Source organism: Ipomoea nil, unplaced genomic scaffold, assembly GCF_001879475.1.
Source record: "Ipomoea nil cultivar Tokyo-kokei standard unplaced genomic scaffold, Asagao_1.1 scaffold1562, whole genome shotgun sequence".
In the NCBI taxonomy this organism is placed as follows: domain Eukaryota; kingdom Viridiplantae; phylum Streptophyta; class Magnoliopsida; order Solanales; family Convolvulaceae; genus Ipomoea; species Ipomoea nil.
Window position 1 is genome coordinate 1,248,735 of NW_017617990.1, and position 72,089 is coordinate 1,320,823.

Below are 72,089 nucleotides of genomic sequence, written 5' to 3' on the forward strand. Positions count from 1 at the left end.
ACAAGCTAGGTCACGGTGCTCTTTCGTGTTGGCACGTTTCATGACTCCCCCGGCTCCTCAGGCGAATGTGGCCGTCTCTAGTGATAATGGTGATTCCAGTGGTCCTCATGAGTGATTTTCTGACACTGGTGCTACGAACCATGCTACGCCTGATTCATCCTTGATGACTTCTGCGAAAAATTATGATGGCCGGAGACTCTGCGAGTCGGCAGTGGTACAAGTTTGCCCATTGTTAATGTTAGTTCCACTTTGTTAGCCACTAATTCTAGGTCATTTAAATTACGTGATGTTTTACATGTCCCTGGTCTCTCTTCCTCTCTATTATCTGTTCAGCGTTTTGTGAAGGATAATAATGTTTTCTTTGAGTTTTACCTCCTTTGTTTCTATGTGAAGGACATTTTGACCAAGAAGGTTCTTTTAAGGGACATGCGTCTGGAGGTCTCTACACATGGCCTGCGTCTTCTTCAGCTCCTGCTGCGTTTGTTGCTGGGCGATCCTCTTACATTTGGCACATGCGGTTGGGGCATCCTCATTCTAAAGTCTTACGTAAAATTCTAGCGTCTTCGTCTGTTATCAAATTTAATTCTAGTGATCTTCCCAATGTATGTTCATCTTGTCAATTGGGAAAATCTTCTCTTTTTCCTTTGTCTCGTGTTGAGACTACTAGTACGCAACCTTTGGAATTAATATATTCAGATATTTGGGGCCCTGCACCATTACTTTCTGCAAATGGCTTTAAATATTTTGTGTTGTTTGTGGATGATTACACACGTTATATGTGGTATTATCCAATGCGTGCTAAGTCTGAATTATATGCCATATTTGATAAGTTCCGGTCACTTGTTGAACGTTCTTTTTCTCGCAAGATTATTTCTTTTCAGTCTGATATATGGGGAGAGTATAAAAAGCTTGGCGTCACTCTTGCTTCATTGGGTATTCGTCACAGGCAATCTTGTGCGTATACTCACGAGCAGAATGGTCGGGTAGAACGTAGGCATCCCCATGTTGTTGAGACCAAACTTTCTTTAATTGCTCAAGCGTCTGTCCCATCTCATTTTTGGGACTACGCGTTTGAAACCGCTGTCGATTTGATAAATAAGATGCCTACTCGTGTCTTGTCTGACGAGTCCCCTCATTTTCGTTTGCATCGGTCTCCCACATCCTATTCATACTTGCGAGTGTTTGGGTGCTTATGCTTTCCTGTCTTACGTCCATACAATCGTAATAAACTTCAGTTTCGTTCCTCTCCTTGTGTCTTTCTGGGTTACCCTCCGTCTTTTCGTGGCTATCGTTGTTTGGACACTAACACTAACAAGGTCTTTATCTGTCGCCACGTGCGGTTCAATGAGACTGTTTTTCCATTTGTTGCTCGTGTTGTGTCGCAGGTTGCTACATCTTCTCCGGAACCGTGGGCAGTTGCGCCCGTGGTGCCTGATCCAAGCTCGGTTGCTGCCATCCCGAACGCCGACCGCACTGCCGACGGTGATCCCGTTCCAGCTGCTTCGCCGGAACGGTCCGCGTCCACTGAGCGGACTATTTCGGACCAGGCAGTCCGGCAGTGGGGATGGCCCCGTGGTCGTAGTCGTCGGGCGGCTTCGCGACCCCGATCGCACGTCATGGCCACGCGAAGTATGGGGCCTTATGAGCACGTCGCACTGGTCACTACGGCTGCGGCTGAACCCACTTGTTACTCTCAAGCTGCCAAGTTCCCTGAGTGGCGTGATGCAATGGACTTGGAATTTAATGCCTTGCTACACAATAATACATGGCGGCTTGTTCCATTCCGTCCAGGTATGAATGTCGTTGGATGTAAGTGGATTTTCAGAACCAAGAGAAAGGTTGATGGTTCCATTGAGCGTTATAAAGCTCGACTGGTTGCAAAAGGTTTCAATCAAGTCGTTGGGGAAGACTTTTTTGAAACTTTCAGTCATGTGGTTAAACCGACTACGGTACGCATTCTTCTTTCCTTAGCGGTATCACGTGGGTGAACCATACGGCAGTTGGATATTCACAACGCATTTTTGAATGGTAAGCTAGCTGAGACTGTTTACATGCGTCAGCCACCTGGTTATGAGGACAAGTCATTGACTGATCATGTGTGTCAACACCAGAAATCTTTGTACGGTCTTAAACCGGCACCGCGTGCCTGGTTCACACGGTTGCATGATTTTCTTGTCTCTGTGGGCTTCTCGCCCTCAAAGACGGATGTGTCTCTTTTCATTTATTTGCGTGACATCATTCGTCTTTATTTCTTGGTATATGTGGATAACATTTTGGTTATGGGTTCTGATTCAGATCGTGTTACTGCTCTTATTGATAAATTAGCACTTGAGTTCAAGGTTCGTGATATGGGTGTGCCTTCTTTCTTTTTGTGTATTGAAACTGTTCCATTATCTGGCGGTATGCTCTTGTCACAACAGCGATATATGAAGGATATTCTCAAACGTGCTGGTATGGTGGATTGTAAGCCAGTAGCCCGCCGGTATCATCTGCAAAGGCTAGCGCCGATCCTGCAGTCCCCTATGCCGATCCCACACAATACAAAAGTATGGCAGGTGCTCTTCAATATCTTACGGTAACTCGACCTGATTTATCTTATACTGTTAACCTTCTGTGTCAGCACATGCATGCTTCCACCACTACGGACTGGGCTAATCATAAAAGAGTTCTACGGTATATCAAGGGCACTCTGAATCTCGGTATTGGGATTTCTCGGTCTGCCTCTGTTGATATCCATGCTTATTCTGATTCGGATTGGGCTGGTGATCCGGATGATCGCAAATCTACTAGTGGATTCGCTGTATTTTTGGGCAGCAATCTTATACCTTGGGTGTGTCGAAAGCAACGAACTGTGGCACGTTCTTCAACTGAGGCAGAATATAAGGGACTGGTTGATGTCTCTGCAGAAGTGACTTGGCTCGTTTCCCTGTTGAACGAGATTGGCATTCCTCCCACGTCTCCGCCTCGACTATGGTGTGATAATTTGGGAGCTACTTACTTATGTGTCAATCCAGTGTTTCATGCCCGCACGAAACACATTAAGATTAACTATCATTTTGTTCGCGATAAAGTAGCTAAAAAGGAGTTGCAGGCTCACTTTATCTCAACCAAGGATCAGCTAGCGAATATTTTTACTAAGTCTCTTTCATCTTTTTGTTTTAATTCTCTTCGTGACAAGCTCAATGTTGTGACTAGCCAACCTTGTGCTTGAGGGAGAGTATTAGAACTATATTATTAGTATTAGACTAGAACTCTACTTCGTATCTTTATATTGGTATTCTGTACTCCCAGAAATCATTATCGAATACAACACTTTTACATACATTCTCATCACTACTTTTAAAGTACTATACATGCATGAAAGCGTAACACCAAATCAAGTCTATTTTATACTAATAATTAGACCCAATTGCATTTTTTTCCGTGTTTAAAGAATTTTATTTAGTTTAATCAAAAAAAGAATTTTATTTAGGGTCCGTTTGGAAAGTATGAAAATGACTTCTGGAAAATATTTTCTGGAAAATGAGTCATTTTTCGGAAAACATTTTCCTTTCCCATGTTTGGTTGCATTCTGGAAAACTATTTTTGTGTGTTTGGTTCATTTTCTCGAAAATGAGTAGAATTGTATAATTAAACATTTTAATTATTTTATTTAGAATATTACAACATGTATAATAATATATAATAATATAATAATAGTTTTAAATATAAATAAAAAATAACCAATAATATATTAAAAATATTATGGTGGTGGTGGTGTTATTTGTTATATAATAATAATAATAATAATAATAATAATAATAATAATAATAATAATAATAATAATAATAATAATAATAATAATAATAACTGGTGGTGGTATGACGGTGGTGGCAGTGGTGGTGGTGTGGTGACGATGGTTGCGGTTGTACTATGGTGGTGGTGGTGGTGGTGGCGATGGTGGTTGCGGTGGTATGGTGGAAGTGGTGGCGGCGGTGGTTGCGGTGGTATGGTCGTGGTGGTGGCAGCAGCGGTGGTGTGATGGTGGTGGTGGTGGTGTGATGGTGGTGGTGTGGTGGTGGTGGTCTGGTGGTGGTGGCGGTGGTTGCGGTGGTATGGTGGTGGTGGCGGCGGTGGTATGGTGGTGGCGCGCGACGGTGGTATGGTGGTGGCGCGCGACGGTGGTTGCGGTGGTATGGTAGTGGTGGCGGTGGCGGCGACGGTGGTTGCGGTGGTGTGGTGGTGGTGGTGGTGGTGGTAGTGGTGGTGTGATGGTGGTGGTGTGGTGGCGGTGGTATGGTGGTGGTGGCGGCGACGACGATGGTTGCGGTGGTATGATGGTGGTGGTGGTAGTGGTATGGTGTTGATGGTGGTAGTGGTTGCGGTGTTATGGTGTTGGTGGTGGCAGTGGTATAGTGGTGGTGGCGGCGGCAATAGTGGTGGTGATGGTGGTAGTGAGGTGGTGGTGGTATGGTGTTGATGATGTTGGTGGTGGTGTGATGTTGGTGTAAAAGTTGGAAAATGACTTCCCCAAAAAAAGGGAAGTCATTTTCCTCCAAAACAAGCCTATTTTCCAAAGTCAACGGAAAATTATTTCCGTTGACTTGATTTTCCAGGCACATCCAAACAATGGAAACTTGGAAAATGATTTCCAGAACTCATTTTCCAGGTTTCTAAACACACCCTTAGGGTCCGTTTGGAAAGCAGGAAAATGACTTCTGGAAAATGTTTTCTGAAAAATGAGTCATTTTTCGGAAAACATTTTCCTTTCCAATGTTTGGTTGCATTCTGGAAAACTGTTTTTGTGTGTTGGTTCATTTTCTGGAAAATGAGTAGAATTGTATAATTAAACATTTTAATTATTTCATTTAGAATATTACAACATGTATAATAATATAAAATTAATTTTAAATATAATAAAAAATAGCTAAGTTTTTCAAAAAAAAAAAAAGTAATAATATATCAAAAATATTATGGTGGTGGTGGTGGTGTAGTGGTAATGGTGTTATTCGTTATATAATAATAATAAGAATAATAATAATAATAATAATAATAATAATAATAATAATAATAATAATAATAATAATAATAATAATAATAATAATAATAATAATTGGTGGTGGTATGATGGTGGTGGCAGTGGTGGTGGTGTGGTGGCAGTGGTATGGTGATGGTGGTGGTGGCGACGGCGGTAGTTGCGGTGGTATGGTCGTGGTCGTGGCTGCGACGGTGGTTGCGGTGGTATGGTGGTGGTGGCGGCGGCGGCGTTAGTGGTGTTGGTGTGATGGTGGTGGTGGTATGACGGTGGTGGCAGTGGTGGTGTGGTGGCTGTGGTTACGGCGGTATGGTGGTGGTGGTGGTGGTGGCGGCGACGGTGGTTGCGGTGGTATGGTGGTGGTGGTGGCGGCGGTGGTTGCGGTGGTATAGTGGTGGTGGTGGCGGCGGTGGTTGCGGTGGTGGTGGCGGCAGCGGCGGTGGCGGTGTGATGGCGGCGGCGGTGGTATGGTGGTAGTGGTGGCGGCGACGGTGGTTGCGGTGGTATGGTGGTGGTGGCGGCGGCGATGGTCTGATGGTGGTGGTGTGGTGACGATGGTATGGTGGTGGTGGTGGCGGTGGTTGCGGTGGTATGGTGGTGATGGCGGCGGCGGTGGTATGGTGGTAGTGGTGGCGGCGACGGTGGTTGCGGTGGTATGGGGTGGTGGCGGCGGCGGCGGAAGTGGTGTTGGTGTGATGGTGGTGGTGGTGGCGGCGACGATGGTTGCGGTGGTATGGTGGTGGTGGTGGCGGCGGTGGTGTGGTGGCGGTGGTATGGTGGTGGTTGCGGCGGCGACGATGGTTGCAGTGGTATGGTAGTGGTGGTGGTGGTGTTGGTGGTGGTAGTGGTTGCGGTGGTATGGTGCTAGTGGTGGTGGTGTGATGGTGGCAATGGTATAGTGGTGGTGGCGGCAGCAGTAGTGGTGGTGATGGTGGTAGTGAGGTGGTGGTGGTATGGTGTTGATGATGTTGGTGGTGGTGTGATGTTGGTATAAAAGTTGGAAAATGACTTCCCCCAAAAATAAGGGGAAGTCATTTTCCTCCAAAACAAGCCTATTTTCCAAAGTCACTGGAATATGATTTCCGTTGACTTGATTTTCCAGGCACATCCAAACAATGGAAACTTGGAAAATGATTTCCAGAACTCATTTTCCAGGTTTCCAAACACACCCTTAGGGGCCGTTTGGTTCACGGAATGTTAACTTACCTTAGGGAATGTTAGATTGCTGGGAATGTTAGATTACCGTAGGGAATGTTAGATTCCTGTGTTTGGTTAAAATTGAGGTATGTAATATAATCATGTTTGGTTTAAGGCCAGTTATCTTTTTTATATATATATATATATATATATATATATATATATATATATATATATATATATATATATATATATATATATATAAGCTAACATACAATATATATTTTAAAATAATTAAAATTAAAATAACAAAATTTATAAATATCCAAGGTTATCTTACATTACCTAAGAAAATGAAGGGAATCACATTCCCTTCAAAATTCAATGTGGAGGGAATGTTTCATTCCCTGGGAATGTTATATTCTCTCAGATAATATGAACCAAACATAGGAATGTAATCTTTGGAATGTTACATTCCCTTGGTTATGTAATATAACCTGAACCAAACACTCCCTTAGTGTTTTTTGTTTTGTTTTGTTTTTTTTTTTTTAAATTAAATGATCTAATTACTCACTTTCCTTGTTTCCTTAAGCAGTTGAGCATATTAATTAACTACAATAGTCATTACCCACGTGATAGCACGTGACCACTTTCACATTACACGTAACATTCGTTTTTTTTTTTTTTTTTTTTTTTTTTTTTTTTTTTTTTTTTTAAACTACACCGTAACATTCTTCAAACCTTATGTTCCCAGGAATCCCAGCCCATTTTGGTCATTTTACAAAATTTTACAAAAAAATAAATATTTATTTATCAAGTCCTTTAATGTTCCTCTAATTACATTTTTTACCTACAAAGTTTAAACTTTCGGTTCTGGATCAGTTTGATTTTATTAAGATATTATCTCATTGTAATCTATCCACCGACTGAAATATTTTCTATAATCTACATACTGGAAAACCAAAATAAATAAATAAACATTATATATATGTGTGTGTAGTGTAATGACTATTCTTATATTAGTAATAATCCACTTACTACAGTTTAAATTATATATCTACTGATAGTCTTTTACCGACTAAGATTACGAAATATACTTCATCTAAAATACATAGTGAGTTTTCTCGTAAAAGAAAAAACAAAAAAAAAAAAGAACAAAAAAAAGACTAAAAAAAAAAAAACTTAATTAGTTAAGTGTGAACCAGAAGAGTTTCTCAATGACATAAGTCGGATTAATAAATTTTTGAAGCCTTGTTCAGACATGGACAATCGTTATCTTATGGACCCGTGTCCAGCATGCATGCTGGACACGGGTAACAGTGCCGTTAGGCACTGTTATCTTTTTTTTTTTTTTTTTTTTTTTTTTTTTTTTTTTTTTTTTTTTTTTTTTAATTTCAGACCGCTTTGTTATAGAAGTTAAGTATATGTTCATAATTTTATTACTATAAGTTAATAACTGTACATTCATAACTCCATAACTGTACGTTCATAACTCTATAGCTGTACATTCATAACTCCATAACTGTACATTCATAACTCCATAATTGTACATTCATAGTTTTCGAAGCTCTATGTTCACAATTAGAGAGCTCTATGTTTATAATTTTATCACTATATGTTCATAATTGTAAGTTCATAATGTCAGAGCTCTTTGTTCATAATTCGATTAATAACTGTACATTCATAATTCCATAACTGTAGATTCATAATCTCATAACTGTAGATTCATAACTCCATAACTGTAGATTCATAACTCCATAACTGTACATTCATAATCTTCGAAGCTCTATATTCACAATTTTAAAGCTCCATGGTCATAATTTTATCACTATATGTTCATAATTGTAAGTTCATAATGTTAGAGCTCTATGTTCATAATTTCATAATTGCATAACTGTACATTCATAACGGCATAACTGTACATTCATAATCCAAAAAAAAAAAAATAACGCCGTTAACGGCAAAACACGCGCGATTTTTTTTTTTAATAACTAAATGACGCGTTTTTTTGAAAAACGACGTCGTTTTGGGCCCGTGTCTACAATTCATTGTGGACACGGGTCAATGGGCCTGTCACCTCTAACAAGACCAAAATAGTGTTAGTTAAGTTATTAATTATATTTAATCAAATAATTAATTAACTAATAAATTATAAAAAAAAATTATAATATAGATATCTTATTTTAACTTAACAATTTAGAATAGTCGATAAGTAAATTATACTGTTAATGCAAAACAATAAATTCTCATTCAACTCTTGTGAATGCTGTGTCATGTTAAAGTGTTGTAAGAAGTTAGGCTTTACAAGTAGCAGTGCACATATTTATAAAATGTTTGTTCCTTTTAAGTATATATCAGTAGATGCCGTGATTATTTGGTTTGTAAATTATTTTTAAAACATAAATTATTGAGGCAACAGTGTAGCAGGGTCATTTAGTAAAGTTTGGTTGGAAACACAACCTTAATGTTGACTTCAGTTAAGCATTAGAAAATTTTGAGAGTGGAAATGGCTTTTAATTTGAAATTAAAGTTCACACTTTCAAGTTCAAACGTCATTGAGTTTTAATTTTATGGTGTGATTAATTGTACTTCCCCCCCCCCCCCCCCCCCCCCCACACACACCAACTATTTTATTGTGTAAACTTGAGAATCTATGTACACCTTGATAGGATGTTGTATAAAGTAGAGAAAGTAACGTAATCAGTTGGAGTTATTCAAGCACAAAATCTAATCAAAATGCAAACAAATATACAATAATAATATAATGCAACCATTGTTTCGTAGTATGTAAACCCTGGTATTAGTTCTTTTTTTATAAATATTTTTTGGATTATTGTTTATACAATCTAGCCATATTAGGCGATTCGTGCATGTTTTAGCTAGAAACAAACTTTTGGTTTAATACTACTTTAATGTATCAATAAATGTATTGTGTACATGTGTTGTGTATCAAACTATTCATTATATATTTATACATCATTAATTTTTACATTAGTAACTGCATGCTTAATGCTTTAATCGCATGTCAATCGATGTTAACGTCAATGACTTTACAGTTGAGTTGTGTAAAATTGTGATTTTAAAATAAGAAGAGTAACACGACGTTTCAATCTCCGAATCAATTGTATCACATGGCCTACACGGCTCACCATATTCATGTTAACTTAAACTAGATAATAAATCCATTCTTTTTTTTTTTTTAATAAATGACGAGAAAAATCATAACCACTATCTGAAAGTATATACATTGAGTATGTAAATCTATTCATATATAATAAATCACAAACTACACACGATAAGTAAATATAATGAACCCATTCTGAAATTGTGCATCCTAGCTAGGTTGCAAACAATCTCAATCTTACATTTAATTTATAACAGTTTATTGGTAAAACAAGAGATGAGTATTATTACTATTATATTGATTTAAGCAATTAAGGTAAAGGTTTTCAAAAAAAAAAAAAAAAAATTAATTAAGGTAAATGACATTTGCATGCTCTTTGTGGTTCAAGATCTGCCCCCCACTTTATGTGGTCACCCCTTCTTCTTTGTGATTCACTCATTCTTCTTATGACTTTGGTTTTTGTTGTAATATAATTAATTATGTCTATGGTTGATATACTTATATTAATAGCAACATGGGATCCCGGGGGTCGGACATTTTTATTGTTAAGGGAGAAGGAAACCTGGAGCAAAATAAACAAGGAGATGCTATTAAGGGGTTTTGAACCTTTGACTTCCAACATAATGGCCTTGTTTGGTAAAATAGTTAACTTATAGGTCAATTTTGTCTTATTTGACCACTATTAGCTCTTTGAGTTTGTTAAAAAAATACTCGCACGGGCTTAGCTCAATGGTTCAGGCAGTATTTGGGAGAAGAGACTAAGGTTCGAACCATTGAGTCACCATGATTTACATCCTCTCAAATACTCTGTTGGGCCAGGTTGGGGATTCAACCTTTTGGGGGAAGTTTGTTAAAAAATCAATATAAGTGTTTGATTTTTTTTGAATGCTACTGAGTATTTGTTCAGGTCACTACATGCCATCTGAGCACAAGGTACTTGGCATATAAGTGTTTGATTAATTAGCTTTTTGTAACTCTAAAATGCTAAAATTCAAAAAGCTATTCAAAGAAACTTTTTCAATTATCTTTTTGATAAAAGAAATTATACCAAACAGCTATCAGCTAACAACTAATTTACCAAACACATTTCTACAATTAGCTAATGTTATCAACTAGTTATACCCTCTAATTAACTCAATCACCTAACAGCTATCAGCTAACAACCACTTACCAAAGAGGGCCAATAACAACACAAGCACCAACATAACCACCCAAGTCATTCAAAGATACCACATACAAGAAAGTAGGATGCTCTATTTACTATGTGAAGATTGAGTAGTGAGACACGTGTATGTCCAAGATTGAATAATAATAATAATAATAATAATAATAATAATAATAATATTATTATTATTATTATTATTAAAAGAAATAAAAAGAGAGCGAAATTAAAAATAAAAATGGAAGTAGAAAACGAAAAGCAAGCAACATGGGCGCACCTTGGTAACCGGTCGAGGTGGCAGCAGGCAATTCAACACGAAAGTAGCGCAGCTTGTTTCATCCTCAAACTTTGTCCCCATAAGCCCATAGAATATTCTTTTTTAAAATTTATTTTTAATTTCTTTATTTATTTTTCCCCTTTTAAATCTCCACCAACCTCACTCTCCCAAGTCCCATGCACTAGTATACACCTCTCCTTCATACATTCCTTTCACAACATTCATCCTCGCTGTATGGACGTGTACATTTCAGAAGAGTACGTTGCTCAGCGCCGGAAGGAGAAGATGGCGGCGAGAGCAGCGGCGCCAAATCCCAAGGAAAACGGGAGAAGGAGGAGGCCGGCGGCAGCGGCAGCGGTGGAGAATAAGTATCCGCCTGCGCCGGCTTCATCATCATCGCATTTATTAAGGATGGAGAACTGTGCTAATTGTGTTGGCGACAACGTTAACAATGTGGTTTATTACTGCTTTTCTGCTTAATTATTACTTCATTAACATATATAATCATATGTCTTATTCTTAAATATATACTAATTAATTAGCATTATGGTTGACTTTCTCGAAAGAGGTCATGAGTTTGAGTTTCAGTGACGACGGTATTGACTATTTGTGTTTGTGTAGATTGAGAAAATTATTATATTGTAATAGAGTTAGTAGTACTAAAAAAATTAGCATTATGATTTCGAGTACATAAATAGTTATCTTTTGGTGGATATTAACTAAAGGCAGCTAGGCCTAGGAATGATTGTATGTCAATGGCAGAATCAAAATTTGAGAATACTAAAAAGTGAGCTAACGTATGAGTTGTAATCATGTCTCATTATTACTCCCACCGTTTATTTTATGTATAAAATTCGATTAACAAATTTTGATTTAAAATATTTATATTTCAATTTTTGGGTAATATTTATGGTTTAAGGTTATAATTTTTTTAAAAAAAATTCCAATGGAGGGAAACCCCGGGGCTTTAAACTGGTATAGTATTCCCAGTGGTATCCCTTATATTTGGGATACCAAGCCACCCCTTTACAAGAAGCTCTATAATGAAGGGGGAGGAGTTTAACGTCTTAATTTGATTCAATTATTGTACTGTCCACATTAATCTCTACTAGTCAAGATTAAAGCCCAAATTAACCTATTAGTTTACTCTCCCCAAAACAAAGCCCAATAAACCCCAAGGGGGCAATTTATATCGAGATGTTATGCCATGGAACCGTGTTCACCATGGTTGGTGAACACGGTTCCATACGACACCGTTTAGAGTGAGTGGGACTAACGGTGCCCGTAAGTGGCACCGTTAACTCCCACCACTCACATTTTTTTTTTTTTTTTAAAAATTAAACGCACCATAGCATTTCCGCTTCTCCACTACGCCATTTCACTTCCTCTCCAAGCAACCTCCATCGCTCTGCTCTCTGGAACACCACTCTCGAGCTCTCTTCTATCGCTTCATCTTCCCCAGCCATTTCCTTCGATCACTCTCAAACACTCTGCTCCACAGCCATTCACCTCTGCTCTCGGATTCCTCGTTCTCGCATTTGTAAAACAAAATTTGACGTTCTCACGTAGCTATCAAAGGATACAGCCTCTCCATTGCTCATTCTCAACGTTCCTTCACTTGTATTACAGGTATTTTCGTGTTTATGATTTAGGGTATTTGTATTCTGTGTACATATTTCGAAATTTTGAAATGGGGTTTTGAATGTAATGTTATGAGCTTATGAATGTATATCTGTAGCATTATATACGTGTAGATTAACCATTATGAATTGATTCGTATATGGTTTTTACTGCTGTTTATTCACTTTCTATGCAAGCTTTGAATGTCCATAACGTCCATTCACTTATGTATTTTATGTCATGCAAATATGTATTTTATGTCATGCAAATATGTATTTTCTGTGTGAGATTATGAATTTTCTATTGTGCCTATGAAATTACATTTTTGCTGTTATGAACTTTCTTATATGTGGTTATGTATTTTCTGTTAGAGATTATGAATTTTCTCGTATGAGAGTATGAATTCTGTATTGTGAGTTGTCAATTTTATGTTCTGTAGTTATGAATTTTCTATGTTGCAGTTATGAACTTTCTGTTTTGGAGTTATGAATTTTCTGTCCTGAGGTTATGAATTTTCTTTGTGAGATATTATGAATTGTATGTTACTATACTATCAATTATATGTGACTGTTATTGATGGACAATATGGAATTATGGATTTTCTCATATGAGATTATGGATTCTGATCTATATTGCAGTTATGAACTTTCTGTTCTAAGGTTATGAATTTTCTGTTCTGGTATTATGAATTTTCTTTGTGAAATTATGAATTTTATGTTACTATATTACCAATTATGTGTAACTGTTATTGAAGGACATTATATTCTTTTCGGTAGAGCATGGCTGGATTTATTCGGCACTCCCCATCCCCCCTCTACTGAAATAAGGAATATATTTTCCTTCCATCAATCTATATTATATGTTGTATATGAGTTACTTGCTTTCTAACGTTTTTAATAAAAGCAATGGACACTGCTCAACGAAGGACAACACGCTCACAAACAAAGGCAGTCTTGAGCTCTCAAGCTGCAGAACCATCACAACCCTCACAGACGGCGGCTGAACACAACACTGCAGTCACCCCTACAACAAAAAGCAAGAGAAAACGAACAACACGGGCTGTACTTGACTCACAGGCTGCTCAACCATCCCAGCAGCACTCTGATGACCTGCTCGAGCAAGAAGTTATTAGAGAAAAGAGGTCAAAGCAAATAAATGACAGACATAGGGGCAACACAGACATTGGAGGTGATTGTGCAGAGGGGAGTTCTACTCCCTACTTCAGCACACGGATGGGACCAAAGACCATGTTTAGGCTTGTACAACAACTACTGCCAGAACAAAAACAAGCTGTCCGTGATATTGGATTTGGAGCCTTGTTGGACCTTCAATTGTGCGCAAATGAGTCACAATTAGTTCAGTATTTGATAGCCAACTTTGAGGTTTTCCAAACACATTTCAAGCTGGAGAACGACAAGCTCACAGTTGATGAAGAGGACGTTGAGTACACTCTTGGCATTCCAAGAGGAGAAAAGAAGGTTGTTGAGGCCCCAAAATATGATGAACAGGGGACACCAGAATACAGGGCTCTCTTGAAAAGCTGGAGGGAACGGTGGAATATTAAGCTTGGTTCCCCAGTCACTACCCAGATGGGAGATGTCATAGTTCAGAGGGGAGATTCTGGAGATGACTTTAAGAGAGACTTCATGGTCTTGACTGTTTCATGCATGATGAGGGGATTTCAGAACCGCTACTGCAACAACAGAATCCTCAACTCCTTGATTAATGTTGACGAGATAAAGGAGTACAACTGGTGTGGCTACACCTACAACTCTCTGATCAAGTCCATCGAGCAGTACAGGAAGAAAAGTAATAGCTTCTTTACTGGACCAATGACATTCATATTGGTAAGCTCTAGCTCCACTTATGAATCTTATGATATTCAGATTGTAGATTATATGTGTTAGATTATGAATTTTCCTCTATGTGATTATGAATTTTTCTCTATGTGATTATGAACTTTCCTCTATGTCTCAGATTATGAATCTTCCTTTATCTGATTATGAATTTTCCTTTATGTGATTATGAGTTTTCCTATATGTGATTATGAATTTAGAGTATGTGCTTATGTATTTTATGCTATTCAGATTTTATGAGAATTATGTGTCAGATTATGAATTTTCCTTTGCCAGATTATGAACTTTCATTTACCAGTTTATGAACTTTCCTCTATGTGATTATGAATTTTCCTCTATGTCTCAGATTATGAATCTTCCTTTATCTGATTATGAATCTTCCTTTATGTGATTATGAATTTTCCTATATGTGATTATGAATTTAGAGTATGTGCTTATGTATTTTATGCTATTCAGATTTTATGAGAATTATGTGTCAGATTATGAATTTTCCTTTGCCAGTTTATGAACTTTCATTTACCAGTTTATGAACTTTCCTTTACCAGTTTATGAATTTTCCTCTATGTGATTATGAATTTTCCTCTATGTCTCAGATTATGAATCTTCCTTTATCTGATTATGAATTTTCCTTTATGTGATTATGAATTTTCCTATATGTGATTATGAATTTAGAGTATGTACTTATGACTCTTATGCTGTTTAGATTTTATGAGAATTATATGTGTCATATTATGAATTTTCCTTTATGTGATTATGAATTTACAGTATGTACTTATGAATTTTATGCTATTTACATTTTGTGAGAATTGTATTTGTCAGGTTATGAATTTTCCTTTATTTGATTATGAATGTTCTTTATGTAATTATGAATTTTCCTTGTTATCATTATGAATGTTCTTATAGTATTATGCAATAATGAATCTCATAATAGAAAGTTCATAATTGCATAACATAAAATCCATAATATGATAGTTGAATATAATGTTCATATGGATTATGAATTTTCTATTATGATATTATGAATTTTCTGTAGTGTAATTATGAATTCTGTGATTATAACTTTTTTATTTTACCTTTTTGTTCAACATTGTAGCTATTCTACTTTGATCGGGTCCAATTCAAAGGAATGAGCATTCAAAGAACATGTCCAAGCATTACTGCATGGACAAGTAAACTTGCACGGCAAAGGGTTTCCGCTGAGAAAAGGTCGGGCGGATATGGTAAAGGGAAAGTTATCCCTCGTATTGCAAAGCCTACTGCTGATTGTATCGCTTCTACTTCCGCCCAACCAGTCCCAACCATCTCTGTGCCGCCGTCTAGTGTTGATAGGGTCACGCGGGTTCTACAACGCCTTGCTGCTGATGTCTTGGAATTCGGTGAGGCTATGGCTGAAGTTGGCAGACAAAACGCACCGGTGGATGTTATGAAGGCCGCATTTTCTGGAATTTCCACCATGATTGGCGTTGCAAGCACAATAGAAAGACCACCAACTCCAACCTCCTCTCAACTAGACGACATCTTCTTTGGCCAAGAGTCTTTCACAAAGGCTGTTGATGCCTTGGTTGAAGCCTTCCATAAGACCAATCGGCAAATGGAGATTGACCCTCCCTCATTTGATTTAGGGATCTCTTATACCCCGGCACCATTGGTTGATGAACCACGTGAGCAAAGTGCAATGGATGAAGATGAATTGGATGCCCTTGTTGAGAACATTGTGAAAGACACTCCCGGTGCTGCTGATGCTGCTACACTCTCTACTACTCCTACCGCTATCCCTGCTACAACCCCTACTGATACGCTTGGTGCTACGGCTGTTTCTTCCCCTGCTGCTTTCCCTGCTCCTATGCATGTTCCTACCACTGCTGCTACCCCTACTGCTTCATCTTCTGAAGCATATGCTGCTACCCCTGCTACATCAAGTTCTGAAAGACGAGAAATAACTCCATTGATCAAGGTTCCATTCGCCAGAGATGTCCCTGATGCTGCTAATACTTCTACGCCTGCTGCTACACTACCTGCTACCCTCGACGATATTGATAGGTAAACTAATTAGAATATGAAATTGTGTTATGAACTTTCTGATATTATATTATGACTTTTCTTCTGAAATATTATTAATTTTCACATATGAGATTATGAGTTTTCTATTATGAGTATTAAATTACATTTTTGATATTATTAACTTTCTGATATGCAGTTATGTATTTTCTGTTCTGTATTTATGAATTTTATGTACTGCAGTTATGAACTTTCTAACCTGAAATTGTGCAACTATGATGATATTAACTATCTTCGTGTGTTTACAGTGCATTTCTGGACAGTGAATCTGATGTCGAGGATGTCACCAGGCGAAAGAGACCAGTCCGGAAATACAAAAACATCCCGTTAAACTTGAGATCACCTTTTTGGACAAAGAATGTGCCATTTGTCCATAATGCCAGTGTGACCGAGAGGGCCGTATCAAACTACGCCTTCATGGATGTTTCTACAGATCATCTAGTGGAGTATGTTTGACTCTAACCATTTAGAAAACTTTTTATTTTCATTTATATTTCACATTTACAACCATATATTAATTTATTTACCTATTTATCAAAATTTTTTGTTCATGTAGTGAAACTCTGTTTATCTTTGATGATTTCTCAATGACAAGAGGAGATTTCCACACCCTCCGAAGCGGTGAAATTTTTAACACATTCATAGATGTATGGGCGTTGAGGCTTACACTCCTCAACACAAAACGGGCGTTGGGGAAGCCAAAGTGCATCTATTTTAGCACGTTGGTACATGTAAGTTAATAACAACAATTTTTACTCTGCTCACTTCTGAATCTCCTGTTAAACCATTCTGTATTTTATGTCATGTAAATATGTATTTTATATTTGTGATTATGAATTTTCTATTGTGAGTTTATAAAGATACATTTTTGATATTATGAACTTTCTGATGTGAGATTATGTATTTTCTGTGTGAAATTATGAATTTTCCCATATGGCATTATGAATTTTCTATTTGTGAGTTATGAAATTACAACTTTGATATTATGAATTTTCAGTTCTGTGGTTATGTATTTTCTTTGTAATATTATGGATTTTAAGTATTTTCTGTGTGTGATTATGAATTTTCTCATATCATATTATGAATTTTCTATTGTGAGTTTATGAAGTTACATTTTTGATATTATGAACTTTCTAATGTGAGATTATGAATTTTCCCATATGGCATTATGAATTTTCTATTGTGATTTATGAAATTACAACTTTGATATTATGAATTTTCTGTTTTGTTGTTATGTATTTTCTTTGTAATATTATGGATTTTATGTTATGATATCATGAATTACGTATGACTGCCATTACATATTGCACAACTTATCATTGATACGTATTTTTTTCCCCTTAGCTTCAACTCGACCCATCTGAACAGTGGATGAAGAATCTTCCGCTTCAAAAGCGGAAGGATAATTTCAATGAGCGATTACAGTATGAGATTTCAAAATTTGAAAATCTTGATGTCAATGATGCTGATTTGGTAATTTATAATTACCCACCTTCAACATTTATTCATTAATTACATATTTCTTCTCTATTCTAACTACTTCTTTTGATGTTAGCTATTTTTCCCCGTGCTTCGACACGAACACTACTTTGTTGTCTGCATCAACACCATCTCAAAAAGTGTTGAAATCATTGACAACAAGATGTTGCCGAAAGGTGTTACTGAAGCTGACAAGTATGAAGATTGCCCAAATCTACTGGTAACTTAACCTTAAACTTGACCTTTCAAACGTTTGTTATACATTTCATGTGAATCATAATCACACTAGTTTCATTTTTGTCCAGATGAATGCTTTGAAAGAGTACTTGACTGCAGAAAAATCCCCCCTACTCCGTAAGATACAAAACCTTCCTGTATCATACTTGGCCATTCCTTGGAAGGAGCTTGACAATGTCATTGATTGTGCCATATATGTCATGCGACACATGGAGTCCTACAACGGGAATGTTCAAGATTGGGACAGTGGATTCAAGATAGGCACCCATGTAAACGTAAGAGTATAAGATATATTAATTTCAACTTAGATTTGCTTTTTTTTTTTTTTTTTTTTTTGTTTTTTAACATCTTTTTTTTTTTTTTTTTTTTGAAGGCTGACTTCATTTGGGAGCTTAGAGCTAAATACGCATCAAACATTATCACATGGGGTAGGAACACTGAAAGATTGCGAGTTATGAAGGCAGCCAAGGATCTCTCAAAGAAGAAGTGAAACTATACCGCATTTTGGTGTTTGAATATGTTGTGAACATGAAGCAAATCTTGACTGTTGATATTTTGTAATGTGCACAGATATTTTGCACCTATGAATACACAATCTATTGCTGGTAAATGAAAGTTCATAAACTGGCAAAAGGAAAATTCATAACCTGACACATAATTCTCATAAAATCTGAATAGCATAAAATACATAAGCACATACTCTAAATTCATAATCACATATAGGAAAATTCATAATCACATAAAGGAAGATTCATAATCAGATAAAGGAAGATTCATAATCTGAGACATAGAGGAAAATTCATAATCACATAGAGGAAAATTCATAAACTGGTAAGGGAAAGTTCATAAACTGGTAAATGAAAGTTCATAAACTGGCAACGGAAAATTCATAATCTGGCACATAATTCTCATAAAATCTGAATAGCATAAAATACATAAGCACATACTCTAAATTCATAATCACATATAGGAAAATTCATAATCACATAAAGGAAAATTCATAATCAGATAAAGGAAGATTCATAATCTGAGACATAGAGGAAAATTTATAATCAGATAAAGGAAGATTCATAATCTGAGACATAGAGGAAAATTTATAATCACATAGAGGAAAATTCATAAACTGGTAAAGGAAAGTTCATAAACTGGTAAATGAAAGTTCATAAACTGGCAAAGGAAAATTCATAATCTGACACATAATTCTCAACCTATATCTAAAAATCATAAAATTCATAAGTACATACTGTTAACATGATCTCAGTCTATAGCTACATCGTGGTCTACATTCTTATTAAAATGAACAAATTGTGAACCCCCGGTGCTTGGATGTACAAGATATCCATCACGAGCAATCTCTGAAATATTTTCCAAGACCAATGATTGGACAGAGCCCTTTGTAATTGAAGCAAGCTTGTTTGCAGCGCTCTTTCTTCCCCTTGCTGCATTGTACTTCTTCTCAATAACACTACTACTCCTTTTATTTCTCACACCTTTACCCCTCCGGCTTGAGGGGTCTTGGACAATACCACTTGACGAAGACACAGCACCCTCCTCAGTGTTCACATCCCCAATCTCAGCTTCAATGTTTTTCCTTGCATTCTCAACGGCTTCATCACATAATTGTCTAGCAACACTGTTATCTTGGCTAGAAACAATAAGCCTTTGAAATTTCCTACTAATCTCAACAGCCCAAATTGAAGAAGGGACACCACCATTATAAAACACAGATGCAATGTCCACGTTTGTACGCTCAACAGCCTTTTTAGTCCATCTTTTTAGAATGTATTTATCGGGAATACTGGAAACACAGTGCACATGAAGTATACGTAAGCAGTGGCAGCAAAGTATTCCCAATTCTGAAAACAGCTTGCAACTACAACATATATCCAAATTGATTGCCTTAAAGGTTACTTCATGCCTTATGATATCTATGTCTGGTCGCCACACATGATACTTGCACATACAACCATCGTTCAACACCATTTCTTGATAACAAGAGCTACCTTTCATAAATTGTTCCTCGAACAAAAAATATATCTCAATTGTATAAACCTCTCTAGCATGTGAAAGGAGTTTCACATGATCCAACATCATGGTGGGTACTCCTTGAGAACACCGGAAATCCTCGCCATTTTCCTTACTTCTCCATTCAGATATAACACTCACAAATGATGAATAAAAATCACATAAACCAGCAGTCTTGGACAGCCTCCTAGAAATTGCATGATTTGTGCTTTCACTCCTTTGCGAAGATAAAATACCCCCGGAGAAATAATCCTTGTTGAACGCTGGACACCACTTCTCCCTACAGTCATAAAGCTTCTCTAGCCATGTATTCTTATGACAATTATATTTTGTAACCATCCTGAAAAGGTTAAAACACATGTTTATTACTCATATTCTGAAAATTCATAATCTCATATTACAAAGTTCATAATCATGTAACAGAAAATACATAATGACATAACAGAAAATACATAATTGAATACTGTGAATTCATAATCTCATATTACAAAGTTCATAAATCATATAACAGAAAATACATAATGACATAACAGAAAATACATAATGACATAACAGGAAATCCAGAATTGTATAACTGTGAATTCATAATCTCATATTAGAAAATTCATAAATCATATAACAGAAAATACATAATGACATAACAGAAAATCCATAATGACATGACAGAAAATTCAGAATTATATAATGTAAATTCATAATAACATACCTTGTCCAGTAAACCTCAAATTCAGCTTCAGTCTCGGTGTATTTCAACACACAATTAAACATATCCAGAAAATCCTTATGATTCCTCAATGCCTTAATATGCTTCTTCGAATTCTCACCAATATGCCATATGCAAAGACGGTGGCGTGATGTAGGAAACACCATGGAAATGCCAGCAGCCATAGCTGAACATTGATCCGTCATGATAGTCTGTGGACACTTGCCATCCATGGATCTTAAAAACGCTCTAAACAACCACGCAAATGACTCTATCCTCTCATTCATCAAAAAACCACAACCAAACATTACATTCATGCAATGATGGTTCATCCCTACAAAAGGACCACAAATCATATCATATTTGTTAGTGCGGTATGTTGTATCATGCACTAACAGATCACCAAACACCTCATAATCCCTTCTCATTTGACCATCCCTCCAAAAAAAACTACACAATCTTCCATCCAAATCAACTTCGAAATCAAAAAAGAAATCAGCCTCATTAGATTGCCTCCTCCTGAATATCTCAACCAAAGAATTTGAATCCGATCCATCCAAACACTTCAAACTCACAGAAGCCATCGAATTGTAAGCATCGCGGTTGGTAAAGCCAACCAATGGAGAGCCCCCTGACTGATGTTTCAAAAACCTCATACCATCCGCCAATGCAACACCACTACTCTTCATGTCTTTTAAATATTCAAGCTGATTGTTTCCCACTCTTCTATGCGACCGAAGCAGATGACTCTTGCCAAATGAACATAACTCGTGATTGTGCTCTTTCAAGTGTTTTGTAACTGTCCACATCCCATCACCCCCCACATCAAACTGAACAAATGCACCACATCCAGTCCTCATATCAATCTTTGAGTAAAGCTTAACACCACTGTTTGGTTTCTGCTTATACCCAGCCTTAGCACAGAAGAACCTCTTCATCTGAATTGACTTAGTAGATGCCTTATAACGTTGTTGGCCTTTCCTCACACTAAAACCAACTCTGTATGCATATCCATTATATAACTCAAAAGCTTCGTCAACATTTCTTACTACAACACCCACCAAGTCTTCATCAACTGCAATTGCAACAAAAATATAACCACACCTATACCAACTACTAAACTATGAATGTGGATTTCACCTATAATGAATGTAATATGCTACACTATAGAATTCATAATCTCATGTGAGAACATTCATAATCACAAAGAATAAAATTCATAACATCATATAAGAAAGTTCATAACAAAAACCGGATATCAATAACATTTGTGACATTATGAGCATTCAAAGTTGCATAGATACTCATGGCATTAAATGCATAACCTCATAACATAAAATTCATAACCTCATATGGAAAATTCATAATAACATAACGGAAAATTCATAACCTCAAACTGTAAATTCATAACGTGAACAGATTATTAATACCAATCACAACATTCAATTTGCATATAATCACCATGAATCAGTACCTACACCTACAAGAAACAACATTCATGATACACCAACTAATAAAAAGAACCTGGACTTGAAGATGAGCCATCAATGTCAATGTTTAACTCTGCTTGATCATTGCTTATTGAATCACCAACACAATCTTCATTCACTGAGTATATGCAAGCAGTGTAACACACCAGTTAATATGTTATGGACATATTACTATTACATTATGAATATTCATATCACATGCATGAACAGAGTATCAAAATTCATAACTCTGTAACAGAAAATACATAATTGCATTTTGTAAAATTCATAACAGAAACATGGAACTAATACACATTTACGGCCATTATGAACATTCAAACTGCATAGATACTGAACAAATATCAATAAAAATAACTAAATCTTCAACAATCCATGATCTCATAAATCAAACGAAATCAAACGCATAAAATCAAACGCAACCTGGAATCGCAGAAATCATATCGGTTGAATCTTCTCCTCGAACCATCGTCTCCTCCATCACGAATAGGAAAGAATCGCGAATGTCGGATCACAATTGCCTTCAGCGATTTGCGAATAGGAAATAATCAAACGCAAAGAGTTGTCTGATCATAACTGCCTTCCTAACGCCGTTAATAGAACAGTGTTTTTTTTTTTTTTTTTTTTTTTTTTTTAAACGACGCCAAAAACGACGTCGTTTGGAAGCGTGTTCACCAAGCATGGTGAGCACGTTTCCACGGCATAATTTGCGATTTATATCGCCCGGGCATCAAAAGTGTGCGTTTCAATTACTGGCGTCACTCTGTCCGTTCAAACCGTTCAAATCCTATTATGTGTATTCAGTTAAAAGTTTCTGTATTGTGTTATGAGTTTTTATGTATTCACTTAAGAGTTTTTGAGTATTCAGTTACGAGTTTCTGTGTATTATGTATCATGTTAGATTATGTGTATTCAATTATGAGTTTCTTTGTATTCTGTTATGAGTTTATGTGTATTCGAAACAGAGATTTTTTTTTTTTAACAATGCACCAAAGCGACATCGTTTCGGGTAGGACGGAGCGCACAATATATTGTGCGCACTGGTGCATGATATAACGACTGACCCCAAGGTATCTTGTACGTTCATTTTCCTCTTCTTCTTCTTTTTTTTTTTTTTTTCTTTTTTTTTTTTTTTGTTTTTTTTTTTTTTTGTCAAAAGCCCACTACGAAAATTGACTCTCTTTTTTTCCATTGACATCTAGTATCCTTAAGTGCAATCCTTATACCATGGATTAGGGTTCACAGTGTATTGTGGACTCTAGTGTATGTGTATGTTTTTTATGTTATGCGTTTTTGTATTTTGTGTTATAAAATCTGTGCCTTAAGAGTGTGAATTTTATACCTGAAACAAATTAGTAATTGTATCTTATGTTATAAATTTATGTGTTTTGTGTTATGAAATTATGTGTCTATGAACACAAATTATGTACCTAAATCATATTTGAAAAATAAATAAATATATAACATATGTATGTTTATTGTGTTGTGCGAGGTTTTTCTCTCTCGCTGGTTCGCGAGGTTTCTCTCTTGTTTTTTCGAGGATTCGTTCTTGCTTCTGCTAGTATGGACTCCGCGAATGTGGTTCAGTCTCTGGCAAATCTAACGTTTGCTGATCTCGAGGATGACTCTTCTCAACACCAAGTTCCAAACATTTCCTTGGATCCTGGAGATGATGAGGTGGTCTTCTACGTAGTTGGGCGACTGTTGACTGAAAAGCCGATCAAATTTCAATATCTCCGGGATACTATGGCGTCAATCTGGCGTCCAGCAATGGGTATGAATGTTCAAGAGTTGAGTGCCCGAAAATATCTGTTTAAGTTCTATCATGAGTCAGATCTCTCTCGTGTTATCGATGATGGCCCGTGGACGTTTGAACAGAGTCTCTTTGTTCTAAAGCATATCTCTGAGAGTGATGATCCAGAAATAGTGGTCTTGGACCAAGCCGAGTTCTGGATTCAGATCCATGGCTTGCCAAATGGGTATCGCTCTGAAGCTGTTCTCAATGCTGTTGGCAAATACATTGGTGTGGTGTGTAAAGTTGATGAACGCAACTTTGATGGTTCTATGCGTCAGTTCCATAGGATTCGAGTGGCTGTCAAGGTTAACGAAGCTTTGAAGAAAGGTTTGAGAATCAAGAAAGATAATGGTGAATGGATTCGATTAGAGTTCCGCTATGAAAGATTACCTACATTCTGTTTTATATGTGGCATGTTGGGTCATGGAGATAAGTACTGCCCGAGGCTAGTTCAAGGTTGGGATCGCAAAGCAGAGAAACCTTTCGGGCCAGAATTACGTGCTGGGAACAGACGAAACTCTCCGGTGACCGGAAATCGATGGCTGGCTCCGGAAACGGCGGCTGAGAGAAAGATATGGGCGGCGCCGGGAAGAGAGGGGATTTCGGACTGGAAAGGAAAGGCCCCGCAATCCATGCAAGAAGATAGTCTTACCACATATGACAAAAACAATGTAAGCAGTTCTGGTAAGGCCTTGGCTATTATGGAAGGAAATAGCGTGAATAATTCTTTCCATGCAAAAGATGACGCGGCAGACTTGGATGACAGTATTATTATTCTGGAGCAGAAGCGACGTCGTACAGAGACTCCAATTATCCAACTTACTCCTTTGGCTGATTCCATGGACGTCAAAAGCACTGTTTCAAAAAACGGGTTGATGGCGGGTTCTGGCACTTCCCAGTCCCGCCTATCTCAATGAGTACCTTATCTTGGAACTGTCGTGGTCTTGGCAACCCACGAACGGTTCATGAAATTTTGGCTTTTGAAGCCAAAAACAAGCCGACTTTTATTTTTTTGATGGAGACGAAAGTTCGACAAATTCATGCAGAGAGACTTAAGAACAAACTTAATTTTGATGGCCTATTTTATGTGGATGGTGGAGGCAGGGCTGGTGGTTTAGCACTATTGTGGAAGGATAGGGGTGCGGCTCAATTAATTAGTTTCTCTAAACATCATATTGACATACAAGTGAATTTACCGGGAAGTGAACCGTGGCGTTTAACAGGTTTCTATGGCCACCCGGAGAGACAAAACCGACAGCTTTCTTGGGATCTTTTACGGAACCTTTCTACTAAGTCCAATCTGCCTTGGCTAGTAGTTGGGGACTTCAACGACATTGCATCTCAATCGGAGAAAAGGGGAATCCATAATCATCCCAATAGTCTTATAGATGGTTTCAATAAAGCTCTGGATGACTGCCAATTGTTTGATCTTGGTATGAAAGGAAGGCGGTTTACATGGGAAAAAAGTCGTGGCACACCTAATTGGATTGAGGAACGCTTAGATCGAGCAGTGGCGGGTGCGGATTGGTGCCTACGCTTTAGTCATGCAACTGTCCTCAACATGGAGGTTCTAACCTCAGACCACACGGCCCTCTTTGTGGATATTGACAAGCCTAAGGTACGTGGCCAACGTAGGAAGTTCATGTTTGAAAACTCTTGGCTTCATGACTCAGGTTGTCGTGGCGTTGTTATTAGAGCCTGGGAACAGTCCATGGGAGAAATAATTCCAACACGTCTTGAGCATTGTGGTGGTCAGTTAAAATGTTGGGGTGGAGACCTTGCGAAAAGGCTTGCGAAAGAAGTAGAATCTTTGCAGAATAATCTCAATATGTTACGTGGCCGGCGTGACTCTACTTCGTTGGCTATGGTTCGAGATATTGATGAGCAGCTTCGTAAACTTTTGGACCAACAACACGTTTTTTGGCGTCAGCGGGCAAAACAACATTGGTTACTTCATGGGGATCGCAATACAAAATTTTTCCACAGTTATGCAACGATGAGGAAAAAGAAAAACACAATTATAAGGCTTCAAGATCCTACTGGTAATATTGTGGAAGGGGATAAGCTTGTTCATCTTGCGAAGGATTATTTTAGTACTATTTTTACTACAAATGGTACTGTAATTGGTCACTCTCTTGATAATTTTGAACCTTCAATTACTGCCACTGACAATGAAGGTTTATTATTGCCTTTCACGCATGAAGAAGTTAAGGAGGCGATTTTCTCTATGGCTCCTGATAAATCCCCAGGTCCAGATGGTTTTAACCCGGCCTTCTTCCAACATTTCTGGAATGATATTGGATACGATGTTTCTCATTTTATTCTTGGCTGCCTTAATTCGAAAACAATGCCAGTAGGAATGAATGATGCGTACATCACTTTAATTCCGAAGAAGGCAGTCCCGACCACTATGGGTGACTTACGACCCATAGCACTATGCAATGTCATATATAAGATCCTTGCCAAGATGGTTGCAAATCGTTTAAAGATTGTTCTGGAAAAGGTGATATCCAATGCCCAAAGTGCTTTCATCCCAGGACGACTTATAACTGATAACGTCCTTATAGCCTCAGAAGTAATCCACTACTTAAACCGCAAGAGAGACGGGAAGACCGGTTGGTGTGCTTTAAAGTTGGACATGGCCAAAGCTTACGATAAAATGGAATGGCGGTTTCTCGAGGCAATAATGGAACGGATGGGTTTTGATCGTGGTTGGATCGAGCTTATTATGTTATGTGTCACTACTGTGCGTTATAAGGTGGCAGTGAATGGTACTCTCACTGATTTTGTTATCCCGACGAGAGGCTTGAGACAAGGAGACCCACTCTCTCCTTATCTATTTATTCTATGTGCGGAAGGGCTATCACATTTATTAACAAAAGCGGTGCAAGACGGTCGAACATCCCCTTGTATTGTAGCACGAGGTGCCCCAGGTATTTCCCACCTATTCTTTGCAGATGACAGCCTCTTGTTTTTTAAATCAACTGTGCAAGAGGCGGAGGTGATTAAAAGTTATTTGCATGATTATGAACATATGTCAGGCCAGACTGTTAATTTTAACAAGTCATGCATAGTGTTTAGTCGAAATGTAGAGACGCCAATGCAACAAGCAGTAGCTGATGTTTTTGGTGTTACTTCGAATGAGACCATTGGGAAATATCTAGGTCTTCCACTTGGCATTGGAAGAAATCGTAAAGAGGTATTTTCGTTCATTGAGACGAAAATGAAACAACGGCTAGGTGGTTGGTGCAAAAAGATCCTATCCAGAGCTGGCAAAGAGGTATTACTCAAAAGTGTAGCTCAATCACTTCCCACGTACACTATGAGTCTATATTATCTTCCGGTCACTTTTTGCGAGCACATTGAGCGCATGATGAACAAGTACTGGTGGCTCTCTAAACAAAATGGAGGGGGTGGTATTCGTTGGTTATCGTGGAACAGAATGTCCATGGCAAAGTCAGAGGGTGGTCTTGGTTTTAAGAATCTGCATAAATTTAATGTGGCACTACTAGCAAAACAAGGATGGCGAATATTGAGTAATCCCACATCTATGGTTTCACGCATGTATCAAGCACGATACTTTGCTGGAAAATCATTCCTTGAGGCGGAAATTGGAGCAAATCCGAGTTATTGCTGGAGATCGTTGTTGGCAGGACAATCAGTTTTAAGGACTGGTTGCTATCTGAGGATAGGGGATGGTCGATCAACTAAAGTCTGGCATCAACCGTGGCTTCCCGATAAAGATGACCCCTATGTTCACACGGAGGTGGTAAGTGATGACATTGAGAAGAAAGTTGAAGCTTTGATTGACCCTATCACATCTGACTGGAATGTTGATATGATTAGAGCAATGTTTATTCAAAGAGATGCTGATTTAATCCTATCTATTCCAATTTCACCCGAGAGTCCTGATATGTGGTGTTGGCGCGATGATTTACGAGGTATTTATTCAGTCCGTAGTGGATATCGTTTGCTGAATGATAACAACCACCACCTTAATTCTTCTTTCTCAGCTTGGAAAGAATTGTGGCGTTTGAAGATTCCACCAAAATTCATTAATTTCATCTGGCGATGTGCTAGGAACATCCTTCCTACATTGGTTTCTTTGGCTAATAGAGGTATGAATGTTGATACTCTATGTCCTATCTGTCATGTTTGTCCAGAATCAATGAAGCATATTTTTTTAGAGTGTCATGAAGTAACTGGGGCTTGGGGAGGAATCTGCGATCTTACGGCATTGCATGCTGATCTTAACTTTGAACAATGGCTTTCAGATTTATTCAAGCAATATGACAATAGTAAGCTGCTGCGTTGTATTGCTATTTGCTGGAGTATTTGGAAAAGGAGGAATGAGTGGGTTTGGAATAGGAAGTTGTGGCATGTGGATGAGATTACCCGTATGGCTACAGGCTATTATAATGACTGGCAGAATCTTTCTTTGCATGGGGCAGACGTGGTGATGCATGGCTATGTTAATCAAGGTATTCCTAGCAATTCAAATATGTCTCTAAACATACCTTCTTTGGCAGTAATGGTGGAAGTTGATGCCTCTCTACCACCTGGTGGCACAGATGGTTTCTATGGCATAATAGTTCGAGATAGCAATGGTGGTTTCATTGCAGCGAGAAGTGGACCAATTCGTTGTCTTAAAGACCCTCATCTTGCAGAGACTTTGGCTGTTAAGGAAGCTCTTTCCTGGACTCTTGAACAAGGCTGGCATAACATTCTTCTAAAATCAGACTGTCAGTTGGTATGCAAGTTTCTGAATAATGACTTACCAGATCATTCTTATGCAGGTTGCGTTCTCAAGTATTGCCGATCTCTTAAACGACACTTTGAATCAGTGTCCATTCAATATATCAATCGATCAGTGAATAAGCTTGCTCACGTGTTGGCTAGAGCTGCTAGTTCTCATACTGGTCATCTTAATTGGTTTTCTAATATCCCTTCTTGTATTGAACATTTAATTGCTTGATTTTATTGAAATATTTTCCTTTCAAAAAAAAAAAAATGTTTATTGTGTTGTGTTTTTTGTGTCATATGTTATAAAATCCTATATCTTACTAGCATAAATTGTGTACCTCATTGTTTCGATTCAAGGATCATAAAACTATGTAGATCCTAGTCCATGATATAAATTGTCACCTTTTAATATTTGTTAAAAGCTCGATACAAAAGTAACATATTTTTGGATCAAAAGAAACTCAAATGTTAGTTTCAGACTTTCTCAGTGGTACTCATAGGAACTCTGATCTTCTTGATAATATGAACCATTCATTTTAAGAAACAATAGGACCGACATTTTTTTGTTCCAGTTAAGGGCCTAACATTATTGGCTCTTATTAGAATTGTAGATTTTAGTATTTTTTTTATAATGATTTTCCTTATTTACCCTCTATTATATTATTTACTTCCCTTAAATAACCTAAATTCCGTTAGTATAAACTTTAGTAACGGAATATTTCGTTAACTATTAACTTATTTTTAACTTATTAATTTATATAAGAAAGGTCTTAGGTTCAAACCTCATCCCAATTAGAGTTGGCATAATTGTTAAACATATACTACGAATATTTTAAAATGTATTAAAAATATATATATAATATAAAAATTAAATAAACTTTGGTCAAATAATCGGACTAAATACATAACATTCAAAGTTAAGCATCAAAGATTATAAATCAAGAACTTTAAAAATCATTTGATTTTTATGCATTTAAAAAAAAATTAGGTTAAGTTTTTTTTTTTCTTTTTTCGTTTAATTAATGTTCTTTTGATTATTTAGATCAGAACAAAACTTAATATTTCAATTATACTTTTGCATTATTGGTATGATTTATGTCGTTATGGTATTAATATTTTTTGTATGTATTTTTATAATAGTAGAATTGTACATTACTTTACACATGTTATACTATTATTTTTTTTATCGAACAAAATTGTTCTTACATCATTGTCAGACCTGCGCGACCTAACTACAAAGTTGTTGATTATAAATATAATTACACTTGGAATCTAAAACGGTAAGATCATTTTCCAAAGAATTGACAATGTTGACATCCCATTGGCTCTAATTGAACAAGTTTACACATCAGAATTTTATCAATGCATGAAAACTTCTAAAGAAATTTGTAAGTTAATTTTTACTATATCATTATAACAATATCTATTGTAACTATATATTTTGAATTATTTATTATCATCCTCTATTTACAGGAATTGTAACAATTGTCATTGACAAACTCTCAAAACAATTTGTCTCAACAACGAATGTAAATTTTAAAAAAAAAATCAATGATTTCATTATTGTTGATGAAAAGTATGTACGCTACTTTATTACTCTTATTAAATTAAATAAATTAGTAGCTACAACAAAAAAATAATACATATGCATTTATTTAATTTAGAACTAGATGTGTATATTGCCTTTATTTTAAAAAATTATTCATTATAAAAAAATAAAAAAGAGATATAATTTCATTAGTTATATTATCTTTATTTTCTACAATTCAAAGATTCATTATCTTCAAATTTATTAATTTATTATATTCACTACATTATCCATTGTCTTCTTTTTACATTATTATATATCTTGTAATTAAATATCAAAGTTATAATACAAAATATGTTATATATATTTATTTACCAAGTATTTTATACAAATATAATAAATATTAATATTTTGTTCAATACTTTCACATACATGATAATCTACGACACACATTTCATAATGCATGAAACATGTGGGGGGAAAACTACGTACCACTACCAAATATCATTAGGTGCTTGTAAGATAAAGAGTTAATAGCACAACTAAGATTCCATCATATACACAACAATGCAAATCTAAAGCTTCCTACACCATAATCTCATTGCACGATGAATCCATTTATGCTATCACCAGTAACTCAATTGCACATGACACACTACCAATATTAAAAGAAAAAAAAAAAAAAAAAAAAAAAAAAAAGACAACATGTACTGAAGATGAAGACAATAACAATGCTACCCAAAAGAGAATTGATAAGAATTAGAGAAATTTAAACCAAAAGTAGTATTTATTCAGACTATCGTTTTTAGACTAAGTATTTAGACAAACGTTATTACAAAGTTGCAAACATTTATTTTAGTGACAATATAATCAATCTCTCATATATTATATTGCATTTATATACTTTAAATTCACTACAAGAAAAATGCACATAGACAACGGTTAATAACCGTTGTCGTAGGGGTATAATTTCTGTTGTTGAAGCCGGTGTTGTTGTAAGTCTCGCGCATAGACAACGGTTTTTTAACCGTTGTCTTTTCTAGAAACAACAACGGTTTTTTAACTGTTGTCTATTAAGTGTTGTTGAAGCCGGTGTTGTTGTAAGTCACGCACATAGACAACGGTTAATAACCGTTGTCTTTTCTAGAAACAACAACGGTTTTTTAACCGTTGTCTATTAAGTGTTGTTGAAGCCGGTGTTGTTGTATGTCACGCACATAGACAACGGTTAATAACCGTTGTCTTTTCTAGAAACAACAACGGTTTTTCAACCGTTGTCTATTAAGTGTTGTTGAAACTGGTGTTGTTGTAAGTCACGCACATAGACAACGGTTAATAACTGTTGTCTTTTCTAGAAACAATAACGGTTTTTTAACCGTTGTCTATTAAGTGTTGTTGAAGCCGGTGTTGTTGTATGTCACGCACATAGACAACGGTTAATAACCGTTGTCTTTTCTAGAAACTACAACGGTTTTTAAACCGTTGTCTATTAAGTGTTGTTAAAACCGGTGTTGTTAAAAGTCACGAACATAGACAACGGTTTTAAACCGTTGTTGTTTCTTCCAAAGACAACGGATTTTGACCCGTTGTCAATTCAATGTTGTTGAAACCGATGTTGTTAAATGGGAAAATACAAAAACTATAATTAACCATTTCCAAAGTAGGGGGCGACGTGGAGAGCCTTAGTCCAAACAATAAAAAGTTAGGTAAAATAAAATACGGCAATGAAATATTAACAAGGCACTTCAAGAATAAAATTGGACAGTTTCATACTTTCATATTAAAGGGGAAAAAGCCACAGAATTAACATTTCGGAGTTTAGTGCAGCAGGCAGAAATGTAAAGGCAAAAATGAATTTGAGCACCAGTGGCACCCTATCATACCATTCTGATGTAGTCTAAAACCTTGAGCTTTTACACTATTAAAGCTATTGTATGCAGTCTTACAAATCACTCAAAACAGAGAAGAGCAGCACATGGCCTTGTATGCGTAGTTAGAAACCAAAACCCGGTTTGTTTGTGCTTACCAAAACAGTCATTGTTCATTTTGCTCTTACCTAATTTCAGAGTACTAAGGGAGGAAAGAATTGACGGCAGTAACCGACTACCTGTTGACTTCAGCTCCGGCAGCAAAAGTGAGCAGTGTTGTTCATAGTTGGAATAGGAGGTGAAGAATGATGGTAAGGTAACATTCCACTAGAGAAATGAGGTAGCCGAGGAGCAGCCGGGGAAGAAGTAAAGGTTGCGTTAGCGAATCCTAATGATGCTGCAGTAGAGAAGAGTGTTGCTGGAGGAGTCCCACCATAAGCTTGAGCCCAGTTTGGTGAGGAATTAATTTCCATGCCCTTCCCTATTGCTGTTCCCTGCATTAAGTGGCAAATTGACCAATGGTGACTAAAAGACCAAATTTTCTTTCAAGTGACTTAATATCCGTAAATCACAAGTAACAATAGCTGCCATAGATAAGATATTTGCCCATAAGAGAGAGTTCATTGGGACCAGTATGATTTTCGCACAGAGGTGAAAGGAAATAACTCACTAAACAATTGGTTCAATATGTATACATTCAAATGATTTTTGCACAGAGTTCAGGTGTTACTAACTCCTTTAAAGATTTCAAAGTAGTGTAGGCCTAGAACATTAGCAGGAGGAGCAAGAAAAGAATGAATTGTCTAGAGAGTAAAAAATAATGACAGACAAATGTATGGAAATCTTGTAGTATGCTTCAAACCATGCTAGACAAGAGGATAGTGGGATACCTTGTAAATGGGAAAGAATTGAGTATTTACTCCATTGCAGATAGGAGGATGCTCAGAAAGCAATTCAAAGCCACGTGGTAGTAGTTCAGATTCCACTGTATTTGAAGCAGAGGTCTGCATACGAAGGAGGACAATTTAAACCGGTTACAACACAGAGAAGAATTTAGTGTTTCAATGCACTATCTAATACAAACCAATTAAAAAATTAAGATGGAAAGGAAAAGAGCAGAAATATGAAAAGAGTTGCATAGAATGAGATAAAGTTTTAAATCAAAGCCCTTCAACTTACCCCCACTCCCCAATGCTTTGGACTGGCTAAACCACTTTGCAACTGGAGGGTTCCCATGCCATCTACAAAACTAGTAGGAGCAATGCCCAAATGCAAATCCAAATCTTGGCTGCCACCTGCATGAAATGCCAGGGTCCTATTAATGGACATGTTCAACAAGGATTACCAATGAGGGATGTTGTAAAGAACCTTTACCTCCAGTATCAACTTCAGAAGTCAACTCTTGTTCATATGCGCTTAGTTCAAAATTCGTCACAGCTTCCCTCCCACTTAATTTTATGGCGGCCTTATCCTATGCCCTGATCAAAATCAAAACCAAATTCCAAGTCAACTAAGTTTAAGAAATGTTATGTTGAGGCTGGATTATATTACATATAGGAGAAAACAGTGAACTTATGATAATAGGACCTTGCAGCTTCTATCTCACTGTCAAACAGTCCAAGGTAGATATACCTGCATCCAAATCTTATATGCTAACCAATATGAACATGTACTCCTCAGTTTATTAACAATGCTATATAATGTAAATGGATATCCATTTTAACCAACAATGAAGCTAATAGAATCTTACTTCTTGCCAAGAAATTGCCCCATTCGAGCTTCCCATCGTCCACATTTGTGTAGGGTAACTCCCCTATACTTTGAACTCCCTCTAGAAAACCCAGTGCTCTGACGACGGAGAATGTGCACAAACTCTTCCTTTGTTAAGTTCTTCATTTGCATAGTATTCACAAAATTTACAATGATAATGTGATGGGATATCAGAACCACCATGAATACTAATAATACTACCCAACCTGCTGGAGATCTTCTTCATAATCGGTGACATTAAAATTAATATTAGCATCTAGTCCACGAAACTTAATTGCAGCACGATCATATGCCCTGATATTAGTAGAGGTTCTTCAAGTTAATTCCATCCTTCCATTACTATAAACTCAGCAAATTTGAACCAGAAGACCAGTATAAAGCAGAACCCAGCTTAAGATATTCATTACCTAGCAGCAGCATGGGCAGTATCAAATCCTCCTATGAACAAATTTAGATTCCAAAGTAAGAATAGATCATCAAAAATATATCAGTAATGTTTCAATATATCAATATAACATGTACTAAAAACATTCGCTTACCCAAGTAAACTTGTTTCCCACAGTCCCTGTAAACAAAAACAAAGCCATCAGAATTGACATTAGTATCGAACAATTTGTGATGGGTAATGAGATAAATCATCTACTATGTTTCTTACTGCATATAGCTATGACCAAAATTACGCAGTGATATTACCTGATCATCAATACTTAAACAAATGTGTTATGGACATCGGTGATGAATTATGTTAATCAGAGATTGTTCAGTATTGCAAACAACTGTTTGAGATTCCTCTAAACTCTCAATACAGTATTATTCCCATTGAGGGATAAATATGAACCCAAGTATAGCAAGTATCGATTTCCAACAGCGATTAGTTGGTGTTAGCTAAGCATTCCCCATGCATTATCCACAGATTATGTCTAATTATATTGTGCAAATTTGACAAAAGCATCGAAGAACATATCCGAAACATAGATATCGTCTATCGTCTATCATATAATAGTGTGAACTTACCAAATGTGAGATTCCCATCTCCCCGTTCTTCGGTAGAATGTGACTCCACGGTACTGAGAGCTGCGGGACCTCGGTCCTCTTCTACTCTTCTTCACCTGCGGCCTCTGAGGCGGCAAAATCATAATCCTCGGATCCGCCACAATGCCATAATTGGCCAAGAGATCCAACCATTGTTGCTGCTGCTGGTTGAACAACGCCGCCTCTCCCCCGCTCAACGGAAACAGCTCCTTTGTCTCAAAGCCACCTCGATTCTCACTCTCCCCGTACTCCTTCTGTGTTGTCGACGGCGACTGCGGAGAGCTTCTGTGTTGTCGACGGCGACTGCGTAGAGCACTCTGACTGCGGTCGGCGGAACCTCTCACTGCCGAGAGTGGCGGTCGGCGGAGTAAGGGGTTCTCTGATCGAGTTGCGTTCTGGACGAGTTACGTTGTCTGATTTGATCGAGGGACAAAAATTTAATTCCCAATTTTGTTTTAGAGGGAAATTTTGTCTTAGAGGGAAATTTTATTTTCACTTAGAGGGAAATTTCATAATAAAATATTCCGTATTAGTTTAATTACCCTGGTCGTTATATCCGGTTAATTAAAATAATATTGGAAATATAGGTACAGAACACGAGATTCATAGATTTCTATAATGTAGATTCATAATTTCTATATAGTATATTTCTAATTTAAATACAGTTGTATAGATTAATAATTTCTATACAGTAAATTTATAATTTCTATACTGCAGATTCATAATTTCTGAATTGATTCATAGCTATAGAATCCAATACCATTCAGTTGTTTGTTATATTACCGAACCAATTGGTTCAGTACGGTTCGATTCGAGAAAACTAAACTGAATTGCCTTCCCCTAAAGTTAATTATTAAAATGGTCCCTTGACTATAGCAAAATTACTAATTTAGTCCCAAGTTAACGGTTGACTAACGGTCAAACAAATGGAAGACCAAATTGGTTAAAATTTTTAAAGTTGAGGGACTTAATTGGTTTTAAAAAATAGTCAAGGACCAAATTGGTTATTTCGCTATAGTCAAAGGACCATTTTGGTAATTAACTCAGTTTGGTAATTATGAACATAGAGCTAATTAAGATCGCGGCAAAAGAAATAGGATATAGCTAACTGTACGGCATCGATCAACTACTCTTTCATATCCATTCTCAACGTGTCCCAGGCATGCCGGAAGGGTCGATTACCAACATATAGCTAACTTTGTTAGTCATGCGCTAGCCGGAAGGGTCGATTACCAACATAGCTAACCATGTTAGTCATGCGCTAATCGGAAGGGTCGATTACCAACATATAGCTAACCTTGTCAGTCATGCTCTAGCCGAAAGGGTCGATTACCAACATATAGCTAACCTTGTCAGTCATTCTCTAGCCGGAAGGGTCGATTACCAACATATAACTAACCTTGTTAGTCATGCGCTAGCCGGAAGAGTCGATTACCAACCCCGGCCCCTATCCTACCACCCTTAACCCCTACACATCATACCGCACCATTATGAACACCACCCCATATTGTTTTTTTTTTTTTATACTTGATAATTATTATTATTTTTTTGAATTCATAGATTGGTCTTAATTGTAATATAATTGAAAATAAAACTTTAATGAATTTACTTTGAAATTTTGTTGAATAATTTTATATTTAAATATGAACGAAAATAGAACTATTAAATTATCTTTTAAATTGTATTCTTTCTTTGTTAAATTATAGGTAAAAGATAATGTGTAACACATTAATACATAAGAGTTGGTGTGGCTTGGTGGATTTAGCTTTATTTGTTATGTTAAAGATCTTGGGTTCTATCCTTCATGGTGGCATTCTTAACTTATTTTATACAATCATTGTCTTGGTTCTCAAAGACAACACATAAGCAAACTATTTTATACAATCATTGTCTTGGTTCTCAAAGACAACACATAAGCAAACTGGTAATATACTAGATGTTGAGTACACAAGTGTTGGTGTAGCTTTGTGGGGGGAATTCTTCAACTATTTTCTAAAATTGTTGTCTTGGTTTTCACAAACAACACAGAAACAACACAGTTATATACCAGATGTTGCACCTTTAAACATAAGAGTTTGTGTTGTTAAGTTGGTTAGATCACTTACTTGTTAAGTTTAAGGTCATAGGTTTGACTCTTATTGATAACATCTTTGATTTTATTTTATATACCTGTTAAATAATGATGCGCAAAGACAACGGTTTTTTAAAACCGTTGTCTTTGTAGTGTTGTGTATTCAAATACGCTTAAAGACAACATACCAAAGACAACGGTTAAATAAAACCGTTGTCTTAAACAAATAAAGAACGTGCAACGACAACGGTTATATAAAACCGTTGTCGTTTTAGTGTTGTGTATTCGAGTGCGCTTAACGACAACACACCAACGACAACGGTTAAATAAAACCGTTGTCTTTAAAATAATAATAAAAAAAAAGAGCGCACAAAGACAACGGTTTTAAACAACCGTTGTCTTTCTAGTGTTGTGTATTCTAGTGCGCTTAAAGACAACACACCAACGACAACAGTTAAAAAAACCGTTGTCTTATTTTTTAAAAAAATGCACATAGACAACGGTTTTAAAAAACCGTTGTCGTTGTGGTGTTGTCTTTCCACAAAATGCACAAAGACAACACACTTATAACAACGGTTAAGTAAAAACCGTTGTCTTTGACAAAAGTGTTGCATCAAAGACAACGGTTTTGGACCAAACTGTTGTCTTTTATATAAAAGACAACACTTTTCTTAAAAACTGTTGTCTTTCTAGTGTTGTCTATGTGCATTTTTCTTGTAGTGATTATCGATTTAAAAAAAACAAATTCAATGTTTATTTATCTATGTATGAAGATCTCCGATATAATATTGCATTGATATACTTTGAAATACTTGTTTAAAAATAATCATTGGGCATTATTCCTTCGCGCAAAGCCCGTAAAAGAACTAATGTACCTTACAAGTATGAATTGTGTACCACGTACATTGTTTCGATTCAAGGTCCATAAAACTATGTAGATCCTAGTACATGATATAAATTGTCACCTTTTAATATTTGTTAATAGCTCGATACAAAAGTAACGTATTTTTGGATCAAAAGAAACTCCGATGTTAGTTTCAGACTTTCTCAGTGGTACCTCATAGGAACTCTGATCTTCTTGACGTATTTTTGTACTTCTCGTTCCTCGAGTGAGTAACTTATAATCAAATTAATGGATACGCAAGCGAATGGGGAATAGTGGAGTGAACTCGAATTATAAGATAGATGGAGATCAGATAAACTCGAAACACATCGTGGTTTACACACACACAAAAAGAGGCGCCATAAATGCTCAAATGAAGTGGCTGAGTGAGAGGCCAGAGTAGGTCAAAGTATCTATGAGGTCCTTATACTATAGTGTTTTGTTCAATTTAGTCATTTTACCTTAATTTTATTAAATTTAGTCCCTATACTTTTAAAAGTGAAACAACTAAGGACAACAGCTTATATTTATGTACAAAATAAATACATAAATATAAGCTATTGTCCTTAGTTGTTTCACTTTTAAAAATATATGGACTAAATTGAATAAAATTAAGATAAAATGACTAAATTGAACAAAACACTATAATATATGGATTATGGACCTCATAGATACTTTGATCGCCAGAGTATGATTTTCGTACTTAAAATTCTGAGTTAAATTCTTGACAATGCTTTCTCAGTACAGCCCATCATAGAGGATATTGAGCAAACGGAAAAAATTAAAATTAGAGCGTAATAAAAAGTACATTACGGCTTAATTATGCCTAGTTAATTAATATGATACAAAGACTTATATAATAGTTACTGATTCAAGGTAAAATATAATTAAATTACTACATTGATTTTATCAAAACATTTTTAAAACATGTACCAACTTGCATTCATTCATTCATATTGAATGCCGGCCATTGGTTGATAATAACATCATACTATACGTATATACGGTACATAAATAATTGGAAGAGAAATTATACTTTGAAGGACCAAAACACCCTTTAATTATATCACATTATATCTACCATTGAAATACCAATGATAATTGGCCAAAAAATTGTTAGGTAAGACCAAATGTGAAACAAATTATATAGTTATATATCTAATTAAAAAATATTAATAATCAATGACCAAATGTGAGTTATGTACAATAATCACAGGATCAAAATTCAAATTTTATATTTTTTATATTTATAGGTGACATGTTAAAATGGTTACATTAAAAGTTTGAATAAAAAGTCGGTTTATTTGAATGGTTGGTTAAAGTTGGTAACTAATAATCAAATTAATCGAAATATTACCAAGGACCTTGTGGTCCACTGGTATCAAGTTGCTCTCCTATGTGAGAAATGGCGAGTTCGATATAGTGTATTCCTTCCCTTATAATAAAAAATTGATCGAAATATTGAAAACATAAGGATGAATTGACCAAAAATTAAGATATAACAAAATTAACTTTTCAATGATAAATTATATGAGCACAATAAATAATTATAAAAACAACCATATTTTTCTTTTTTAAACTAAAACTCTCCATCATTGATGAACCATGATAGACAATTATAATCAGTCTTCACATTTTACCGAAGGAGTTGTTATAATTTGAAATTAAAATTTTTATTTATTAATATTTTAATATTGAGTGTGAATTTTCACAATTTCATTCATCAAGTGTACAAAATGCTAGTAATGAAGGATAAAGGTCAAATAAGTTCTCAAATTTATTAGAAAAATACAAAAGTGTAGCATTTAATTTTCTTATGTATTTATTTACGTTTTTGTCACCCCACTATTTTTTCAACTTCACTAGAAAGTCACACTTATATTTTCATTTTTGTAATAGTGAAAGATGCAGAAGACAACTAACTCTAACTAGCTAGCTAGACCCGTGCATAGTATGTAGTAATTAAGAGTAAACATAATTCTTTTTTAGGTGACAAGAAAAATAGTAGCTAGCAATTATCTAAGAGAATATATTGGATAAATCTCATTTTATGACCATAACCTGTAAAGATAGGATCACAAAGAGGCCAGGCAAACCAGCATAGAAATCATATATATATATATATATATATATATATATATATATATATATATATATATATATGGAGTTTAACTAAGAATTATTGGGATAGTTAGGTGGTGCAGATTGATGATCGGAGACAAGATTGACCAAGAAATCAAAGACATCAGTGGCTATTACAGCAGAGGCCACATCCTCTTTGTGAAGGGTTCTTCTCTTCCCTTGCATGGCCACCATCCATGCCCTCTGCGTTACCTCTTCTATGAACAACTCGCACGCCTTGGAGAAAACTATGGGGGCTTCCCCGGAGATCATCTTCACCTCCGAGCTCGACTTCTTCATTATCTTCTTTATCCTCGCCAACGGCAAAGAGTGCGGCCCTGTCTTCCCTCCGGCAAGCATCCCGGAAAAAGCTCCGGCCTGCCTCATCTTCTTATTATTATTACTTTGTTTCTGTTTATATATTCTTCTCTTTGGTAGTATTTAGCTAGAAGCTTGAAAAGTTTCTGTGTATGAATGGGGAATAATATGTATGTGGTTGTATATATAGGTTAAAAGTGAGGTGGGTGGTGGCTGCCGGCCGGCCTTTGTTTTGGCCGGCCACGGCCACCAATTCATTATATTATACTTTTAATTTAATAATTTTCTTTAAGGTTCTCTCTCTTTTGTTTTAGTATCATTCATAATTCAAAAATGGTAATGATTTGTGTTATTAGGATCTATATAACAAAATAAAGTTGTGATTTTGTAATATTATGGATTATAATTTTTTGATGTAATGGTAAGGAATGATCCTACTAAATAGAGTTAATACCATTTAGGGTCCTCCGAATATAATGATTTTGCCACATTTAGTCCTAAATTTTCAAATTGACCACCTATGGTCCTTCGACTTTCAAATTGTTATCATCCGTGATCCAAGTTAACCACCTATGGTCCTTTAACTTTTAAAATTTAACCAGTCGCGGCCCTCTCGGAAAGACCATGTGTGGTTAAAATTTTATAGTTGAAGGACCATGAGTGGTTAAAATTTGATAGTTGAAGGACCATGTGTGGTTAACTTGGACCACAGATGGTACAATTTAAAAGTCGAAAGACCACGGATGGTGAATTTGAAAGTGTAGGACTAAACGTGACAAAATCACTATACTCAAAGGACTCTAAATGGTATTAACTACTAACAAATAATATATTATAGTCAGATTATGATTGAGTCTTGCATTTTTATACACAAAAATGTATAATTTAGTATTGAATGTCAAGTATAGATGACTTGAATTCTATCTCCTTGTGGACAGAGTTTAATACAAGGATGGTGACGTATGAAAGGATCAGTTAGATATAGGGAAGTGCACCTGAATTGTCGCTAAAAACAAATCACCACTTTTTAGTGATAATGACTTGTTAATTACCGTATTTCGTCAACTTTTTTGAATGGAAAATGACATTAACTTGTTTGACCAGATGTTCATGATTATGCCACAAACAAAAACTGGTTTGTTACTAATTGACATTTTTTAAAAATAAAGTTAAAATAATATATCTAGAAATTAAATCATACATAAATAATTAAACTTGTTTGACTATTAATGCTTTTCCACAATTTAGGATTAAAAAAATGCAAGTATATAATTTTGTAGGCCAATCATAACATGATTTCAATAAATATATGATCAAAATTTGTACATGAAATTGATGCTGTTAGATAGATATATGGATCATATTAGTTCATATTTCTCTCACAAATAGAAAGCATAATTCTCATTTACAAGATCAGAATGTGAATCTGATCTGGACTGAAAATCAATTTCATTGGTCAAAGTTTTATATACATAAAAATTCTTATCAGTAATTAGTGTATTCGGCTTCCAATGCTAAAGGAGATGGGTATATAATCGAATTAGTGTATTTGCCAAAAATCTAAGCCAAACCATAATAGTATTTTATTTTTGTTAGCGCATGACATTTAGATTATATTTTACCGGTTTAATCTATGATACCTTCGGGACATTGTGAATTCTGCAATAAAGGAACTTAACAAGTTCAGTAGAAAGACTAATTGTCAATGGGTCTTTGTTAGAATAATTATAATTATTATTATTATTCTATGGTTCATTATGATTTATTGTGGCTCATAATTAAATATCTTTTTATAATTTAATAATGAGATAATTCTGTGATTGGTCAGTTAAGAAGTTAAGATTGCAGTTTCAACTGCATATCATCAAGTTTACGTTGATGGAACGTAATATCATTTATATTTCATTCTGAGACTCTGGTCCTCTCCTCAACCTCTCTAAAAAAAAAAAAACTAAAACTCTCTCCATCAGAGAATTAAACTAAGTGAATGTTAAAGGTCTGGAGGGAGAAACCAAGTTCCTAACTCAAGCAACTACGGGAAAACAATAGAGCCAAGTATGTTCCCAGAACGCTATTTAAATACAGTATGTAAAAGGCATGTGTTCTGAAGATCTTATATTTTAGGATTAACTTACAGTCTTGTCATCTATGATTTGCAATGCTTAAAAGGTGGGTGCTTTATACAACCAAGAAACATCACCTATAAAACTTTTCAACTTTTACAAATCCAAATGTCTATTAGCTAACAATCAACTCCATTTACAAATCCAAATATCTATTAACTAACAATCAACCCTAAAAAAAATAAAAAAAAAAAAAAAAAACACACATTTTTTCGTGCAATTTTTTGTGGAACACCATACAAATGACCCAATCACTATGCAATAAGATCATAAATGAGAAATTTAATGCATCCTTCTTAGCTCTCATTCTTCAACTAGTCGCTTTCTCGGGTAAAAGGCGACCATCGATGAATCTGCCGTTGTCGGTCACATGCTTATGGTTTTTTAAAGTATTCTTGGACTCACGTTGGCCCTTTATGCATCTTTGAAGTATAACTCATGTGAAATGTCAAAATGCTCTATATCATGCTTCTAATTCACATATAATCTAACATGAAGAAATCAAAAATATATCATCATACTCGGTTTGCAACATAGCAATTTCTATACATTTCACTCAACAAATGTGCTTCTATTCTCATTGATCAAATAATACAATTTAATCATACTTTCATAATAAATCAAATTCTCACAGGATCATGCTTCTTTACTCAATAAAAATCTTATCTGATCACAAAATCAACAATTTCTCAAACATAGAGAACTTAGCAAAATATGCACTGTGTAACAATTCTTCACATAATCCTTCATAACATATTTGTTTTTAATCCAAATTCAACGAAATCAAAGCCAAAACGTGCGTCGAGACGATCCCGTAGAGCCGAGCCACAAGGGCCCGTAACACTCGGTACGAAACGACACGTAGCTGAGCCACAAGGGCCCAGCCACTGCACAAAAATCCTTCACAAACAATACTCAGGGACTTGGGGCGGGACTCTTCATGGTCCGCCCCTGGAGCCCCGTTGATGCACCGGGACTAGGCAACGGCCCTCCTCTAGGGCCGTGCCCAAGTCCCGTGCCACCACGGCTCTAGCCGGTGGCCCTTCTGATGGACCGCGGCTAGGGCCGCCACACTGATCTGGTGCACACTGTGTTGTGCACCATATGTGATTTCACTTGCAAAAACTTATCCAAACAATTTGAAAACAATCTCAACAACTCACAAACACATACTAGATCACTTCTAAGCATAAACACATCAAAAGCTCATAGTTTCTACTCATTTCTACTCAAAACTAGGCTTCACATAGCCAAATCTAAAGAGGAATCCATGGGGTTATACCTCTTGTAGTCTAGTCTTCTTGCTTGGATCTCTTCTTCCTCTTGACCTAGCTTGAGCCTCCTTCACCACCTACACTTCCCAACACACCTTCTATCCTTAGCCTAGAACCTCAAAGACTAAAGAAAACTAGAAGAGAAAAGAGGCTAGAATGAAGGATGAACAAGCTTACTAGGTTATTGTCTTTCTTCTTGTTGTTGGCAAACAAAGATATGAAGAGGAGGCAAAGAATGAGATCAGGAAAATGAGATGGAATAAGGGGGTTTATATAGGGTTCAAAACCCTAGGATGATTCACAATGATTGGTTCAGGGCAAAGGGGTAATTTCCCAAGCTAAAAGATGATTCTATAAGGGATTTTGGATGTCTTGTGGTCTACCATGTAACATGAACCATGGGCTAGAAATGTTATCTTTTATTACTTTGGGGTTGAAAGTGAATTTTCCCAAAAGCTATATGGATGAACACTTGTTCAAAATTCCCTTTTGAATTCTCCCGGTCTCACTCAGATAAAATTCTCGATTTAAATCTTGGTACGCGAAGTATCCATAAACTTTGGAATTTTCGAATAGATTCTATTTCTTCGGTGTCGAATTAATTTCAAAATGCGACAAAAATTATTTTATTCATACACCGATTGATTGCAAAAAATTTTAATGGGGTGAAAAAACTACTTTGGGATTTCTTAATACTGGATTTATAAAATGAAATTTTGGGTTGTTACAACTGTATTAAAGGAAAACATTCAAACCACACAAATAAGAATGCAGCCACAAGAAGCACACAACTCCTTGAAATTATACACACTGATATATGTGGACCTTTTGATGTCCCAACTTTCGGAAAAGAAAAATATTTCATCACATTTATTGATGATTTTTCACGTTATGGTTATGTCTATTTGTTGCATGAAAAGTCTCAATCAATAAATGCCTTAGAGGTATTTGTGGATGAGGTTGAAAGACAATTGGACAAAAGGGTGAAAACTATAAGATCTGATAGGGGTGATGAATATTATGGAAGGTATACTGAAAATGGACAATGCCCAGGTCCATTTGCTAAGTTTCTTGAAAAACGTGGCATTTGTGCTCAATACACAATGCCCGGTACGCCACCACAAAATGGCGTTGCAGAAAGGCGTAATCGTACATTGATGGAAATGGTTAGGAGTATGATGAGCTATTCTTCTTTACCCTTATCATTGTGGACATATTCTTTAAAAACCACTGCCTATTTATTAAACAGGGTTCCTAGTAAGGCAGTTTCAAAAACACCATTTGAACTGTGGACAGGAAGGAAACCTGGTTTAAGGCACCTTCATGTTTGGGGATGCCCAGCGGAGATACGTATTTATAATCCACATGAAAAGAAACTGGACTCAAGAACAACTAGTGGGTTTTTCATTGGTTATCCAGATAAATCTAAAGGGTATAGATTCTACTGTCCTAGCCATACTACTAGAATTGTTGAGACTGGAAATGCCAAGTTCATTGAGAATGATAACATAAGTGGGAGCGTTGAACCACGAAAAGTGGAATTTAAAGAAGTTACAGTGCAAGATTCTTTGATATCTTCTTCTCAATTTGTTGTTCCTGTGCGACAAATTACGCTACCTGGAGTTACTCAAATTGCTCATCCTGCAACTGTTGAACAATTTGGTCACTTTCCTGAACAACAAATTAATGATCAAGAGATTAATGATCAACCACTCCATGATGAAGTTAACAATGAACCCACAAATGATATTCCTACAGAAGTAGCATTAAGAAGATCTCAAAGACAAAGGAGATCTGCTATATCTGATGATTATGTGGTTTAATTTCAAGAATCAGATTTTGACATTGGTATTGATGAAGATCCAGTTTCATTTTCACATGCTATAAATAGTCCTAATTCTTCTAAATGGGTCGAAGCCATGAAAGATGAGTTAAAATCAATGGAACATAATGAAGTATGTGATCTTGTTGAATTGCCTAAAGGTTGTAAGCCAGTTCGCTGTAAATGGGTTTTTAAGACCAAACACGACTCAAATGGAAATATCGAACGATACAAGGCCAGACTTGTTGCCAAAGGTTTTACTCAAAAGGATGGTATTGATTTTAATGAAACAGTTTCACCTGTTCCGAAGAAAGATTCATTTAGAATAATTATGGCATTAGTAGCTCATTATGACTTAGAGCTACAACAGATGGATGTGAAAACCGCCTTTCTGAATGGAAATTTGGAAGAAGAAATTTACATGAACCAACCTGAGGGTTTTTCAATTGAAGGAAAGGAACACATGGTTTGTAAACTTAACAGATCGATATATGGACTTAGACAAGCTTCCCGACAATGGTATCTTAAGTTTAATGATACTGTAACGACCTTTGGATTTAAGGAAAACACCGTTGATCAGTGTATATATCTGAAGGTCAGTGGGAGCAAGTTTATATTTTTTGGTTCTGTATGTCGACGACATTTTGCTTGCTACTAATGATCTTGGTTTAATGCATGAGACCAAGCAATTTCTTTCTAAGCACTTTGAAATGAAAGATATGGGCGAGGCATCCTTTGTGATTAGAATTGAAATATTTCGTAATAGATCACAAGGAGTGTTAGGATTGTCTCAGAGAACATATATTAACAAAGTCTTAGAAAGATTTAGAATGGAAAAATGCTCTGCATCAGTTGCTCCAATTCAGAAGGGAGATAAGTTCAGCCTTATGCAATGCCCTAAGAATAAATTGGAGTGTAAGGAAATGGAAAATATTCCTTATGCATCTGTCGTTGGGAGTTTGATGTATGCTCAAACATGTACCCGACCAGACATTAGCTTTGCTGTTGGGATGTTTGGTCGTTATCAAAGTAATCCTGGTATGGATCACTAGAAGGCTGCAAAGAAGGTATTAAGGTACAAAGGAGCACATACTTACTTATAAGCGATCTGATCACCTTGAGGTGATAGGATACACAGATTCAGATTTTGCCGGGTGTTTGGACACAAGGAAGTCCACATTTGGTTATCTATTCCTTTTAGCCGAGGGGGCTATTTCTTGGAAAAGTGCGAAGCAGACTGTCATTGCTGCATCCACTATGGAAGCTGAGTTTGTGGCATGTTTTATGGCCACAAATCACGGATTATGGCTGCGAAATTTTATTTCGGGACTTGGAATTGTCGACAGTATTGCCAAGCCGCTGAAAATTTATTATGATAATGCCGCAGCAGTCTTCTTTTCTAAAAACGACAAGTATACTAGTGGTGCTAAACATATTGATCTGAAGTATCTTGTCGTTAAAGAAGATGCTCGGGAACGAAGAGTATCAATTGAACACGTAAGCACTAGATTAATGATTGCAGACCCATTAACTAAAGCATTGCCACCGAAGGCATTTCTTGAGCATGTTGAAAGAATAGGCGTTATTGGAAACTGTTAACATTATGTTAAGGTTGTGTTTTAAAATATTTGATACTTAGAGCTCAATATAGTTTCGTTTCTGTATTAAAGTATCCTGTTTAGTTTATGAAGTATATATACATGAATGTTTTATGTTAATATAAACAGGATTTGTCTTTGACAAAGACATTATCGTGGACCATTATGAAAAAGTTCATTATGAATCATATTGAGTTTGAAATTAATATTGTAATACATGGAAGGGACTGCGTTAAATTAGTGACGTATTACCGCCATTATTCTTATTAATTTCTAACTTAACGATTACTTATGTTCTGACCAATATAACGAAGGAATTAACTTATACTATGCATACTCTGTTTCAAGTTCATTATTAAATTTATGACTTATGAGCCAAGTGAGAGAGTGTTAGAATAATTATAATTATTATTATTCTATGGTTCATTATGATTTATTGTGGCTCATAATTAAATATCTTTTTATAATTTAATAATGAGATAATCCTGTGAAGAAGATAAGATTGCAATTTACACTGCATATCATCACGTTTACGTTGATGGAACGTAATATCATTTATATTTCATTCTGAGACTCTGGTCCTCTCCCCAACCTCTCTAAAAAAAAAAACTAAAACTCTCTCCATCAGAGAATTAGACTAAGTGAATGTTAAAGGTCTGGAGGGAGAAACCAAGTTCCTAACTCAAGCAACTACGAGAAAACAATAGAGCCAAGTATGTTCCCAGAACGCAATTTAAATACAGTATGTGAAAGGCATGTGTTCTGAAGATCTTATATTTTAGGATTAACTTACAGTCTTGTCATCTATGATTTGCAATGCTTAAAAGGTGGGTGCTTTATACAACTAAGAAACATCACCTATAAAACTTTTCAACTTTTACAAATCCAAATGTCTATTAGCTAACAATCAACTCCATTTACAAATCCAAATGTCTATTAACTAACAATCAACCCTAAAAAATAAAAAATTAAAAAAAAAACACACATTTTTTCATGAAATTTTTTGTGGAACACCATACAAATGACCCAATCACTATACAATAAGATCATAAATGAGAAATTTAATGCATACTACTTCTTAGCTCTCATTCTTCAACTAGTCGCTTTCTTGGGTAGAAGGCGACCAGCGATGATCTTGCCGTTGTCGGTCACCGATTTTGTCTTCAAAGTTTACTAGATTGTCGTCGAGAAAGAACGTTGCAGAAATAGAAGGTCGAGGAAGAACGTTGCAGAAATAGAAGGTCACGGAAGAACGTCAGGGAAGATGGTTAAGGAAGAACATTCAAAAGATGCGAAAAGAAGAAACCTGATGAAAAATGACTTTCCCTCAAGGAAAAAAAAAAAAAAAAAGGGAGGGGTTTGTTTTCCAAAAAAAAAGGTGATTTTTACCCTTGACCAAAATTGATTTTTCAAGCCTTTTCAATCACTGGAAATCTAGAAAATGATTTACAGAAATCATTTTTCAGATTTTCAAACACACCCTTAGCTAACAAGGGCAAACTCGAAATATTTCAAGATAATCTTAGATTACCTAAGAAAATGAAGATAATAATTAGATTACCTTGAAATATTACCGTCACGTCAATTTTGGCCCACGGTCCATCATAATAAAGTTTCAAGTTCTAATTGTGCGAAAGTTTATATCAACAAGTTTTATGTATTGAGCATACTAGTACATACACATATCGCATGTATGTAGAGATTTAAACTCATGCTCTTTGAATAGAATTAGTTCTGATAATTATAATAAAATTATATTAATATTTGTATTCCTTCTTCCGTCTTATTTTACGTGTGTAGTTGATTAACAAGACTTACTCAAGTAATTTACAATTTAATTTTTTGTTAATATATAAAATATAATTATAAATTATATTTAAAATACTATTAAACACATAAATAATAAAAATAATACTACAGATGATAAGTTTAAAAAAAAATTAAAAAAATAGCGCATGCAATTGTTGGGGTAGGGTAGGATAGGGTAATGTCCAAAATAACACAAAAATGGGGGATGGTCAGTGATGTATATATTATTGTGATTTATAAAGGGATCAGTGAGCTAAGAATGGCGTACAATAAAAACAATTATACTGAAAGTTCATTAAAAATGCATCTCTCTCCCTCTCTCAAGTACTATATTTTGTGTATGCTCCCTTTATACTGGTTTGCGTCTTTTCTAGCTGGTGTCAGCTGGGTGCTCTGATCTTGACTATCTGATGCGCACTACACTATCTTTTTGTCACCTGGTGCCCTGGATGCCCTATCCAGGGCGGAGCTACAGTGTAAGCAGTTGGGACAGCTGCATGCCCCCCTCCCCCACCTCCACTCTATATATAACCATTGTGTGTGTGTGTGTGTATATATATATATATATATATAATATAGGTTTTAGTATTAGTATTAGAAAATAAATAATGGTTAACAAGAGATGAGTTAGTTTAATTGGCTAGGCACATATTTGATTTTGGGAGAGGTTAGGAGTTTGAATCTTGCTATGCCTCAACATTGTTTCTATTGTTTTTTACTATTATTTTATCAAATTAATTATGTTTCATATTTTGTTATGAATATTTTTATAAAGTTTTGATATGTTTTATTTTTAGTCTATATTCAATAATATTTATGGCTATATTTGTGTTTTATTTTTTTCAAATTAAACTTATCTCTTTTGTTGTAATGTTTCGTCCCATTGAAAAAAAATTATGACTCTGTCCCTAATTTTGATATAACATTATCAGATAATTTCATAATTTGAACCAAATAAAATAAGATAATATTGTCATACTTACATTATTTAGATAGTCTAAGATTACCTTGAATCAAACGCCACTAACAAGTATAAGGTGAATTTGTATATATACTTACATGATGTCATGAGGTAGGTTGAACCTCTAAAGAGGTTTAGTGGACAAGTGATGTGCTAACAGCTTATAGGTACAACTACTACACATGTAATTAATTAGGTAGGCTCAAGGTTATATAGAAGACACATAATCACATATGAAAGCAATATTTGAATATTAATAAACAGGTTATCTACTGACTAAGGTTCAACCTGCGCGCCATCATTTTTTTTTCAATCATAAATAAACAACTTTCTTTTTCTTTGTACAATTATTGTATGCTTCTAATGTAAGGAACACAATTGTCAAAATTAGGGGCGTGTGTGTTTTGGTTTATTAGTTCGTGATTCTTTTAGTCACACAATAATCACTTCCACCAAAGGCTCGAACCCATCACCTCTCACATAGAGGTCGGAGTAACTTGGGGATCGCAAAGTTCTTCATTAGTTTGTGATTAATTATTCCGTTTTTACTACTGGAAATTATTGAATTTCCGACCACCTGAAAGTGATCTTAAATCAAATTGATACCAAAAAGTGGTCGGAAATAGCAACAAAGGTTTTTCCGGACACCAAAAGTAGTCGGAACAAGGCTTTCGACTTGATTTAAGATCATTTTCAGGTGGTCGGAAATTCCATAATTTCCAGTAGTGTTTGATTATAGATTAATCTTTTAAAATTTTTGATTTTTCAATTATTTCGTTAACAACGTTGGTTAAATTGAACTAATCGGATATACTATTGTGTATTTTAGATGTATAGTCCTAATATTTATATAGTCCAAAGCGCCACAAATCAAGTATGATCCCTAGTCCCCGAGTATTTGATTGAATTTGAGTACAAGATTATGAAGTAATATGTTTGCATCTGTTTACAAGATTATTTGATTATGTGCTAATTGCATTGCTTAGTTCATGAAGAGAAGAATTGATGAGATTATTGAGATTCCTTGCATAAGTCACTGTTTCCAAACTTTGTATTAGAAGTCCATTTTCACATATGTATAGTAGAAGGCCAATAGTAGTGCCTCAAGATAGTTTTAAAACCCTTATGTCTATTTTGAAAAATCTATATCTATATGCATTTGAGAAGCTTGCATATTATTTAGATTTCCATAATGAGAAAGAGAAGTTGCATGATATATATATATATATATATATATATATATAGTTGCATTCACATGCAAACACCCTTAAAATACAAACATGTGGACAAAATGAGGTCATTGGATTAGAGGGTTTGGACGGCTTAGATTTAGTTCATTAGCATGTATTAATTATGATGTAAATGGTAAAAAGGGTAATAAAGGTAATGCATGCAAAATGTAATTATGGATAATATTATATTACAATATATCACGCAGGCTTACATGTCTTTTAATTTATGGAAGGATTCTAATTCATGATTACTATTCCTCCAACAGTAGGCGACGACGTCCACACAACCATCAAGAAGCGAAGGCGAAGAAGATGGATACCGCGGAAAGAGGTAAGCAGTTCTCTCCGATTGTCACCTTTCAATCGGTGTTTAAATTAGTACATAAGTTTGTTTTCTTGAAAGCGATGCATGTTAGGGATTAGCGTATTACGAAAACATAAACTGATATAAATATTGTGGGTTTGACGACTGCCGTATTAAAGAAAAGAATAGGTTTCAACGTTTCATAGTGGGGTAGAGTAACTGAGGGATGTAGGAATGAACACATGAAGAAAAAGGAATACTGACAATTGGGTGTGAGCTTCGTTTAGCAATGTAATTAAAGCCGAGCAACACAGAGATACCCGAAAGTTTGGCTTATCGTGCACACACGTAGACGCTACAGAGCACACATTTAAGTAGGGGAATACCGTGTGCACGGCCTAAGGGGACAGCGTGCATGGGATAATGTTATTCGTAAAACATGATAGGTACTATCTTAGTGGTTATTGTGTGCATACCGGAAAATATATTTGTGCTCTAAAGAAATGGACGTAGAAGTTAACACAAAACTGATCGTGCATTACATGTATGATAATGAATGAGTTTGTTGCTATGCTTGACAGGAGGCGAGCAGAATGTTGAGGCCAAAATGATGTGTAATAGATGTCTCTGGTGATGGTACAAAGCATTGGAAACCGGAATGTGCCCAAGAAATTCAAAGTAGTTAAAAACTAAATTTAAAGTAGTTGGAATGCTGCTTTATGTAATCCTAATTTGGGTTTAGTGGAAAACTTTAATTGTTATCTCTCGTTATCTCTTGTCTACTATTTGTACGGTTTCTTATTAATGAAGTATGTTTTCTTAAAAAAAAAAAAAAAAAAGAAGTAGTTGAAATGCTTACATAATAAACTGCAAATTGTTTGTCTAGTGAACTGAGTTATTAGTCAATAAAGTTAAGGCTACACTTCTGTGATTCAAGTTTAGTATGCAAGAAAGTGAATTTTTAAAATGCGTACGCAGTGCACAAATAGTTGGATGCGTGAGCACACAGTGACTTGCACATTTTGTTGGGAAAAATCCCACTTTATGTGACAATGAAAAACACAGGACCGACAGGAGCACAAACACAAGATGATACACAATATCCAAAAATAAATAACAAAGCAAGGAACACAAGATTTACGTGGAAACCCCAAAACCACGGGGAAAAACCACGGGACCACCACCACCAACAATTCCACTATAAGAAATCTCGGGTACACAGGTTCAGGCTACCACACGAGCCATACATCCACAAATCATCAAATACACCAATTCTAGACCAAATACATCCTTTAAAATTCACAGGCTAAATAGGAATAATATCTCGTACGTACTCAAAATATTCAACTACCACGAACAAGATAAAATGAATATAAGTAGTACGAGATTACCCAAAAGATGTTTGGAATAAATACAAGCTGACCTTCAAAACATTTGATGAAGATTGTACCTAACAAGTTCGGCAAACTCACGGCAACACTGATAGTTTCCTCCACTACCAAAATAAGAGAAGAAGAAATGATTTTCTTCTCTCTACTTGCTATTGCCGAAATGTAAGAAAGAAGAAGACAAAATGTTTCTTTTCCTTTCTTTGGCCTCACTGCCGAATCACTCTCATATATGTAGAGCTGTCAAAACGGGCCTAGCCCGCCGGGCCGACCCGCCCCGCCACTACTTAGGTAGGGGGCGGGTTTCGAAAATACAGGACCGTTTAGGAGCGGGCCAGCCCGCGGTCCTGGCGGGGCGGGCCTAGCGGGCCGCGGGCTGCCCGCCATTTTTTTATATATATAAAATATTTTCTAGTTATAGATTAGTCAGACCAGTGTGAGACCACTCAGACAGCGCAAACCCTAGATCTACTTCCTTGTACTCCCCGACTCCCCTCATCGGCAGTTTCACAAATCACAAATCAACTTCGACTTCCGATTTGGCGACTTCCCTGACTCCCCTCATCGACAACTGACTTCGACTTTCGCCGGAGTCCGGCCCTCCGCCCTCCAGCAGTCCGCGTCCAGCACTCCAGCAGGCAGCAGTTCGGCTTGTTCTGCCCTCCACGGCTCCACTCCTCCTCCGCCACCGGCAGTCGGCCTCCGTAGATCCGCCACCGGTAGTCCGCCTCCACCAGACAGCATCACAGCAGTCCAGCCTTCCGCCTCCAATTCTCCAAAAATAGGTAACAATTTAATTTTGTTACTTCTTGTTTGAATGTTTGATGATGCAGCATTGCAGCGCAATGTATTTTTGTTTTTAACAATAGGTAACAAATTATTTGTTTTTTGAATGTTTGATGATGCAGTGCAATATATTTCTTCTTAATTTTAACAATAGTTAACAAATTAACATGTAAATATGTAATCTACCAGTGTGTTTTTTTTTTTTTTTGTTATTTCATTTTTGTTATTTTTGTTTAAGCAGCTAGTGTATTTTTTTTTTATTCAGTGTATTCTTTTTTGAGTGTAAATGTAAATATGTAATCTGCTCACTTGCTCAGTGTGTTTATCACACACTCATTCACTTAGTAGTGTATTATTTTATTGCAGTGTAAAATTAAAAAAAAATGGAATCAAATCAAGATAATGTGGGGGTTGATATGGAAGCTACTCAAGCTAGTACTGCATCAAAAAGTAAGTGTAAAACTTCTGATGTTTGGAATTATTTTAAAGATATGGGGCTGGCTGAAGATGGCATACAAAGAAGGTATTTTCTTTGACTTTGGACAATGCAAGTAATAATGATAGTATGCAAGATAAATTGAAGGATCAATTGACTATGCATGATAGTTTGTTGTATGAGGGGGAGTTTTTCCATATTCGCTGTTCAGCTCATATTTTGAATTTGATTGTCCAAGAAGGTTTAAAAGTTGTCAACCAAAGTATGCATAAAATTAGAGAATCTGTGAAGTATGTCAAAAGTACTGAAAGTAGGATGCAAAAATTTCAAGAGTGTGTGGCTGAAGTTGGTGGCGTTGATACCTCAATTGGCTTACGGTTAGATATGCCAATCCGTTGGAATTATATGTATTTAATGTTGGATAGTACCATTCGATACAAAAAAGTTTTTAGTCTTCTTCAATTGAGAGATAAGAATTTTATGGCTTGTCCTTCAAATGAAGAATGGAAATTAGGTGAAAGATTGTGTGCTTTCTTTGAGCCATTTTATGAGATCACGAACTTAATTTCTGGTTCTTCTTATCCTACATCAAATGTGTATTTTTTGCAAGTTTGGAAAATTGAAAGGTTGTTGAAAGCTGGTTTAAGTGATGAAGACACATTGATGAGTGGAATGTGTAAAAAGATGTTAGAAAAATTTGACAAGTATTGGAGTGAATATAGTGTAGTGCTTGCTTTTGGTGCTATTCTTGATCCACGGTTTAAGTTAAAAGTATTGGAGAAGCTCTATGTTAAGGTTGAGACAGATCCTACTAAATGCAAGGAAAAGATTGAGTTGTTGAAAACCAAGCTTTACAAGCTTTATGATCAATATGTGAGTGTTATTGGATCAAGTTCATCACAATCACGTTCTTCAAATGTCACGCACTCAAAAGTGGAAAGTCAAAAAGTAGTGACAACGTTGGGAAAAAGATGGTTTGATGTAAGTATTCTAACACTTTATTCTAATATTTTTATTATATTATCTTAGTTGCTACTTGCTTGTTAGCTTGTATAGTTATTGTGTTTGAACTAATGCAGGATATTCTAGATGTCACTGATGAAGTTGTTACGCCTGTTGAAATTTCTGAATTGGATCGTTACTTGGACCAGCCATGTTATGAGATGAAATTTTATCAAGATTTGGACGTGTTAAGTCATTGGCGGGGTCTTGTTCAAGGATATCCCATCCTTTCACGCATGGCACGTGATCTTTTGGCAATTCCTATAACTACTGTTGCATCGGAGTCCGCATTTTCTATTGGTGCACGTGTTCTCACAAAGTATATATACAAGTTCTTTGTTGCCAGAAAAAGTGCAAACTCTTATTTGCACTCGTAATTGGTTGCATGGTTTCGAACCAGGTAAGTAAATTTATAAAGTCTTATGTTATATTGAATTGTTTTTTTTTTATATAAAAATTAGTAATTTAATTTTAAACATTTTTTATGTATTTTATATATAGATTGTGATGATTTTGATAAAGTTGAGCAAGGAGATGAAGGAGATGAAGTAGATGAAGGAGGTGAAGGAGATGATATGAATGAGAATGAATTGATTGAATGATGAGATGTCTAATGGTTGATGAATTTATGAACTTGTGATTTGTGAACTTTATAATTTTAGATTATGCACTTTAAAATTATTGTTATGTGTAATGTTTTTGGACATTGAACTTTGAAGTTGTGACTAGTTTGATGTTTGATGAATTATGACTAATATTTAATGTTTGATTATTGTGTTTTATGTGACTATGTGAGTTATGACTTATGTATCAATTTATTTGAATTAGTTTGATGAACATGTTTTTTGTGAGTTATGACTTATTTTAATTAGTTTGATGAATTTTGGACATTTTTTTGATGAACATTTTAATTGGGCGGGGGCCCGCCTAGCCCGCGGGTTATTGACGGGGCGGTTCGGGCCTGCCAAATCCAAGCCCGTTTAGGAGCGAGCCTTTTTAGCCCGCCCCGCTTAGGCCCGTGGCCCGCCCCGCCCCGCCAGCCCGTATTGATAGCACTACATATATGTGTGTAAGTAGAAGAATGAATAAGCTCCATTATATATAGCTTCACTTGAGATGGCAATTTATGAAGAGGAATAAATGAAATTAATTTCTTCACCTCTTCACATGCAAGACTCTTCTACTTCCCCAACTTCCAATATTATTATTATTATATAAATAATAATAATTATGGCTCAAAAAGAATATAGTGGATAAAAATTGGTTTGGTCCAAACATGAGCTATTTACCACATAGGAGGGAAGCTCAACCCAACAAACTCAGACTTGAAGTACCCCGAAGATATCTCAGAATCCACTTCACAGCATCCCAATGTTCTTTCCCTGGATTTGAAAGAAACCTGCTAACAACACCCACTGCATGAGCAATATCTAGTCTCGTGCATACCATAGCGTACATCAAACTACCAACAGCTGAAGAATAAGGAACTCTTTGCATTTCTTCCTTCTCTTTCTCACTAGAAGCACATTGCTTCTTGCTCAACTTGAAATGCATACCAAGAGGTGTATTCACTGACTTAGCTTCATCCATGTTAAATCTCTCAAGTACCTTCTCTATATACTTCTCTTGAGATAACCACAACTTCTTATTCTGCTTGTCACGGATGATCTTTATTCCAAGAATTTGCTTTGCTGGTCCCATGTCCTTCATAGAAAAGGACTTACTCAACTCTTGTTTCAACTGTTGAATTCTTGAATCTGCAAACATAATCCTCCTTCCCTTTGACTTTGAAACCCTCAAGCTGCTCCATATATATCTCCTCACCTTTCTTCTGGTTGAAACCCTTCACCACCAGTCTAGCTTTGAACCATGGAACTGAAGTGCCTTTTTCATGTTTCAATCTATAGACCCACCTGTTCTTCAAAGCTTTCCTATTCTTTGGTGCCCTCACCAACTCAAAGGTATCATTTGCATATAAGGAGTTCATCTCATCCTGCATAGCCTCAAACCACTGTCTCTTTTGCTCACTCTCCATGGCTTCTTCATAGGACTCAGGTTCTCCCCCATCAGTCAAGAGTACATACTGATCGGAAGAGTATCGAGTAGATGATCTCCGTTCCCTGTTAAACCTTCTAGGAGGATCAACTGGAACCTGTGAAGGAACTTCTTGTTCCTGATGCACAACATCATCAACATGACCATCTACATCAATTGTATCATCCTGAAGGTCTGGTACAGGATCACCATTCTGATCATTCTCCTGAACCTCATCAACATCATGTGTATCTTTGCTGGAAACTGGCTCAAGGTCAACCAAACTTCCATTGTCATGAGATTCTGGCTTCCACACTTTATCAACATCATCAATGGTTTGATTTTCAAAGAACACTACATCACGGCTTCTCACAAGCTTCTTTTCAACTGGATCATACAGCCTGTAGCCAAATTCATCAAGACCATAACCAATAAAGATGCATTGTCTGGTCTTCGAGTCCAACTTAGATCTCTCATCTCTTGGGACATGCACAAATGCCTTACAACCGAAGACTCTGAGGTGATCATAAGAAACTTCCTTTCCACCCCAAACCTTATCAGGAACTTCATTACTCAAAGCAATAACAGGAGATAAATTGATAATATGAATAGCTGTGGAAACTACTTCAGCCCAAAAAGATCTAGGCAACTTCGCATCATCAGGCATGCATCTAACTCTCTCCATAATTGTCCAGTTCATCCTCTCTGCTAAGCCATTTAACTGAGGAGTCTTAGGAGGATTTTTCTGATGTCTAATACCATGAATTCTGCAATATTCATCAAATGGGCCACGGTATTCACTGCCATTATCAATACGGATGCACTTCAATTTCTTCCCTGTCTGTCTCTCAACAAGAGCATGAAACTCTTTAAACACACCAAACACATCACTTTTGTGCTTCAAAGTGTAGACCCAAAGCTTCCTAGAATAATCATCAATAAAGGTCACAAAGTAAGACGCACCTCCAAGTGACCTAACCTCCATTGGTCCACACACATCAAAATGTACCAACTCAAGTGGCTCTGACCTCTTCGAAGGAGGGTTGCTCATGAAAGAAACTCTTTTTTGTTTCCCCGCCAAGCAATGAACACATCTGTCCAACCTAGCTTCTTTTACCCCTGAAAGCTTACTCTTCTTGGCAAGGCAATCAATCCCCTTCACACTCATGTGGCCAAGTCGTTTATGCCACAATTCTGATGCACATTCTTTTGCTGCCACATTCACTGAATCACCAGAAATAAAGCTTTGCAAAGAGTACAAGTTAGAAGACTTGTTACCTCGTGCAATAACTAGTGAACCTTTAGTGCTTTTCCAATGTCCATCACCAAAGAAACAACAGAAACCATCATCATCAAGCTTTCCTGTAGGAATAAGATTTAATTTGATACCTGGTGCATGCATTACATTTTTAAGTACCAGCTTTGTGCCATTGCTTGTCTCAAGGCAAACTGTACCGGTACCAATCACCTTCACCTGACCATCATCACCCATTCTTAACTCTCCATAGTCACCTGGAGTATATGAAGTAAAGAATTTCTTCCTTGGTGTAACATGGTAGGATGCACCTGAATCCACAATCCAAGTTGTTTCGTGGCATGCAACGTTGATGGCGTTCTCATCACAAGCAACAAGTAAATCTGCTTTAACTGTCGCAACCTGGTTCTCAATGTTATCATCTTTCTTGTCTTACTTCTTGTCCCTTTTCAACTTAAATCAATTTTTCTTGATGTGTCCTTTCTTGCCACAATAATGACATTCAGCATCCTTGTGTCATGACCTTGACTTACTTCTGCTTTTATCTCTACCCTTCTGACCCCTTTGTTTGTTTCTCCCCCTATCATTCGTAACCAAAATATATGACTGAGAAGTGGAGGTGTCTTGAGATCTTCTTCTTGACTCTTCATTCAAGATACCACTCTTGACATACTCCATGGTCACAACACCGTTGGGAGCAGAATTGGTCAAAGAAACCCGAAGTGTTTCCCAAGAATTAGGTAGAGTGTTAAGCAACTAGAGACCAAGTACCTCATCCTCAAATTTGATGCCCATGCTAGACAACTGATCAAGAACACACTGGAAGTCATTGACATGATCATTAATTAATGTACCTTCCCTGTATCTTAGATTCATCAATTGTTTTAGCAAAAACAATTTGTTATTGCCTGTCTTAGAAGCATACAGGGTCTCAAGTTTATCCCACAGGCTTCTGGCATGTGCCTCATTGATAATGTGATTCAAAACATTATCTTCAACCCATTGGCGAATATAACCACAAACTTGTTGGTGCTCAAAGTCCCACTCTTCGTATGACATACTTTATGGCTTTGCAGTTGCAAACACAGGTAGATATAATTTCTTCACAAATAAGAGATCCTTCATCTTGGCCTTCCAAATGTGATAATCTCTACCATTCAATCGTACCATATTACTAATATTTGTCTCCATGTCAAATGTACCCAATCAACAACCAAGGGCTCTGATACCACTTTGTTGGGAAAATTCCCACTTCATGTGACAATGAAAAACACAGAACCGACAGGAGCACAAACACGAGATGATACACAATATCCAAAAATAAATAACAAAGCAAGGAACACAAGATTTACGTGGAAACCCCAAAACCATGGGGAAAAACCACGGGACCACCACCACCAACAATTCCACTATAACAAATCTCAGGTACACAGGTTCAGGCTAACACACGAGCCATACATCCACAAATCATCAAATACACCAATTCTAGGCCAAATACATCCTTTAAAATTCACAGGCTAAATAGGAATAATATCTCGTACGTACTCAAAATATTCAACTACCACGAACAAGATAAAATGAATATAAGTAGTACGAGATTACGCAAAAGATGCCTGGAATAAATACAAGCTGACCTTCAAAACATTTGATGAAGATTGTACCCAACAAGTTCGGCAAACTTACGGCAACACTGATAGTTTCCTCCACTACCAAAATAAGAGAAGAAGAAATGTTTTTCTTCTCTCTACTTGCTAATGCCGAAATGTAAGAAAGAAGAAGGCAAAATGTTTCTTTTCCTTTCTTTGACCTCACTGCCGAATCACTCTCATATATGTGTGTGAGTAGAAGAATGAATAAGCTCCATTATATATAGCTTCACTTGAGATGGCAATTTATGAAGAGGAATAAATGAAATTAATTTCTTCACCTCTTCACATGCAAGACTCTTCTACTTCCCCAACTTCCAATATTATTATTATTATATAAATAATAATAATTATGGCTCAAAAAGAATATAGTGGATAAAAATTGGTTTGGTCCAAACATGAGCTATTTACCACATAGGAGGGAAGCTCAACCCAACACATTTGGCTGTTGTGAATCATTGAGTTTTTGAAAGTAGAATAGAAAACGATGATTTTGTGTCATCATTGAAACGCATATAAAAGCAAGCAAATGATTAATGCCTGTCAAAAATGTAACGCACACAGCGGCGTGCTAATGTGCACACGAGTTCAAATAGTAAGAATTAGTGTACACCACCGATAACCAGCTGGTGCGCACATTATTTATGAACAGAATGAGCAATACATTACAGCACCATGTTATACGAATAACGAGCACTCAACAAAGCTACAAAGAGCACAAATTGTAGGTGCAAGGAAATTCACAACACAAATTTATATACAAAATTACTAAAAAAACACCGAGTAGGACCATACACATTGAATGTAGCAAGACATAAATTATCTAAATAAAAGTCAAAGTACTACAAAATACAGCCGAACCATAAATATAAACATTAAAAGTTTAGTCAACCATATGTGAGGACATCCAAAAAGTACGTAGTGGAAACGCCATAACTACACCGAAGCGAGCGGAACACAAACACACTGGTATGCCCGACATATATTCCTAGATCTGTCCAATCTGTCTTATTCATCTAATCCCACAAGACATTTGCATCCGCTTAGCGTTCAAGTCAGCACAAATAACCGCCTATTCAGGATCAATAAGTCTAAAACATTCTGCAAGCATGTCCTTCTGCACAAACAAACAAAATATGAAGTAAGAAACACACATAAAAGGGGAGGGCGTGAGGGGGTGGGGTGGAAAAACTGAAAATAACACTATGGTGGTATGGCTAATAAAATACCAAATCCTCAAGCGATTCACCATATTTCAACATCGGATCTTCTTGCAACCTAGTAAAGAATGCCAAAGGTGGCGACACAAAATCGTCATCGCTAGCAAAACTCCGTGAGGCACCTGGATCACACTTCGTAACCTTGGACTTCTTACCTAAAACAAACACGACACTTACACACATCCATGCACACAATTAAACCAAAACCCCAACTGGAATGCACATATCCAACATACAAAAAGAGAAATTAAAATGAAAAAAACCAGAAATTACAGTATAGGACATGACTGCACACAATCACATATCTCCATGCACACAGGTTAAACAACATTGTTCATCACAAATGAAACTACACACTTATACACAACCATGCTAACACCTCAACCACCTCCACAGAACAAGTGCACATACATAAGTTTAACACACAGTAACAAAGTAACAAGCAGGAAACCCACCTAAGACAAACCCATTTCCAAGCAAATATACACCAGTTCAAAGATGGAAGATAGAAACAAAAAAACTAGTGTACCACACCAAAAAGGCAGACCAACCCAAAATGTGAAAATATTCAATAATGCAAGCATATAATTTCATGAAAAAAAAAAAAAAAAAAAAAAAAAAAAAGGCAGACCAACCCTGTGCATTTTCTCTTTTTAAACAGATTAACTGGATTAATCAACTGACGAAATGGACTGACTGATTCAGCGATGAAGTCAGTCAGTAATAACAAATAATAGAGAAGTTTAAAGAAAAGATAACAGCACAAAGCCAACGACACAGAATGTTTACCCAGTTCGATACAATGTGTATCTACGTCTGGGGGACGATCACATAGGCGTCCAATCCACTAAATCATAATCCAATGTACAAAGGTAAATATACAATAATCTTACCCAAGTGCCCCACACACGGTACATACCCAGTCTACACAGGTTTAGTGGATTGTTGAAGATGGAGAGCCATGCATACAGAAGTCCAATGAAATCCCTTCACTTGGAGAGCCCACTCTGATGCAGTCCACTTCAATGACGCTCTTTACAGTTGTTCCCAAAACAGTGTGATCACATTGTCCTTTCGTTTAAGCAGTAGTGATTCTTCTCAAGTTCGTCATCTTAATCGCCATGAACATGTTGTATTGAGATGAGGGAAGGTAATCAAATATCTGATCTCATAAAACTGATGTGGAGTGTTTCTTCTCTCTAAAGGCGTAACCCTAATTCTCTTAGAATGAGGGTACTTATAGATCCGTCGATAGAACACTCCTTCCATAGTTGTCTTTGATTGTAGATGGTAGGACAATATTTGAAGAATGTAATCTTAAAGATTCGGTCCATACCTTTTCCAAAGCAGATACGCTGATCTTCTTTCCGAATTTGTCTTCTGTAAAACCGCGTACAGCTTTTAAGAAATCAGCTTCCTAAAACAGATCTTCCGTGTCAGTCCTTCTGTTGTTGTCTGATTGATCAGTCCTCTGTAGAACAAAACTGACACTAAGCTAATCTTATCTTAGTATGCCATAATAATATTGCCAATTATAAGATGGGTTTTTTTTCGAGCAAATAAAACACTAACAAACTCCCCCTTTGGCTATTATTTGGCAAAACAACTCGACTATATAAGAAGAAGTATAATACTGCAAAAGACTAAGATAGGATAAAAAAACAAAACAGACCCAATATTCGATTACAGAGCAGGGATAAAAACACAGCATACACATCATGCTGGATCAAAAACAAAGACAAGAAACATTCTTCAAACAAGAGATGCCATCACAGTCAAACGCCCAGCTAGGGCCAGAAGGTACACAAACACAAACAACTCCCTCTGAGTTTCATATTTACTCCCCCTTTTTGCCAAAAGAGAGCCAAATCCAGGTCAAGCGTTGGAGGGAGTCTCACTGTCAGACTTCACAGGATCAGCAGCAGTAGCCTCAGTCAGGCTTAAATGAAGAAGAACAGTGGCCAATTCCGTACGAGCCCCTGTCAGCTGTTTAGCAATTATGCCATGAACTGTCTCGAGCTCAGAGACTCTCGCCTTCAATTGGATAGAGAATTGAAGATCTCGTGCATGTGGTGAGTCATCCGCCACTGTATCAGTCTCAGGATTGGAGGGTGCAGTCACGGGAGTAACATCACATATATGGTCTCCAATCAATAGACGCCGGTCAACCGTGTAGAGAAGGGTCGGACTGATCACCTCACTCGCCATAGGCTCAAGGCCCTGTGATGTAAGAATTCCAAAGATCAAATTAGGAAAGGGCAGTCGTACCTTTTGTTCTCTCGGGTGAATCAGAGTGAGAATATGATAATAGATCCATGACCCAAGATCAAAGGACATCTTGGTTCCAATTCTGAATAAGAGACTGGCCAGTTGTTTGCCGACAGTGTGGAAATGTGCCAAAGGGAGCCAGTTATGCAGAGCAAGACGATGAAGAATCACATACTTGGAGGTGAGCTGAGAGCTAGGTAGAGTATCCTTATCACCAGTAGGCCATCTGTCAGCTTGTACACCAATGATCGTTTTGGCCACTGCATCCCAGTCAGTGATAGCCTCCTCTTGGACTCCTTGCAGGCCATAGTACTCGTTAATCATGTCAGGGCCAAACACATACCATTTCCCACGAATGAAAATCTGCATTGGATGCACTCCAGACAAATTGTCCATCTCATCATTGAGATTACAGTAAAATTCGTAGGTGAGCAGCTTGGAATAAGGACAGATGGCAATGACAGTCTTCAGCAGACCCACTTCTCTCAGCAAAGGCAGAACATCACAGACCGATTCATCTGGTTTTCATCAACCGATCTTTGGACAATCAGATCTCTTCTGATCATTGTGGACCACTTGGCTTGAGCAGTAGGAGAAACAAATTGAGGTTTGTAATGGATGTGTCAGAGCTTTCAACAGCTTGAACCTCAGGTGTAATGCTCCGACCTCTGGCACGGGTAGCAGGTTTCACTTTTCTGGTGGAAGATGTGGGGACAACAGTTGGTTGAGCAGCAACAGAACCCTTTTGCTTAACAGAAGATCGTAGAGTCTTAAACACTTGTTGAACAGGAGGATTGGTCTCATGTTTTGCAGGCTCACTAGATCCAAACACTAGGACTATTAACTAATTCAAGGGTGTGAGTCTTGGGTATGGGTATTGTAATGGGGGTGCGTATTAAAAAAAAGTTCCTTTTCTTCTCTGGTTGATCTACATCAGCAGTGTCCTCACCAGATTCAACCACAACCTTTACAGGAACATTCTTTCTTTTCTACTTCCTTGTCTCCTTGGATGGGGAGTGGACAGGAGACACAGAGTGACTAGAATCAGACACATGAGCAGATGAACCACCAAGGAGATTAGTGACCTCTCGTATTCTGAAAGTGGTGGAATCAGGATGAGCAATAGCCTCAACAGTTGGAACCTGAGATGTGGGAGCTTGGGTTCCATAGACTTCAGCCAGTATTTTTTCATCTTCACTCGAGGATTCAGATGGGTGAATCACTCGGTATGGTTGTGGAATGGAAGCAGAAGGTAAACCAGCAAAGTGTCGCACATGTTCCAGGCTTTCACCTAACGATGTGGAAGTGTAGACTGGGATTCCACCCTTTTTCTCAGACTTATGGGACTTGAGAGATTAGTAGTCTCAACATGAGCAGGTAAAATAGAAAGGTCATCAGTAGGTACAGCAGAAGAATCATCAGCAGGACAGATTTCTTTCGGATCATCAGCAATCACAGCAGGGGACAGACCAATATTATCAGCAGAAAACACAACCAGACCCAGATTGTTGGACTCATCAATCGGTTTGTCTTCCTCTACAGACGCTCTAAGAGACTCACTATTCAAGGGATCAGACTTCTCAACAAGTAAGCAGGGAGGATCTACAGATACAGATGATTTCTCAGAGACTAAAGCAGGCACATTCTCAGAATCAACAGGAACAATAGATGGGACAGCATTAGACACTAGATCCTCAGGTTTATCATGTGAAATTTCTATAGGGGAGACAGAGGAATTTGACCTGTTTCGCAGAATCTCAATACACTGTCTGGCTTCATTCTCAGCAGCCTGAAGATACAGGGGTTGAGCAATTTCTCAAGGGCTCTTTGAGCAAAGTAATGGAGGAACGCCCCAGCGCAATTTCCATCCAAGGGTTCTGGAATAGACGCCGGATTAATGTCATCACCTGCTTCGGAGGCCAACAGCAAAAGGTCACTGGTGTCATCGTCGGACCAGTCGGCATAAAACTCTGGATAATCGGACAGTACAGTGACAATGATTTCATCACGGAGAAGGGGATCAAGCTTCAATTTTTACTTCATAGCCAACAGAAGCAAGGTTTTGACATGTTTGGTAGCTGTTTCTTGTGAATGAACCTTTCTTCCAAGCTTGATGATCATATTACGAACTACATCCGCCATTGATGAGAGATTCGAGAAGACGAAGAAGAAAACCCTAGATAGGAGATCAAAGAGAATACAGTCTGTGTGCAGAGATAGTCTCTTGTTTGTTCTCTCAAGACTTACTCGATACTCGATTATAAACCCAAGGGAGAGGAACCCCAATAAATGCAGCTAGTCAGAATACATGCAGAGCTGATGTGATTGACGCAACGGTATACCTCCTTTTTAGGTAAGAAACGGGTGCTTGGCATATTTCAAATTTGAAAAAGCCTAATCACTTTTATGGTAAAATAGGTTAAGATATTTTCTTAACAAACATGAAGGGAGTTTAAAAGGTAGTCAAAATTGTGATTTGACTAGAATACGTAAACCTTGCACTCTCCTTCTGAGTGACGATCTGCCCTATTAGTCAATTCTGCAGATTCCCAGTGCAGATCTGAGAATCTCAAACCGGTTTGCGTCTAGGGGCTTAGTTAGAATATCAGCCAACTGTTTCTCTGTTTGAATATATTCCAACTCAATCTCCTTTGATTCTTCCAGGTCTCTGATGTAGTGATGCCTTATATCTATATGCTTCGTCCTGGAATGTTGAACTGGATTCTTTGAGATATTAATAGTACTGACATTGTCACAATAGAGTGTCATAATTCCTTGAGTAAGACCATAGTCTAATAACATCTGTTTCATCCATACTAGCTGAGTACAACATCCACCAGCAGCTATGTATTCTGTCTCTGCAGTACTTAAGGAAATTGAGTTCAGTTTCTTACTCAGCCATGACACCAAGTTCTTGCCAACGAAGAAGCAACCACCAGATGTACTCTTACGGTCATCAATGTTCCCTGCCCAGTCAGCATCACAGTATGCAATTAGACTCAGTTCACTGTCCTTGGAGTACCATAGACCATACTGACTCGTTCCTTTTATATATTTCAGAATCCGTTTAGCAGCTATGAGGTGTGATTCCTTTGGATCAGATTGATACCTTGCACATATTCCCACACTAAACATTATGTCTGGTCGACTGGCCGTCAAGTACAACAGACTTCCTATCAGGCTTCGGTAGACTGTGTTATCCACTGATACACCAGTGTCATCTTTGGATACTTTTGTGGAGGTAGAGATCGGTGTCCTAGATGGTTTACATGATTCTAGATCAAACTTCTTGACTAAATTCTTAGCATATTTCTCTTGTGAGATAAAGTACCCTTCAGAACTTTGCTTAACTTGCAGTCCTAGGAAGTATGTCAGTTGACCAACCATTGACATCTCAAATTCTTCCTTCATAACTTTTACTAACTCATTTGTGTATTTCTGTAGAGTTGATCCAAACACAATGTCATCCACATAGATCTGAGCAATGGTGACATGACTTCCAGTAGTTTTCACGAATAAAGTTTTGTCAACACTCCCTCGTTTATAACCATGTTGTAGCAGATACTGAGTCAGTCGTTCATACCATGCCCGTGGGGCTTGTTTAAGACCATAGAGAGCCTTTCTAAGCTTGTAGACATGTGATGGATGTTCGGGATCTTCAAATCCCTTAGGTTGCGCCACATAGATATCTTCATGCAGGTACCCATTCAAAAAAGCTGTATTGACGTCCATCTGAAACAATGTAAATCCCAGAATGCATGCAACAGATAGCAGAATTCTGATCGACTCTAGTCTAGCCACAGGAGCAAATGTCTCATCATAGTCAATCCCTTCTATCTGAGTGTACCCTTGTGCCACTAACCAAGCTTTGTTCCTTGCAATATTCCCAGCTTCATTAGTTTTGTTTTTGAAGATCCACTTTGTTCCAATTATGTTGACACCATCAGGTCTTGAAACTAGATCCCAAACATGATTTCGATCAAACTGATGTAGCTCCTCCTGCATTGCCTTGATCCACAGATCATCCTGTAAAGCTTCTTTTACATTCATGGGTTCTATCTTTGAGGTATAGCAAGCAGACCCAGATATTTCTATCAGATTATTTCTTATTCTGCTCCTGGTCTTCATCCCATCTGTTGGGTCACCAATGATGTTATCTGATGGGTGATTTTTCTGAGTTATGGTGGTTTTGTCTTTACCTGTATCATTTATGAGAGTTGTCTCCTGTTCCGAACTTTCTTGATCTTCATCTGAGGATTCTTGTGATTTGGGCTGACTGTTGCTTTCTGCAGTATTTAGTTCACTGAGAGGAAGCTTTGTCACTGGATCTGTCATTGTTGTGTCTACTGATTCTTCTGGACAGTCATCTATAACCACATTTACTGATTCCATCACAGATTGAGTTCTCTTGTTGTAGACTCTGTAGGCATGACTGTTTGGAGAGTATCCAAGGAAGATGCTCTCATCACTCTTAGGTTCAAACTTCCCTCTTTGTTCTCTATCAGCCAGCACATAACACTTTGTCCCGAACACATGAAAATACTTCAGGTTTGGCTTCTTTCCCTTCCAGATCTCATATGGTGTTTTGGTCGTTCCTGGTCTAAGATAGACCCTATTTACAGTATGACAGGCTGTGTGTACTACTTCAGCCCAGAAGCGCTGCGGCAGATGAGAGGCATGTAGCATAACTCTAGCCATTTCTTGTAATGTTCGATTCTTTCTTTCCACCACACCATTCTGTTGAGCAGTTCTAGGAGCTGAGAACTCATGTGATATACCGTGCTCTGAGCAGAAATCTGAATATAGTGAATTCTCAAATTCTTTTCCATGATCACTTCTCAGTCTCTGAACTTTTATTATAGACTCATTCTTTTCCTTCTGAACCCTTATGCACAGAGTTTTAAAGGCCTTGAATGCTTCTGATTTTTCTCTTAGAAAGTACACCCAGCTATATCGAGAGAAATCATCTACACACACAAATATGTATTTCTTTCCCTCAATGCTTTCAGTCTGTGTTGGCCCCATGAGGTATATGTGAACAAGATCTAGACACTTCTCAGTGGTGATACCTCTTACTGCTTTGTGCGGAGTTCTGATTTGTTTCCCAATGGCACATGCACCACAAACTTTTTCCAGATCTATTCTGATCTTAGGTACACCTTTCACAGCTTCCAGTTTTATCAACTTATCCATATCTCTGAAGTTTACGTGACCCAGTCGTCTATGCCAGAGTTTTGATTCATCAATTTGGATAGGTGACATGCAGTTTCATTTGCCAAAACATAACAATTATCTGAGGACCGGGTTCCTTCCATGACAAGTTGATTTGCTTTGTCACTAACTCTGCAGCAGTTACGATCGAAGCACACATTCCAATTTTGATCACACAGCTGACTGATGCTAATCAGATTAGCTTTCAACCCACTGACTAACAGAACTTCTTCTAATTGAGGCAAACCTGGTACATTCAGGGTACCTTTCCCAAATATTTTCCCTTTTTGTCCATCTCCATATGTTACAGCTCCACTGCTTGGTTGAACAGCCATCAGACACTTTACATTTCCAGTCATATGTCTGGAACAGCCACTGTCGAAATACCATCTAGCTTCAGTTGTAGACGCAGTCAGAACTATAGTGGGGTAGCATATAACTTCTGACTTCCTGACCCAAACCTGTCTAGTAAACGGTGTAATAGTCTTGTTCTGATATTTTTCCTTCCTTTGATCTCTGTAGAAAAAATAACATTCAGGTCGAGTATGACCTTTTGTTTGACAGTAGTGACAAGTGGGAGTGTAATGTCTAACTCTGACAAACTTATTTTTAAACCTTGAATAATGAGATTGATGGGTTACTTTGGCAAGGTCAGTATCTGCAGTCTGGTTATATCTCCTTCTCTTGTCAATTTTCTGCACTGACCGAGATGACTGTCCTTGTTCAAAGCTGTGAACTGCCCTGGTCTTAAACATACCCTCTTTGACAAACATAGGTGCATTATTCGAAGATTCACCTCGTTCAAATCCCAGACCTTTTTTATCATTAGGATTTCTGCCAGAGTCTAGAATCTTGTCTAAGGTTGATGTGGTGTCCATCATCTGGATATTTTTCTTCAGACCCTCCAGTTCCTTTATCAGTTTTCCTTCTCTGGATCTTATTTGAGTGATGAGATCTTCTTTTATAACAAGGTCTATATTCAGTTTTTTTAGAAGATCATCCCTTTGCTTCAGTTCGTCATTCAGATTTTTATTGACTTTCACTAGTTGTTTCCAGCTTGCAACAAGTTTAGCAAATTCTATTTCAAGTTGAGTATGTCTCTCTTCAAAATCATCAGTTGATATGTAAGATTCTTCATCTGATTGGTTTCCGTCTGACTGAATGTCTGTAGCTGTAAAGAAGGCTACAAAGTTTCCCACATTATCATCTGACTGATCATTGGATGTTTCCTCCTCATCATCACTTAATGTAGCTACTGACATAGCCTTTTTCCTCTTGAGATACGTTGCAAATTCAGCCTGTATGTGTCCATACCCTTCACACTCTCTACACTGCACTGACCGGTTGAGGGACTTCCCTGTATCTGTGGAATTGTTTCTGTTCTGTCTTGTTCGACCAGTCTGAGATTGATTGTTCTGTGAAAAAGGAGTTGTTTCGGCTTTCTGATATGAGGAGTTATTGCCTTTGTATTGTGTCCTGGTGGGCTGACCTTGACTCTTTCTGTTGAAACCTTTTAATATTTTCTTGAAATTCTTGGTTAGAAGTGTCAAGGTTTCATCATCTATGTCGTTTGTGTTAGATTCTCGATCAGCCTCAGCTACAAAAGCCACAGACTTTCCTTTTATGTTGCTTGCAAGATCATCATCAGCAAGCACTTCTAGTTCATATGTGTGTAAGCTTCCCATAAGTTCTCCGACAGTCTTCTTTTCCCAACCTGTGTGTTCCTGAATAGCAGTTACTTTCATCCCGAAGCGTTTAGGCAAAGATCGAAGGATCTTTTTGACTACTCTCTCATCAGTGAATGGTTCACCAAGAATTGAGGCTCTGTTCATCAGATTCTGAACCCGACTGTGAAAGGTCGAAATAGTTTCCTCTTCATTCATTCTAAGGGCTTCAAATTCTGACAGAATCATTTGTAACTTTGACTGCTTGACATCACTAGTTCCCTCAAATCTGGTTTCAAGAATTTCCCATACACGTTTAGCTTCTTTTACCCCGGTGACAAGAGTAAAAACGGATTCATGCAGAGATCCTACAATCGAGTTCAAAGCCTTGTTGTTTAGATCAGAGGCATTCATTTCATCGTCTGTCCAAGTCTCCATGGGCTTATCTCCAGTGGTTCCATCCTCATTCTGAACAGTTGGACGGCTCCACCCAGTTAAGACAGTACGATAAACTCTGGTACCTTGTGCTTGGAGATATATCTCCATGCGAGCCTTCCAGAATGAGTAGTTGTGACCATCTAGTTCTGGTGGTTTCATACTTGCATCCATCCTGAACAAAAACAACCAGCCAACGAACACACACAGAGGCACTTCCAAAAGACAGAGAACAATGCAAAACTAAAACAACCCGTACGGATCAAGTCACTATGTAGACTTAAAAGCTCTGATACCACATGTAATTTTGCATTTTCTCTTTTTAAACAGATTAACTGGATTAATCAACTGACGAAATGGACTGACTGATTCAGCGATGAAGTCAGTCAGTAATAACAAATCATAGAGAAGCTTAAAGAAAAGATAACAGCACAAAGCCAACGACACAGAATGTTTACCCAGTTCGATACAGTGTGTATCTACGTCTGGGGGACGATCACATAGGCGTCCAATCCACTAAATCATAATCCAATGTACAAAGGTAGATATACAATAATCTTACCCAAGTGCCCCACACACGGTACATACCCAGTCTACACAGGTTTAGTGGATTGTTGAAGATAGAGAGCCATGCATACAGAAGTCCAATAAAATCCCTTCACTTGGAGAGCCCACTCTGATGCAGTCCACTTCAATGACGCTCTTTACAGTTGTTCCCACAACAGTGTGATCACAGTGTCCTTTCGTTTAAGCAGCAGTGATTCTTCTCAAGTTCGTCATCTTAATCACCATGAACATGTTGTATTGAGAAGAGGGGGGGTAATCAAAGATCTGATATCATAAAACTGATGTGGAGTGTTTCTTCTCTCTAAAGGCGTAACCCTAATTCTCTTAGAATGAGGGTACTTATAGATCCGTCGATAGAACACTCCTTCCATAGTTGTCTTTGATGTAGATGTTAGGACAATATTTGAAGAATGTAATCTTAAAGATTCGGTCGATACCTTTTCCATAGCAGATACGCTGATCTTCTTTCCAAATCTGTCTTCTGTAAAACCGCGTACAGCTTTTAAGAAATCAGCTTCCTAAAACAGATCTTCCGTGTCAGTCCTTCTGTTGTTGTCTGATCGATCAGTCCTCTGTAGAACAAAACTGACACTAAGCTAATCCTATCTTAGTATGCCATAATAATATTGCCAATTATAAGATGGGGTTTTTTTCGAGCAAATAAAATACTAACAAACCCGAGCTCGAAAAACAACTAGTGTACCACACCAAAAATTAATAGAGAAGCCAAAACAACCAAATACCAA

The 72,089-nt window shown here is 36.9% G+C and overlaps 2 protein-coding genes and 1 pseudogene across 2 annotated transcripts; 1 reads left to right on the top strand and 2 right to left on the bottom strand.

The window, feature by feature from the left end:
- Window positions 1-19,221: 19,221 nt before the first annotated feature.
- LOC109189670 (protein FAR1-RELATED SEQUENCE 5-like) lies at window positions 19,222-22,660 on the bottom strand. Its single transcript, XM_019340284.1, has 6 exons — window positions 22,603-22,660; window positions 22,217-22,300; window positions 21,169-21,767; window positions 20,696-20,904; window positions 20,017-20,329; window positions 19,222-19,917 (listed from the first exon to the last, which is right to left on the bottom strand). The coding sequence occupies exons 1-6, from the start codon at window positions 22,658-22,660 to the stop codon at window positions 19,222-19,224; spliced, it is 1,959 nt and encodes a 652-aa protein (XP_019195829.1).
- Window positions 22,661-23,742: 1,082 nt separating this feature from the next.
- LOC109189671 lies at window positions 23,743-24,891 on the top strand. The gene has a single exon (XM_019340285.1). The coding sequence runs from the start codon at window positions 23,743-23,745 to the stop codon at window positions 24,889-24,891; it is 1,149 nt and encodes a 382-aa protein (XP_019195830.1).
- A 7,098-nt stretch (window positions 24,892-31,989) lies between these two features.
- Window positions 31,990-40,377, bottom strand: LOC109189672 (annotated as a pseudogene).
- Between the last annotated feature and the right edge of the window lie 31,712 nt (window positions 40,378-72,089).

Coding starts and splice junctions, on each gene's coding strand:
- LOC109189670 (XM_019340284.1), bottom strand. CDS start 22,660: ATGGAGGAGACGATGGTTCGAGGAGAAGATTCAACCGATATGATTTCT. Junction 20,330..20,695: donor TTTGAGGTTTACTGGACAAG/GTATGTTATTAT, acceptor TAACCTTTTCAG/GATGGTTACAAAATATAATT. Junction 19,918..20,016: donor TCCTTTCACATGCTAGAGAG/GTTTATACAATT, acceptor TGTATGTGCAAG/TATCATGTGTGGCGACCAGA.
- LOC109189671 (XM_019340285.1), top strand. CDS start 23,743: ATGGACTCCGCGAATGTGGTTCAGTCTCTGGCAAATCTAACGTTTGCT.